Source organism: Vanellus vanellus (genome assembly GCF_965231255.1).
Source record: "Vanellus vanellus genome assembly, chromosome: 4".
Taxonomy (NCBI): Eukaryota; Metazoa; Chordata; class Aves; order Charadriiformes; family Charadriidae; genus Vanellus; species Vanellus vanellus.
In genome coordinates, this window is record NC_138909.1 from 72935283 (window position 1) to 73006970 (window position 71688).

The window sequence follows — 71688 nt, forward strand, 5'->3', positions numbered from 1 at the left end:
TTGTCTACTCAGGTTGTATGAACAATTCTGGACAATTAAACGTGTAAAACTTTTTCCTGTGTTTGAAAAACAGAAAACAAAATCAGACCCTTAAACTCATGAATAATTTGATGACAAATTATCGATTCTGTCAAAAGATGATTTCATTCTTGGTCCCTGAGTGGACTCCTACGGAAGGACTGAAGCCAGTACCTGCTGTTAAAATACTTCTTAGTCATCAGTTTAGATACCACTGAACACTGGAGGAAAAAGAGCAGAAATCTTCCAAGAACTGACTGGCAAGCAAGAAGATCTGTGTGAATGACAGCAGATTCATTGCTTGTAATGGAATTACGGGTGTTCCTGAGTGCGGTTATTTGCAAATACTATGGTGACCTAAATCAAATCTATGCAACACCTACCTGACACATAACTATTCTGAGTTATGTTAGAGATTTTTGAGAAAATCAGCCAGAAGAAAATCCAAAACAAACCAACAGGAGATCTAAGCACAGGTGACTTGGCTCAGTAAATATATAACTGCTAATTGTGATGCTAGATGTGTAAAACAATTATTTAAAGCAATTATTTAAAAGGAACTCAAGGCACTAAAGACAATATTTTTCAAAAGGTCAAACAATATTAGCACCAGTCTCCTTCAGTTGCTTTTACTTGCCTCTTAAGTTTTGCAATACTTTTTTTTTTTTTTTTTTAATTCCCTGTACATGAAGGTAACAATTATTAGCTTCTGTCAGCATCTCTTTGTTCTTTCCTAGCTGCCTCTTGAAAGATACTTTCAAAGATGTGCTGTGCCTTTGGACTTGTTTCTCATCTGGTGGAACTGAAATGTGTTCCTTCTGTTTGGAGTTTTTAGAGAATTAATTGCGTCTTCATGACAGAGGTTTTCCCAAAGGTGCTGGCCAACCTCCTGCATTTTCTGGGAATGTGGGCCTGTTCCCCTTCATGATGACATTCCCCTTCAAGGACTGCATCAGTGATACAGTGTATGTTAAAAGGGCCTCGGGCCATATTCAGAGCAAATTTTATCTTACATCTGTTATCTTTTGGCTTAGAAAACGTTACTGTATATCAAGCTATTCATATTCTAATACAGCAGTTTTGAGCTGCTCTTGATTTGCCTCAGTAAAATTCTGAAGTGGGTATAGGATCCTTTTTTTATGGGGAATTATAGCTTAGTAATATAAACTGTCTTTTTTTTTAAATTACCCTGCCCGTGTCATCACATCTGCAAACTACGGGTGATGTCCCATTAGTAGCTACATCTCCGTAATTGACTCTTCTGCGCGGTTTCAATTCTGTTCTGTCCCTTTGAGAAAGAAGGGTTTCATTACTCACTCTGTCTTGCCAAGTTAAAAACTAATTTTTTAAAAGTAATCAGATACTGCTTGGACTTTACCTATCTTTGCAAAACTGCGGGAATTCAGAGACGCTTAATCCGCAAATTTGGTTCAGAGAGCAGAAGACAGTAATGTGTACTGTTTCACTTTATAGGGAAAACACAATAATAGTAATAATGTAACAATAATTTCAGTGTAACATTTATTTTAGACAAACAAAACAGTGCACATCAGAGGCAAATTCTAAAGGAAACCAATATCTTAGTACCAACAATAATGAGAAAGTAAATACGTATTATTATTATAACTCAGCAAAAGTTTTATTATCAGTTATAACTACTGAGTAGTTTACTCGTTTGAGCTATCCTACAGTTGTTTTTCATAAAATCTAAAATTTTTGTTTGGTTGGTTTTTTTACAAGTACCCTTCTAAACAAAAGTTCATGGCTTCTATCCTGAATTACCCATTGGAATTGCGGTGTTTTTAAATTGTACGGATCCTGGCTTTATACACCTCATTGTTACGTCTAGTTCCATAACTCGGATTTCTGAAGTTAAAGGCCGACAGATAGTTGTACTGAGAGCCGGGAGGGGGGAGGGGCAGAACCAAAATAACACATGGTATTTAACGGTTACTAAAAGCTTCTCGTTAAGACACGATCGTTTTTGCATCTACAATATGACATAAACACTGTGGGAGCTTAGTATTACACTGTTGCGTCTCAACTGTTGAAGTCTGTTTTCCTGCTTTGCAAAATATTAGCAAATCCATCAAAAGCTCTTTTCTTCTTAACGAAAAACTGGCCCCGTCCTAAATTGGTCTGACTTTTTTGACTGAGTTTTTCACTTGAATTTTGGAGGTTGACAGCTGCTGTAGAATTGTTCTCCAGTCCTGTCAAAGTAGTGTCATCCTCCGCCTCGCTGGAATCGGTGCTTTCGGAGATTGTGTTTCCTGTAGTCTGTTGTGGGAATGAATGTGAACTGTGCGCTGTGCTGTCATTGAAGAAGCCTCGTGGGACTGAGAAGGAATATGCATCCTCGTCGCTCTGATCCAGTTGGAAGCGATCTTCTGTGTTGAAGACGGATTGTGTTTTCCCGGAAGCGTGAAGATGCAGCAGATCTGCCGTAAGACTGCACGACTGCGTTTCTTCGGGCAGACTACAGTTGCTGGTGTCCTGTAATTCTGTGTATCCGTCGCAGTTTTCCTCATTAAAACCTGTTTGCAGTGTGTCTGCACAAGCCTTAGTTGTGCTCACCCACTTCCCCTGTGGTAGCGAGTCTTCTTGCTCTGTAACAACCCTAAAATGGCTTTCAGCTGTGTGTTCAGGCAGAGATTGAAGAGATGATTCGCTGCTGGAATGCGGTAGCGATGGTTTTGTAACGATTTCATTCAAACCAGTATCAATGGGAGCAAAAATAAAATCATCGTCCTCAGATGTACTCGTGTTTCTTCGTAACGTAATGTCCCCTTCACCGTGATTCTTTTCAAGGGAGTCCCTGTCTGTCTGCTCCTCTGTGCTTCCTTCTGGTGCTTTTTCTTTTTGTTCGGTGGGAGTGAAGCTGAAGGAATGCCGTGGTTCGTCGGGAAACTGATAGAGCTGCACTTCAGCCTCTTCGGGAGTGCTCTCTGTGTCGGTGGCATATGTGGGAGAATGTCTTAATGAGAGGAACGTATTACCAAAATCTGTACTTCGATTGTGGAGAGAATCAGAGTTTTGCACTGTTGACTCTGCATTAGTGAAATAATCAGACCTATCAGGAACTTCTTGACTTGAAGAACTAATTGTGTCTGAATCCGTCATGCCTTCGTGGTCACTGCGTTTATCAGCATAAGGTGATGCTGTCTCAGGCGTGATGGTATCTGATCCATAATCAATAGTGGTTTCAAAACACGTGTTGTTCTCGTCTTCAGTTTTCCCAATATGCTGAAGTTCGGCAGCAGTGTTTGGAGACTCTGGCAGTGTGGAGAACTTCTCAGTTCCACTGTTCATATCAGCTTCCTCTAGTGATGACCGACAGACTGGCAGGTTGTCACCAGCGTCGGGTTGTTCCAGTTCAAAGTCTGCTAGAGAACTGCAGTCACTCATTGTGAAAGGAGTCCCTTCATCCGAAGAACTATCGTCAAATAGATCTGCTGAAGCACCTTTTTCACGTGTATGTTGCGTTTTACAGTCATACTCTGCAGAAGGAGAGTTTTCTGCTGTTTGGTAGACACTTGGGTTCTCAGTATTTGTACCTCTCTTGCAGCTACTGGGTAAAATAAAACCTCCCACATCACTGCTTATATTTATGTTGCCGTTTAGACCAAGTTGTTCCTCACAGCTTTGCCTTCCAGGCATAAATTTCGTAGTGCTCGTGGGTGCGTTACGTGAAGCAATCCCTTTTCTTTCAGGAGAGTCTGCTGTAGCCTTTGTGATTTCAGACTGCAGCAGACGGGAGCTGTTGCTTACCTCGCTGTTCCTAGAGTCTTGTGCAACTGCCTGTGTTTGTCCCGTGGGAAATGGAAAGGCAGGTTGTCCCGTGAGGGAAAAATCCGAATCTGAAGAGTAGGTGTGATTTGAGTAGGAGTTGGCATTCAGTCTCCTGGGTATGGGAGGGAACCTGCTCTGCTCTGAGTCTGTATTTGCATATTTTGAATCTTTCCGTAATGAAATGTCATTACTCGTTAATTTTCTTGGCATTACTTCATCGCTGTTCTGGTAATCCACCCCTACAGAAAATAGTCCGCTATCATCAATATTTATATTTTCATAATTGCCGATACTAGCTTTGCTGTCTGAGAACACTTGCTTTTTCTTCACGTCGATGTCATTATTGCTTTGTTTCTGGTACTCTTCTTCACGATTTGGTGCGTGTACACAGCTGCCAATGGCGTTTTCATACAAAGTAGAGGCTTCTGTAGGAAGAACGCGTGTGTTTCTTGAAGAATTCTCATTGCGAATGAGCAAATTACGCTGTGGAGTTGTTGGTTTGCTTGCAGAGCGCCCTCCGCTCAAGGTTTCATCTGAAAAAGCTTGATTAGAGTAGGTGTGTTCTGAACTTGCGTTTTTGTTCCTGCGCACGAGTCTCCACAGGCTCACAAGGTAGGGTCTGGCAAAAGCACCCAGGCAAAAAGCACAGACAAACGTGATGAACACGGAGAGGCAGACAGCCAGTGCGAGGTCTTGCTCTGTTCTTCCTTGTCGAAAAACAGCGTTAGCGTCCCGGGCTTTTCTAACCAAAAATGTGGAAACCCTTTCTTTCACCTGAATATTGTAGATGAGATATTTCTTCGTAGTTGCGTTAGAAGCACACAAATATAACCCTTCAGCTGTTGTCTCAGCATTGTATATCACTAAATTATTCATCTTATCCAGTGTCATATGAGGAAGACTATTATCTTTTGAAACTCTGCCATTAGGTGTCCACCAAGAGACTCCATTACCTGAAATAAAAGAAAATACAAGCGAAATCTTTCTTAAAAGTATAGGGTACTTGCTTTGCAGGGTCAAGTTATTTTGGTAAGAACACACTGACCTATCTTTGATAATTTTAACTTATTTATTATAAAATAAGTTTGGGGTTTTTTTATCCATCCATAGTCATTTTACATGGTACCAAGTATCTGTTAAACCCTCATGGTCCCCCCTGCCCTTTAAAACACAGATACGGGGTGTTAATAGCCGACTTTCCAAGAAAAACGGCGTGGGTGAGGGAGGAGGTCACTGAAATGATCTAAGCGCTGTGCGGGGCTACACTAGAAACCCCTGCTTATCTCCCTCGCGGAAGACCTGTGCGTGCAGCCAGCCGTTCTCCAGCCTGGCCGCGGTCACTGTGTGCGGCTGCGATAAAACTGCCCTTGTTAACTGCCAGTGTTTCAACCGCTGTGATTTTCCTGCGGTCACTGCTTTGGCTGCAGCGAAAAGGTGTGAAAAGCAAGGATATTCCTATCTACCCAGCACTTGTTCCAGACTTTAGCTAGCGCGGGCCGTGGCCGGTTGTTGGCTTTTGCAATATGTTTCAAGGTTGTATGAAACACCTTTGCCTTTGGATCCGCTCGCGTTCCCAGTGGAGCTTTGGTGCGATCCAGTGCGTTGATTTTAATGGCAGGATCAGAGTTTCCGAGACTTTCCTTGTTGATAGACAAAGCAGGTGGCGTTTCTGATCGACCCTCCCTGTTTTCATCCGGGGATGAAGTGTTCCAAGGGGGAAAGCCTTACCACCTCAACGTGCTGTTCGTCCATCAGACTGAAACAATTCTGCCTTACGGCACGTGACAAATACACCTTCTAAGTTTGGTCTGAGTTTTCCCTCTGCATGGGAAGGCTTAGCCCTGTAGATTCTGTCACTTGTACTTCAAGTGCTCTGTATAATTGTAAACGCTGAATTAATTTCCTAAGTGAACTGTGTGCTACGGTATCTGTACTTTGTTAAAAGAAATACAAATCCTTTCCCTTGCAAATAAACTTCCGTTTCGTTTTGTTGCGACTGAATCCTGGAAACACTGTTGTATCCTTCTCGGTTTTCTGCGTGCCCCAGAAGTGCCGCCCCACTATCCGGTCCTTTGTTTGCATTCCAAAATTAACTGACAAATTTGCGACGTATTACTTATTGAAATGTATTTGTGTATAATTTGGCCTCGCTTATTAGTTTAATGTAAGGAAGGAGATTAAGACTATTTTGGGCAAACATGACTTTCAAATATTCTAACCGGTATACTACTTGCTAATGAAATAATTTGCACGTTGAATTGTTGTTCGGTTATTTTTAAACGGTATCTGTAGAAATCCACATTTGAGACCAGATTTCTTTGCTCGTTCTGCACGCATTTGGATTTTAGCAGCCTATGGCCAGAGTCCCTGTTATACGTACCCCTTGTGTCCTCCAAGTCACAGTTTAGCACCGACGTCTGCCCTGTTGGGATGACAGCCCGCTTGAGCAAAACGCCGTCGCTGCAGTTTAAGTCAAAGCTTGAAAGACACAGCCGAGGTTTCTGTGAGTCGTTGGCAGATTTATTGTAGGAAATACTCCATTTTTTCCTCGTGGAGTCAAAAAGAAAATGAAATAAATGTTTGAAGGCATTTAGTCTGCAGTTGAATATCCAGGCGTTATTTGACAAACCCACTTCAAGTTGAAAGACGTTCAGGCTGATTAATAGCTGGGGTAAAGGGGTTGTCAGAGCGTTTTCACGGAGATCCACGACCTATTTGGAAATAATTCAGAGTTAATTTGATAAGCCTTACAATGGAATACTAATTGCAATATCAACAATAACATTTATTGTAGTATACAAGCGCTTTTGCAGTTATGGGAATAATACATCTGGTTGGGATTTCAAGAATATTGCTCTAAGTTTTTTAGTTAAAATGAAAAGTTTAAATTGTGGTATATTTAGCGTTCTCCCATTGTAGACTACCTCTGTGTGAATGGGAAGCCGCAGGGCTCTCGCCATGGAAGGGATGGGGGTAGAAAAGGATGTGTGTGTGCTTAAGCCGGTTATGGATTGGTTTGCAGCATAGATAAATGGTGAATTTAAGGTTATGTCTTGTATATTTACAAGTCTGTGTGTTTTTCTATATATGGAAAGCAAATACATATTATATAAAAATAATGATTATTTTCACCATTTGCTTTAGTTTTTATAATCGCATACTAATATAATAATCAAAGAGCAATACAGTCATGCTGAGTAGTTGATAATTAATATCTTTTAGTGTTTTGTGTTAATCACCAGTAAACAGTTGTATTATTGCTTTACAACCTGTAATTTGCTGAGATCCCTGAAGGCGTCTGGATGAATTTTAGTTATTTTGTTGTTTTGCAAGCCGATGTCCTTCAGCTGTGAGCAGTTCTGAAAATCATTCAGCTCAATCTGTCGTATGCCGTTGGATGACAAGCGGACAGTCTGTAAAGACTGCAGCAGGCCGAGTCCTGGGAAAAACAAAACTATTTTACATTTCACGTTCTCGTCTTCCCAATTGCCTCAAGTGGTTTTTTGAAATTCTTTGCAACAAAATTCCTTCCGTTCCTGTCTATTACGCTTTTCCTATTCAGTGGGTGTCCCATTTCTAAAAGTTGCGTGGCGTCAACAGCAGGCGCGTTAATAAATTCACAATCAACGCGTGTTTTGAAAATTTGCATCTCCATAAAAGCAGTAACATTCCTTTGGGCTATCAAAATTATTCCGACTGTCATCTCTGTACTTTGAGCACGCTTCTCTGGAGAACTGGAGGTAGGAAAGGAGGAGTGTGGAAAGGGTGGAATATACTCAGTTTATAACATCGAAATTAATTGTAAATAGAAGGTGGAGATGCCAAAGGTGATACAGTATCTCCTGTTCATTGCCGTCTGCAGCTTCAGGGGAGTTTTTCATATGTGGAATTATTTGAACCATATTCATAGGCTGTAAACGTGACCGAAACCAAACCCATGTTGTTGCTTGTGCCCGTGAATGATAAAGCGTGACAGGATATCCTAGTTACAACAGCAGCTTTGGGTTTATTGTGAAAAGCAGAAAGAATGATTCATCCCCGCTATAAAAACTAGAGGTAGCAGGTAGGAAGTGCATTCAGAAGTTCTGGCAGTTCATAAACTCTTCCTTGTACCTGCGCGAAGCATTGTAGTTTGGATGCATCCTGAAGTTATAAATTTGTGCCAGGAATAGGCACTGCGTGGCAGGAGCGGGCAGCAGCCTGGCGCCTGGGGCGGCGGTTGTGGGAAGGGTTCCTCTGTGGCCAAACCCCTCTGCTTTAGAAATTCAGTGGGTTTTTTCTTACCGGAGCTTAAAAACCGGAATGTTAGCAAGGGATTCTGGAGGAGGAAAATAAAGTTCTGAACATGCACAAACACGAATATGGAATTTAAGTATAACTTGACGCACGGTGGTACGATGCATAGTAATTTGACTTTTAACATCTAAAAACTGGGTCTCTTGGAGAAGAGGTTTGATAACATGTCATTACATGTATCTATCAAAACAAATCAAATCTGCAGCAGTGTTTTTTATAATGTAAGATTTTCTATACTGTCTATATGGGAACCTTATAGATACTTAAGTGAATAATTAAGTGAAATGGTTTCCTGCATGCTAGAGAAATATTTAGTATCAAAAAAGGAGAAAAATAGAGCTTTGAGGACCCTGTGTAGGTGCAAAATTATCCCCTTTGTTTGACTTTGTGAGATAAGTGGGATTTTGGTTTGCCCTCCCCGTATTTTCAAAATCTAGAGCTAATGAATCTGATGATGTCATCAGAGATCAATTAAATTCAGCAAACAACATATAGGATAGTGTTGCTCGTAGTGCAGCTTCTGCCTTGTTTAAGCACTAATGCGAACCATGCGTTTATGAGGATGGAGGCTGTCGTGCAGCTGCGATGCCTCGCCTGGCTCAGCGACCAGCAAACACTTTCTAAAAGGCTGTCGAAACCTTACGGCCCTCTCCTGTTACTAGCTGGTGTCACTTCAGTTGGGTGTCGGATGGCACAGAGCAAAATGGTTCCGACTGAACAAAATGTATTTTTCTGCCTTTGCGAAATACTGAAATTGGAGCAAGTTTTATTTGGAAGAGGATTGACTCTCTTCTGAAGAGCAGTATGAAATTCATTATCTGTAATTTTCTTGACGTTAAGGTTCACGACTTGGTTGTGGAGGCTGGTGTTTTTCCAAAGATCCTTACTTCCCTTTCTGTACAAGGAAAAATACTGCTTGGGCTCCCAGGGGATAAATTTGGTTATATTTGACTGACATTAAGGCATTATGATTGTGAAGGCTGTATAAAAAAACCCAACCTAATCCAAAACAACCCATTTGCTTCAGTCCCTGTATTTGCAGGCGGCTGGAACTTTCCCTCGCCCAAGTGTAACTGAATGAGACGACAGCCGCCGTCTGAATTCAGCGAGATGGACTGAATCATACCCAAAACCAACTTACCCCTTAGGAGTGAGGTCCTTAAAGATTTTGAAACGCTTACCTCTTGGAATGGTATTAAGATTATTTCTTTCGACTGACAACACTTTCAAAGCAGGCAGGAGGCGATCAACTTTCCCGTACTTTTTAGACCCCGGGGCAGGCACAGGTACGTCCAGTGTGAGGGTGTGGATGGCGTTACCGTTGAGGTTTAGAGTTTCTAAAATGGGTAAATTTCTACAAGTAGTTAAGGAGAGTTCAGAAATCAGGTTGTTACTGAGATTCAGGTGTTTTAGCATCCACCCTTCGTTTCTTCCATCAGCGAACGTAAAAGTTTTAATATTATTGTAACTAAAATCAGCTGTTATTGCTGTTTGTGATATATCTTCTGGAATAGTAGATATTCCGGCAAAAGAACAATTCACGACGCACTCCCCATCCCACCGGCAGTCTGAACACTGATGTGTATCAAGAGGACTCCGCTGTGAGTTGGTTCCCACCGATCCAGGAAGATTAAAGCAAAGGGCCACAGCAATGACACTCAAGTGAAGGGTATCCATAGTATCTATACGTAAAATGTAAAATTATGGTAAGTTCAGCATAACAAGAGTTAAACAGAAAGCGGAAATACTTTGCCATGAAAAAAAATCAACATTAAACAAATACCCAAAGTGTTACCAATGTTCTGCCTTGAACATTCAGTTTTGGAGTCTTAGGTATGTTTCAAAAAAGAACATTCATAAACTGGTGACCTTCCCTCTCCCTCCCCCTCTTCCAAAAAAAACCAGTCCAAACCTTTTCTTTCTTTTCCAGCCCTTTGGTCGCGAAACGCAGCTGCTCAGAACTCCTGAACTAACAACAGTGGAGACTTTTGAACTCTACTTCAGGTATCATACACAATTACCACTGAGCAAAGTCCACCACATACAATCCATGACAAATAGATGTGGAATGATTTTCATACTTACAGTTAATCAAATACTAGTTCCCCTGTCAATAACACAACCACGTATTTTTAATGAAAAGCTATATTCTTACAAATAACACTTCTGAACCACAGCTGCATTTTAGCATTTATTGTTTCATTTCAAAACAAAGATTAGAAATTCAGTTATCTTTCAGCTGTTGAAACAACCACCACCTTTACATACACTGAGAACTCTTCACATGGAAGTTGTTTCAGCGTACCCAGTATGGTATTTTACAGAGGCATGTAGGATGTACTTTAAACACACAGAATTTTTAAGCGCATCTGTGGGATTAAAATAAATAACGTGCCACACTATGTTTTAAATACATATAGAAAAATGTATCTTAGGCAGTTAGAAGATAAACAGCAAACAAATGCACAACACAGGGCATGTGTGGTGCCAACATTTCTCAAACCGTGTAGTGAAGGCAACAAAATATATTAACAATACATAAATAGTAGCTAACAAATTGTTAATTTTTCACTTGGTATTTGTATGATCGGTTTTGCTACGTTTTGACAAAAAATCCACACTTAAAAAGCAATTCTCCAGACCGTGATTTAGGAGTACCTTTGTGACAAATCTTTCAGCTATGTCGCATACAGTATTCTACAAAGAACTCTTGATAATTACAAGAACTCAATACGAGCATATAGACATGTCAGTACCAACCAAAGAGGAGCTTTAATATGCTCTTCATGTGTAATCTACTTGACCAAGGCAGTATCTGTCATTTTCAGGATCTATTTCAGCTTCAAAGATGCTGCCGCTTATATTTTTATACTTGTGTATTTATATATATATAAAAATAAACTGACAAACTTCCATTAGCATGAGTGAAAATTCTAAAAATGTTATCGTTTATTTCCTCCTCTTAATGGTAACAGATACTAATTAGGGCACTGCTTAGCAGCAAAGATGTGTGCATGTTTTCAGCAAAACGTGTGTTTAAGTGGTTAATAAATATTAACTGTAGTAAAACTATGAAGTTCGTGAAGGGAGTATGCAAAGTGTTAGTACTTTCCCATAATCTTTAACGTGAGCAATTCGGTGGCTTTTGCTATATTTTATTCTGGTTTTGTTAAAACAGCTCCACTCCCGTCCACCCCCTAAAACCCCAACAACTACTGAGCATCAAAATCTGCCTTTGCCTGAGAGCAGTGAGGGAACTGTGACCCCTCTGACCCCCCGTGTGGTGTAATGCCTGACCTAAGGATTCCCCTCTAGAAATCCCTTCCACCCATACGCGTCCCGCATGACAACTTACTGACTTCTAGTAAATGCAGGAACTGGGACCTTAGATACTAAGTTCTTGTTGCAGCAGGAACTGATTTGTACTTTGTGGAATTCTACGTACTTTCAGAGCTATCAAACAAAGGTAGACAGTTTATCTTCCCACAACAAATGATCCATTCTGAAGTTAATGTGTAACATTTGCACAACTTTTAGGAAGAGAAGCATGTGCTTATCTAGAAAAACTTGTCAAAAAGCTACTTGCAAAGTCACCTTTGTGGCCTCCATTATTAAGGTTACTTGATGCTACTGCAAAACAAAACTATTTTCCACTGAAGAAAATACATGGGGAGGGAGGAGCGGGAAACTTAGAATGAGCTGGTCTGTTTTTCGTACAGAACCCCTTACCTCTGCAAAAGCAGTTACAAGGCTAATAGTTTCTACAAGGCCCCAGTTCAGGATAGACGCAGTTTCACTGTTGACAAATTCAGATACATGTGTATTTACCCTGGTGTCACAGGATTTGATACCACCACATTTAGAACTACAGACCTGCAGTTTAACTTTGGAATTTAATTCTGAGATTCTCAGTAATGTATCAATACTGACATTCATGGGCAAAAAGAGATTCGATCTCGGACACTGCCTCAATGGTCATGTTTCAGATATTACCTGTTGAATAATGGATTCATATACTGCGCACATTAAAGCACCAGGAAAATACTTTTTTTTGTTAGTGAGCAAGGTGTAAGTACATCTTTAAAAATGTACTTTTAATATAAACACATTTTATAAACACTTCACATAAATTAAACAACTGTAGAATGCCTCAACTGCAACACTGCAATAATCACAAGACTATTTCAAAACTGAAGTTACATTTCCACACTCGATAGTACTTTGCAAATATTATTTGTGCTAGCATAACTTCTTCTCTTAACTACATGACAATATATGGCAGAAATAATGTAGTATTTTAAAGTGAATCTGCCACTACCCTCCCTTAGTACACATATGGTAAACCACATAATTTTGGGGGAAATCATTATAGCAACCTTTGGCAAGTAATGAAGAAAAGACGAAAAAGTTGCCGCTTCAGCCTTCCTCGGCAAATCCACTTCCAACAACAAATCAACGTTCCTGTTGAAGTACTTCAGATGGCAGTTGTGTTCTCAGCAGCCCTCAAGGTCTTGGGATGTAGGACAAAAACCTCCTCCAAAGGCAACTGAAGGCAGTCAAAATTGTTGCTAAGATCACATTCTTCAAATATACTCTACTGATGCCAATTCAGGAAGGTACTTCAGTATGCGTGTAGACTGAAAGCTTACTAAATCAGTGCCACTATTATGGCAGGATGATGACATAATACTGTTGAACGTAACAGCCTTTGCTTAAAAATATTATGTAATAGATGTTAGTATAAACTGCTGTAAAACCAGAAATCCTTGAAGGCATGCAATTACTTCATACAAATATATGTAAACACAAAAGAGAAGTCTCCTGGTAGTGGTTTGTGGTTTAGTGAGTGGCTCCACACGGATTGACAGAAGTCTGACAACCCATGTTATAACCTGTCACCTGAACCTTGAACAGTGTCCCATCCGCGCACATACAGAGCTTGAAACGCAGCCAGTTGCCGTTATTAAACTGTTCCCCGTGAGAAGAACTTGGCAGTCGCGATGGGCTGACCATCACAGTTCCATTCAGGATAATGCTGTTTTCCTATTAAGAGGGAAAAAAAAAAAGTACAACTTCTAATTTAAACAAGGCAGGTCGGTTTTGAAAATGCACAAGCTGGTTCAATGAATCAATGACATCTTTAGGATGACTATAGAATCAACAGAATAAAAAAGTATATATGACAAGCTTTCATTTTTTAATTAAATTTGTGAATAAAGCCCATGAATTTCTCAATTCTAGACAGCAATGTACTTTGCTATTCCAGTGGTAGATTGATATTGAGAGAGATGGCAGTGTGGCTTTTCACTGGACAGACCTATTAGCAAATGCAGTAAATCTAAAAATATCAGCGTTTGAATTCATACATGAAATTTATTCATGCACTACATAAAAGTGCACGTATCTCTGTCATGGTTTGGGCCTCAAACCAGGACAGTCTCTAATTTTTATCCTTCTTTAGCCTTTTCCATTATTCTATATGCTCTGCAATCTTAACAATGCCCAAAAATCCTGAATGCTGGCGAGTCTCACTCCTGCAGCATAGAAGGTAGTGCTCCTAATGGCATGCTCTGCTCCTCTGTCAAAGGTTGCTGTCCACAGTAAAACCTCCAGAAGAGAAGACGAATTCCCTTTAGTATTTGTTTAAGTGTAGAAGCCAATAGCTTCGCTTTAGTTGCACTGTGGGGTTTTAGTGTTTTAGTAGTAGTAAATCATTGTTACCTGAAAACTATTGAACCACTAACTAACAGCAAAGCAATAAACCACCTTTTAAAAACCTTACTAAATGCGCTGACTGCAACTAAACTTTTATGCATGACTACTGTATATAAAATTTGAATCCATATAAAGCTACATCAGTTTATTATCAGCCTGAATTTGAAACTAAGCTGTTCAAAAAACGCTGATTTGAAGTACTTACTGCTTTAAGTTCCATGTTACCCCCCATTCGAAACTCAATGGTCTTGCCTGTGATGAAAACACCTTCGTTTCCCCGGACAATAGCACGGCCATCGACCTTTATGTTTAGATCACTGGTTGCATTGCTGGTAATCTAAGAACATAAACAAAAGAAGTGTATTAGAGATGAATGAAAATGTGCTGCTTGGGTTTGTCTGATAACTTTAATTACCTTAAAAATATTGCTACACAATTTAATAAAAACCTTCAATGTACTTTTTCCCCTTCTCCCATTACACCTACGAAGCTTCTGCCCATTTCCACATTCATATTTGAAAACAAGGACTACTTAATTTTGGAAAGTTTACGTTTGCATATGGTTTGTTTGTAATAAAAATAACAATTCATATGACAATTTTATGGAATACACAGTTAACACTGGTAGCAAATACAGGCTTCCTGTTAGGAGTGACTATGTAAACTTACTCCTCTATTTTCATTTAATCTGTTCCTCCTATGTATTTAAAGTTACAGGTTTCGGTTTTTGTTTTGGTTTTTTTTTGTTGTTGTTGTTTGGTTTTTTTGTTTTTTTTTTTTTTTTTTTCTGGAGCATATGATTTTAATTCTTAGCCTGCAGAGGAAACACAAAGAGCAAACTAAATTCTCTTTTTTGTTTGTCCTTAACAGGATTGCTCAATACTTCCTAAGGCACACTCAACCCTCTATAAAACCACTGATACTACTCTACTAATGTTATACAAAAGAACTAGGGGCTGTACTCTATCTGTAAATCCTTTATTATAAGTGATGACATGAAAGAAATTTCAGTCCGACATTAAGATCAGCATTTTAAATGTATGCACACCAATATTTAGGTTTTTTCATTTTCTGATAAAGAATAATGTAGAAACCACAAAGAACTTGTTTAACCTAGAAGCTGTGGACCAACCTAAATCCTAGAATGCTGTGATCGATCTCTACAGTTTTACTCGACTTCTGAAATTCTAATTGCATTAACATTTATCACCAATAGAAGGAAAATGATACATGAAGTTCTGGTAATTGTTTTTCTAAGTTCTTACTAGAAACAGAGAAGCTTTTCATAGAAATTTTATTTCCGAAACAGTTATCTAGGCACAAATAAATTGATAAATGCTCAATAAAAAGACACGCAGGCCTAGCTGGCATGGTATTCCGGATAGTATACTCATTTAATGATGTCGGTTTTCATGTCTATTCTAATTTTTAGGGTGATTTACGTTTTCAGAGCTGCATTTTTAACTACATTTAGTCAAATTTCTAAATATGCTTGAAAGATCGCATTTGTAAACTTTTTTCTTATTCTACAGCTACAGCAATTCTGTAACGAGCTTTTACAAAAGTAAGAGGTAGTTAAAAGAGACATACCCTCTCTGTAGAGGCCTTTTGTACATTCAAGATTTTAACTCCATTTGGCAGATGAAACTCATGAGTTTCATAGTCTGTGCTGAACAAGGTATTTTGTGTCCGTGGGTCAACAAATTCCATGCCAATATCGCTGGTAATAGAAGTTTTGTCTTTTTCCACACTAAGCTTGGTTGTTCCTTGCTGAAATACAATCTTCAGAAACAAAGTAATTAAGTTAATGATGTTTCAAATATAAAGTTTATCAATAATGTGACCGTACTTCCATAACGTTGCTCATAAGCTTTCAATTAATGATGCAACTTACAGGCTGATTATTTCCGGTGATCACCAAATCCTCATTACGTCTGCCTCCTACAGTGCTTTTATATAATGGATGTATAACACCCATGTCAGAAACTTGCTTAAACCGCAACAAGCCACTCTCATGGAACTCCATACTGTCACAACCATTGGGACCGATTCGAATCACTGCCCAGATAACTAGGGTGATCTGAAAGAGAAACACACATTTTCGAAGATTACTTTGACCGTTTGGACCTTCCCACAAGTATTGTATTAACTAGATGTTTTATTTGAAATAATTATTGATGCTAGTGTTTAAGTAAGCTTTAGGTGTGAATTTACTTTAGACTGTTTAATTCCTACTGGAAACATCGGAACACATTTAATTATGAAAGATTTTACATGATTTTTAGACTCATCTGAAATGGTAACTAAAATAATTTGTGTATATACATAATATATATATATTTAAAATTAAATCACATCCATCATTAACTATTTTTCCTGTTTAAGGGTAACCATGGTATCATTAGCTAAATAAATTTCCTGAACAAAGTAGCTCAGCTCAGGATATACTTACCCTTGAACTACAGGAAAACACCTTCACAGGTGGATGTCCAATTGTGAAAATAATGATCAAGCAATAAAAAGGTGGTAGTTACAACAATGAAGGTTTAAAGTGCAGTGGCTAATTAATTATGAATGCTCACATGCAGCTCTATTATTATATGTAAAACGTTCCCGGCATAGCAGTTTCTCCTGCATGTATTGGTACTGCACTAATAACACTTCACACGTTTGCTGTTACTGAGTTTTGCGAATGGAGAGACGCTTTCAAGGTTCCTAATTCTGTGTTGCATAAATGGTAGGTTCCTTGCTGGGACCATGATAACTGAAATAATCATGACTGAACCTACAACCTACAAGATTATTCCTTCTAAACTTGCTCAGACTACAAAAGAACAAAAAAAAAAATAAAAGGGGGAAAAATAAGGGATCTCTTTCAGTACATTTTAAGTCTTTCTCAGCCATACTGGGATGTTTATTTCTCTTATAAACCGTCAAAATTAAATACGTCCTAATGATGCTTACAGCCTAAGTATTATACTCACAATAAGATTGATGACAGCCAAAATAAAAAGAAGAACAATCACACAAATGGCCAAGTTGCCTTTCCTGCCACGTAACCCTGTCTTGTGGAGACGGTCCTCATCAATTGGAATGTATCCTGCTTTAAAGTTACTGTTGTGCTCCTTATTAACGTTCCTGCGTTCCACAGCCTTCTCTCGCATAGACTTCTTCACCGGGCCATTAGAACTTTGCTATAATACAAAGCATGGATTAGCTGTTATACGGCATGTAAATCCACCAAAATGATAGACATGTATGTATGCAAAAAAATAGATTTGATTTGACTAGTAGAATATATTACATATTATATTCAATATTTCAGTCTGCCATTCTGTACTTACAATACACATTTACAACTACTGCATTCTCTGCTAAGGCTATGACTAAATTATTTTCAGACAATCTATGTTTCTGTATGTAATTTTTATCATGGCAGTTAGGAATTATTAATGACATAGCTGCAGTAAAAAAAATATGCTGTAAAGAGCTTCATCAGGTTTTTACCTCTTGGGGACAATACAGAACATAATCCTGCAGGTCATTTGTTAATACACAGGATTTTAGTTCCCTCCATGCTAAGGCAGAATAGACACTCAATGAATATATCCAAAAGGAGTGTGGTGGATACAGTTTTAAAGTTACTTTGATAGCACAGGGTTTGCATTCAACTTCTATTGCTTACATGCAGTATTAAGAAAAATAATGTAAGGCTTCAAACCTGGCATGAGGAGTGTGGTCAGCCTAGCTTTAATTTAATCATTTGAAGTTACTAGTTTCCAAGAGATATCCCTTCAGTGAGACTAATTAACATGTAGAGGAAACTCTTGTAGATATTCATAGGGAAAATAAACCTTTGATGTATTTTTTAACTTTGTCCAAAATTTTATCCACCCCCTTCAAATGGAACAGATTGCTATTTAAGGGTTCAATTCCTCAAAGAAGGAGCTTGATCTTTTTGATGGGATTAAGTCTGTTCATGTGAAATGAATCCTGAAGCTGTACCTTGAGTTTATGGCACTTGCACGTGTCTATACTGATGTAACAGGTAAAATTGTCTTGTTTTCTTCCGTTACCAAAGAACAGGGAAACGGTGCTTGACCTGAACAGGTTTATGAAGGGCTTCCTCAAAACTAGACTCAGAATTGGCTGGGCAGGGAAACTGAGAAAAGGTCTGTGCTCTGGGTTTTCCCCAGTTCCCAAGGAAATGGAAACCTTGTACAACAGGACAGCAAGTACCCTGTCCTGAGAATGGTAGTCTTGAAAGGATATGATGGCGAGATAGAATTCCAAAATAGTTTTTTCACCTCGTAAGGCAGGGCAACAGAAGACGGCATCAGGACTGGGAGAATATGGTTGAAATGGTGATTGCTGGAACAAATGCTGGCGCATCCATGCAGAACTGGGCAGTGCTTCCCATGACACCCGAGATGGAGCTGGTACAGGACGAGCTCAGGAATGCGGGGCTTCCAGGAGCCCCCGAAAGACGAGCCCATGAACAGCTCGGTTCTTTTCCCTCCAGCTTAGTCCTGTTTTACCTCAAACCAGGACACGCAGTGCTGACGGAGTCCCTGTCCCACCCCTCCGGCTGGGTGACAGTGACACCCCTTCTGACAAATTTAGCTTGTGCTCCCGTGTGACACCTCGGATGCTGAACCCGAACCGGAGCTTCAGCCTTATTTATGCCGCTGAACTGCCATACTTGTGCCCGCCTGATGAGACGCCTGACGGCGCAGCCCCATAAATACCAACCGCGCTGACCAGCCTCGCGAATTACCGACAAGTGCCAATTTAGCCAAGACAGTTACATTCCTGTGCAGAAATACCAGAACACTTTATTTCGAAAACAGAAAGTATTTTTCTTTGTCAAGAGATCCTCGCGTCCGTAAGGCGCCCCGCCCCGGCAGCGGGCTCAGGGCTGCCTCTCCCCCGCTGAGGCGGCTGCTCCCGCCAAGGCGAGGGCCGTCCTTCCCGGCCAGCGCTGGACACAGGTCGGAACGGCCGCTTCCCCCTTACCCGGCTGGTGCAGGCGCTGGGGAGCCAGGGAGGGCCAGGGCTGCCCGCCGCGGCCCCGCAGACCCGCCGCCCTGGAGGCCTCCGCCACCAAAACCAACCTCGGCAACCACCCCCAAAATGGCACCCCCTCCACAAGCAGCGCCCCTCCCCCGACCAGACCGGCTGCTCGGGCGGCTCTCTGCGGCCCCGCGGGCGGGCTTCGCTCCCCCACCCCGTGGCGGGAACTGCCCCACCGCCTCCCCATGCCTGCGCCTCGGCGGGGACAGACCTGCTCGGAGGCGGCCGCCGCCATCTTCTTCCCCCACCGCCGCTGCTACCGCTGCGGAGGGGCCGGCGGGCGCCCCCTTGCGGCGCGGGGAGGGCGGCGGACAGGGGCGAGCTCGGTGCCGCTCCGTGAGGCGGGTCCGGGACGCCGGTTCTGACACGCGTTACCAGGCGGCCGAGGCGGTGTTCCTTCCTTCCATCCCCCCCCCCCACCCCCCGGCCGGGCCGCGTTACCACAACCGAGGCGCGCCTCCCTGCGTCGCTGTGGCACCCGCCGCCGCGCCGGGCCCGGCCCACGTTACCATCGGGATTATAAAGGCGGCGCGAAGGCGGCGCCGCCCGAGAAGAGCGGGCCCGGGCCGGCGGTACCACCTCTACCCCGCCCTGCCGGCCCGCGGAGGGCTCCCGGGGGGGGGACACGTCGGCCCATCCCAATCCCGGGAGCGAGCTGACAAGCGGCCATGGCTGACGGCTTGAGGCGGCTGGTGGGCGCGGAGAGCGGCCGGGTGCTGCAGGAGAAGCTGGAGAGCTGGTACCGGGACTACGAGGTGGGCTGCGGGGGTGAGGCGGGGGGGTAGCCGCGTCTGCCTGGGGGACTGTAAGGGCAGGGGCGGCCCGCCTCACCCCACCGTCCCTCTGTGGGGCGGGAGGCCGCGGCGCCCGGGCTGTGCGGCGGTTTCCGCGGTGACGGCGGGACGCGGAGCGGCGGCGGCGGCCGCCAGCGCCTCCCGGGAGCGCCGGGAGCTCCTTAGCCCGGGGCAACCGAGCCGTGGGGAGCAGGTAGCGGCCGCCTGGTTGGGGTTCAAAGGGCCGGCTTGGGGCGCTGAGCCGCACGCGCCCCCAAGTTATCGCAACTTTAACGCTCACAGCTTCAGCTGTTTTTTTTTTTTTCTGCCTGTGTCAAGGTTCACTGGAAGCAAGGACTGGCGGTTAAAAGTGATATTTGAGCTGTAATGGCTGAGTCTGGATCATAAAAAGAGTTTTGTGGTAAAAGATCAGCGGATGGGAGGACCACGGGTGAGGGTGGGCTCAGGAGGAGTCGCCTGTGGCCTGGGAACAGCCAGGAAAACGTGAGGAAAAAGAATGTTGAAAGCGAGAAGGGGGTTATCCAGATTCCCTGGATAACAGGGTTTCTGTGTGGGAAACCTGTTAGAGCTGAGAGAGCCTGCTGCGAGGAGGCACGGCTGCAGAAGGGCTTCAGAAGGGGGGAAGCAGGTGTGAGGAAAGAGTTTTTGAGTGTGGGTGAGGAGAAGGCTGCAGATGGATGTAATAGGATACATGGAGAAGTCAGAGGGAACAGGAGACTGGGGAGGCAAAAGAGTGGAAGCAGTAGAGAAGGCGTAAAATTAGGGAAAGATGAGGTGAAGGGACCTGAGATTTGACAATTGTGGATTTTCTCAGTAGAAAATCTTGGCAGAGTTCTCGCTCCTGTGTCCCCAGGTTTCATTAGGTTCAGGGCACTGATAGTTGGTTTGGTCATGAGCCTGGAACCACCTTGTGCCGTGGTTGGTGAGAAAAGCTGCTTAGGAGAGATGCAGCCTTTTCAAGTGAAGTCAGTTCTTTTTTTACTTTGTGGTATGTAGGCGTTACAGCATGTTAATAGCCAGTGTAACACTGCAGGATTCATGGCAAAGGACAGTTGTAAGGAGGAGTTTGAGAAGAGCTGGTAAAGCTACCACAGAGTGCAGGACATCAAAGGAGGAACAGAGGCATGCATTTTAAAAATCTTGCAAATGGATGGTGGAGGTAGACCTCCAGAGGGCTGAGCAATAGTGGGAGCTGAACTCTCCATCATAAGCGAGGTGGGGGCAGTCTCTCAGGTCTTGGGAAATGAAGGCAAGCAGTTTCAGGCTGCCATTGTAGAAAAGGAGAAACTAGCAGATGGAAGCACCATGGGTGTTATGTTGGTGTAATGAGCTGGAAAAATGCACTTTGCAGTGGTGTTCTGGTGGAGGTTAGCAGGGTGAGACTGTGCTCCTTGAGGCCAGAGAAAGGCATCTTGCAGCAATCAAAATGCAAGCTGACAGGGACATGGGTGGGAGTTTTAGTTATTTTGGAAGCTTGTAAAAACCATATGGAGCCACTAAAGCCTGAAGACCTAAAAGGTAATATACGTTGAAGATGATACACAGGTTATGGATAAAGATTAAGGAAGCAGGTACAAAGTATATGTTCTGGCAGGTGCGTCTACTCCTTTTCAGAACTTCATTTGCTGAAAAGTGGTGTGGTTTTGCTGTTTCTGTTATTTCCTAGGATTCCTAGTAATGCTGGATTTTGCCCATTCTTCAGTAGTATTTGCTTGTTGGTAACTCTTAAAAATCAGATTAAGTTGCATGGAGGCCTCATGTGGCTGTTGGCAAAGCAAGATAATAGACTTATATGTATTATTTCAGCTAACATGGAAAATCAGATTTTGGACTAATATGTTTTTTCATTGAACAATCCCCTATCTTATTATTTGAAAAAATCTGTGTTGAAAGATTTTATCAGAGATCCGCATTTATTATGATTCTTCTTTTAGAGATATTTGTGGTTGCATCTTCTTTATGAATGGGCAAAGGAGTAAGTTTTCTTAAGTAGTGAATTAACTGGGTAATAGAAGTCCTGATGTCTTGTTTGTTTGCCTGTTGGCAACGTGAACCTTTTCAAGATGAGTATTATTAGAATCATAGAACAGCTTGGGTTGGAAGGGACCTTTAGAGGTCATCTGGTCCAACCCCCCAACAATGAGCAGGGACACCTTCAACTAGATCGGGTTGCTCAGAGCCCCGTCCAACCTGACCTTGAATGTTTCCAGGGGTGAGGCTTCTAACACCTCTCTGAGCAACCTGTGCCAGTGTTTCACCACCCTCAGTGTAAAAAATTTCTTCCTTCTATCTAGTCTAAATCTACTGTCTTTTAATTTAAAGCCATTACCCCTTGTCCTATTGCAACAGGCCCTGTCCCCATCTTTCTTATAAGCCCCCTTTAAGTACTGAAAGGCTGCAATAAGGTGTCCTGGGAGCCTTCTCTTCCCCAGGCTGAACACCCCAACTCTGTCAGCCTGTACTCATAGAGGAGAGGTGCTCCAGCCTTCTGATCATTTGTGGATGCAGTAAGAAAAGGTTGTGAAGATGTAATTGCAGGGAAAAAAATGTCATGATCTTAACAGGAATTTTTTTAAGTAAGAAAGCTCAGGCAGATGTATTAATACACACTAATTTACAGATTAATTCGTGTGATCAGAATCTGAACCGATGCTGTGAAATAATAGAATTGAACTCTGAGATTCAAGGGCAGCTCTTCACAATCCTCAATGAAACATCTCAAGAAGGTAAATCAGTGCATTGCCTTATTACTAACACATTTCACATGTGTAATTTTTTCAAGCTCTGGCTGTTTCTGTATGTGTTCTCACAACTTCTTAATATATGTATATTTTTAGGTGGGCATTATGCAGGTGTGGAAACAATAAAAACTCGTCTCCTGCCATGGCTAGGGACTTGTTTTTCCTGTGCTACTTCAGGAAAGCTCTTTGAAACCAACCTCTCTCTCACTCAGGTATGTAGGAAATTTATTTTAAGGGAATAGAACGGTGTAAATTTATACCTGCAGGAGAGCTTTAATGACTTTCTGTTAATAATAGCCTCCCTCCCTGGTTTTGCTTAATGAAATATGTCCTTAGTTGCTCATGGAGACAACTATGCTATTTCTCTTGTCTCATCTTACATTTTCTTTGAAAGAGAAATTAAAGAGGTCATTAAAGTTACTTTGGCCTTCTAGGGTTTATGCTGCTTCACAACAGTGAGTGACAATATGGAGGAATTTGCTTTGAAAGAGAAGCTATGTTCTTCTGCTTTCCTATTCTAGGTGAAGAATCAAGGTACACCTACATTTGCAAAGACATCATAAAGTATTTATGCGGTATCTCTATTAATAAAAACCTAACACTGTGTGAAAATACATGAGTAAGCTGAAGATGTGTATAAACCTCCATGTGTTTAACTGTGAGCTCCTTTTATTTTTTTTGAAGAAAAAAATCTTTGTTTAGTATCTGAGCATTATAATATCTCTAGAAGGGGGGCGTGTGTGGTGGAAAAGTGCTTGTGTCCATCATGATACCACCACGCGCCTGACTTGATGTTTGAAGTTAGTATGTATTTGATATTTACTGAAGGGGTTGTAATACTGACAGTTTGGCAGGAAAGACAGATCTGCTGTGGTTTTGTGCTTTGAAAGAAAACAAGAGCGTTGGTTGATGCAGACAAGGGGAAAATGTTGAAGATCTTGAGATTTGACGGTGATGTCTCCATGTTTTCGGACTTCTTATTTTTACAACTCTTCTGTCGAAATCTTTCACAATTACAATAAGGACCAATAAAATATGGTATCCCTTAGGAGTCAGATTCTAGTGTGTTGCAGGAGCAGGGTTCTGCCAAAAAAACCCCAAAATGTAAAATAATGATGTTACTAAATGATGGTACACCACTTACGGATTTGTCATTGCATGTGACATTCAAAATTTAAAGAAAGGCTTGTTGCATAGTTACCTATTTCATTCTGTTAGCATTGGGCAAATCTATAGGTTGTTAAAGACAGAGCTGCATGTGTCGTAGTCTGCTTTCTGGAATGAAAACTGTTGCCTCCTCTGTTCTAATAACTTTTTTTGTTATTTTGTGTACGTGAATTCCCAAAAACTTTACTTGAGTTAATGACATAGTCAGAAGATGACTGACTGGAAAAAAACCCATGCAACACATCTGCAAGAACACTATGTTCAGATGATGTGTATAAAGGTAGTAAATCTGCATATACAGACCTTCCACGTTCTCTATCACGAGGTGTAAATGAACTGAATGTTTTTCCTAATATAACTGAGGCTTTGTTTTGTGTGCCTAGAAGTTATTGCTTATGTTTCTAGAAGGTATGCAATTGCTTTTGTTTTCAATTACTTTAGAAATGGTCTTTACTGAAATGTTTAGAAACATATCTGCTAATAATGCTATACTACATTGTTGAAAGATTCTGTAAGGTAGAAAATTCAAGCAGCATGATTTTGTGTTTCGTTGTAGGATTCAGTTGAGAGAGAGAGGCAGCTGAGAGAGCTGGCCAGCAGTCAGACTTTTCAACTGCAAGAGCTGCAGGAAGAACTGGCTTCAACTCGTCTACAGCTCAACCATGTGCAACAAGAGTAGGGGAATTAACTATGATTCTTTTTGTCTGGTTGTTTTTTGTTTTTCAACAGCAAGCCATATTTTTCTCTTGACATCTAAATACTAATGGAGATTTGTAAGATGTTTCACTTCTGGCTTAAAATCAGAGCTTCAAAATACATCTAGGCTCTGGATTGTTCATGTATGTCCAAAGCGGGGCATAAATAATACAGTCATAGCTGCATTCATAGATTGACTTGGTTTTACTTCTGACAGAGGATTTGGAAAATGTGCCAATACTCTAGACAAAAGGGTTTTGTATAGTGCATGACCATCCCGGTGGAATTATAGTCGATCAGTCATGTAGGTATAGTGCAACATTTATTGAAGGACCTACAATATGTCGTAATTAGTTATGGTATGTAATCAGTATGGGAACATCTAAGATTGTACCCACTGTGGTACAGTGGAGGAAGACAGACAACAGATTTTCAAATAAGTTACTAGGACTGGGTGTCTTCTGTCTAGTCACATAAAACACGTTTTGCGGAGCACTGTAGTCTCAAAGTGACTTAATTGCTTTAGGAACAAATTTGTGCAGTTACTGCCACTTACAGGGCCATTTCAGAGGTAGCTCCAAGTGACACTTTCTCCTGCATCCTATTAGCATGAGATTAATGAATGTTCACAGTCCTCGGGCAAGTACAATAAGTGATATAATTTAATGCTCTTAATAAGCTATTCCAAGAATATCAAGTTCTCAGGACTACAAGCCATATTAGCTATATTAGAGGAAAGAGGTTCAATAGAATATTTTGTCCTGTATCCCAGTCTTACAGATATCTCCTGCTTTCATAGAATTCTAGAATCATAGAATTGTTTGGGTTAGAAGGGACCATGAAAGATCATCTAGTCAAATTTCTCTGCTGTTGGTGGAGACATCTTCAACTAGATTAGGTTGCTCAGAGCCCCGTCTGACCTGACCTTGAACACTTACGGGGCTGGGGCATCCACAACTTCTCTGGGCAACCTGTTCCAGCATCTCGCCACCCTCATTGTAAAGAATTTCTTCCTTATATCTAATCTAAATCTTCTCTCTTTTAGTTTAAAACCATTACCCCTTGTCCTATCACTAGGACAGGGATAAAAAGTAAAGTCTCTCTCCATCTTTCTTATAAGCCCCCTTTAAGTATTGAAAGGCTGCAATAAGGTCTCCCTGAAGCCTTCCTTCTCCAAGCTAAACAATCCCAATTCTCTCAGCCTTTCTTCAGAGGAGAGGTGTTCTAACATTCTGATCGTTTTTCTGGCCCTCCTCTGGCCCTGCTCTAACAGGTCCACATCTTTCTTGTACTGGGGACCCCAGAGCTGGATGCAGTACTCCAGGTGGGGTCTCACAAAAGGGGAGTAGAGGGTGTTGTGGTTTGGGTCTCCCTTGACCTGCTGGTCATGCTTCTTTTTATGCAGACCAGGTTACGGTTGGCTTTCTGGGCTGCAAACACACATTGCCAGCCCATTTCTAGTTTTTCATATACCACTATCCCCAAATCGTCAGTGGGGTTGTTCTTAATCCATTTTTTCCCTCAGTATGTACTGATACCAGTGATTGCCCTGACCCAGGTGCATCATCTTGCACGTGGCCTTGTTGAACTTCATGAGATTCACATAGGCCCACTCCTCAAGCCTGTTAACGTCCCTGTGGATGGCATCTGTTCCCTCAAGAGTATCAGCTGCACCACTCGGCTTGGTGTCATCCACAAACTTGCTGAGGGTACATTCAATCCCACTGTCAATGTCATAATGATATTGAACAGTACCAGTCCCAATACAGCAATGAGGGACACCACTTGTCACTGCCATTTGGACACTGAGCTGTTGACTGCAACTCTTTGGGCACAGCCATCCAGCTAATTGCTTATCCATCAATTAGTACATCCATCAAATCCGTATCTCTCCAATTTAGAGACAAGGATGTTGTGTGAGACTGTGTCAAAGGCCTTACAGAAGGCAAGGGAGATGACATCAGTTGCTCTTCCTTTATTTGACAACTCATGTTACTGTCTGTTATGTCTCATCTTGGATGAATGCTGGCAAAAACCCAGTTGGCTCTTGAAGACACAAAGACCAAATCAGCCACTACTCTTTCGGCAGCAGAAGATGAAATTGTTCAGCTAAAAGCAGCGTAAGAAAAAATGAGTCTTAGGGTATTTGTCACAGAAAGTCAGTATGCAGAGACACAGTCTGTTTACCTGAGGTTCTGTTTATTCTACGCTGTCCTATACTATAGCAAAAAATAGGTATAACTCCTTAACATCCTGTTGCTTTGTTACTTGGTGTTATAGGGAGAGAATTAGCATAAGTAGATCCATGTGAGAATAACCCTTATGGATGAATTTCCATTCTTTTTTCTTTAGGACAGAGGAAGAATTGCTTTGAAATTAGCAGCTTGATAACATTCAAATCTTGTAGATGAAGTTAAATAGGAGAGAAACGTATTATGAATATAGCTGGAAACCATTGTTTGTAATTTGCTATGATGCTCTTGAAAGTAGCGTGTTAAATAAGACTTCAGTCTGTCTACCTTAAGATGAAGTTCTTTGTATGGCTTTTTCTTTTACATCATTTTTGCCAAGTCCTTTTGTCTGTATGCACAGAAGTCATGGCTATTGGTAATGTCGATGTCTCTGGCTTAAAAATGTTTTTTGAGTTTCTAAGTGTGTTGGTCACATCTGGGGAGTTAATCTGGATCAGGAAGGGTGCAGCTGGGGGAACCTACCTTTCCATTTGAATACAAGGGTCCTTAAAATTAATTTCCTTTTGCGGCTTGATCTACAGGCAGTTCTAGAAGCAGTAATAATTGTTCACTGTTATGAAATGTAGCCCATGTCTCAGGGGTGGTTTTTTTTTTTGTGCATTATGTTATCAGAAAATAATACAAAGGTAGTTGAAATTCATTCCAACAGAATGTGAATACTTGTGACAACTGACACTTCAACAATGGAAATATAGTAATACTTGTGAAATAAATACAGCTGTTCAGTTAAATAACATTGCTGCTCTTAAAAATGGAGGAAACGTGACTTTACTGCTTAAACTTTAGGAAAGGATGTAATTGTCCATGAGTTTATCTTTCCTTTTAGGGCAACTGAGCGGATGAGCTAATCCTGATAAAGATAAGCAAACAAAAAACCTCAGGCCATTAGAGTTTCTACTTTCAATATCAAGTTGAATATCACTTGTTCATCTCTGGATGATAAATTCATATTCCCATAAAATAGACTCTCTTGATTTATTGGGTGAAAAGTAGCTCATATAACTCCTTGATTCTTAGACATAACCTGATGTCGTGGTTTAGGCCAAAATCCACTACTGGGGACCTGAGGGACCCCAGATGGGACCGACAGATGCTGCCCTCTACCCCTCTTCAAAGAGAGAGGCAGAGGAGGAAAAAGAGACTTATGAGTTTAGAAGGAACTAAACTACTTTAATGAAATATTAATAATAAAATAAAAAGAAATAATGAAAAATATACAAAACCATATCAAGCTCCCGAGATGACAATCATGTCACCGGCTGGCACTGGGGCAGTCCCTGGCTGGACTCAGTGAGGGACAGGAACTGGATTCTGGATTTGGATTCAGGATGGGGATCACAGGCAGACAAACAGAGTCCTCGTCAGACGTCAGCCATTGAAGGAAGAGCGCTGACCCTTTGATCCCTCAGCTTTTATACTGAGCATGAGGCAGATGGAATGGAATACCCTGTTGGTCAGTTTTGGGTCACCTGTCCTGTCCACTCCTCCCTGCAGGTGGAACCCCACTATGCTTTTCCGCTTCTGACCCTCCAATGTGGCAAATAACAAAGTTGGTTGGCTGTGGGGGTTATGGCAATAAGTATGAGCAAGAGCCTCTCTGCATGCCATGCCTGGGCATCAGCTATAAACATTGGTCTTACCACTCTGAGAGAGTGAACACTGTCTGCACAATATGCAGTTAATTTCAGTTGTTAGAAGAGGCCCAGCTAAGAAGCGAAGTTACTGAGCAAAATTGGTTCTGTTTTACCTCAAACCAGGACACCTGACTGCTCTCTTCCCTAAAACTATTAATAGGGAATAAAGCATCTCACCATTTCCCTGTGTGAGTATTAATGCAGACTGGACAGAAATTCATGTTGCCATTTGTACTTCTGACAGAACAAAACATCCCTGCCTTCCTGTGAATTCAGGAATTCCATAATCTCCACATACTTATGGTACATGTTCACTCTCAGTTTAGTTGGCACTCTTTGTTTGCATCTTCTGCCTCGGTGTTCACCTTTTGATTGAAGCAAAGGTGTTATTTTTTCATGTTCTGTGAATCATCTTTTCAAAATGTTAACCCTTTTAGTTGGGTGAAATTAGATTTGCGTAGTCTTCACCCGCCTGTCAAAACCAGAATCCTTCTAAAAGTAGAGAAAGTGAGGTCAGGACTGACCTGCGACGCTTAAGACATGATTTATATATATATATATATTTTTTTTTTTTTTTTAAATGCAAGGAACAGTTTTCCAGGAGTGTTCTATGTGTCTTTGTCTGTAAACTTGTGTTTTGAGAATTTTGGAATAGCTGGTGATCTCATTCCTCTTGTCTATAGTCTTCTGTCTCACAGATTTAAATTGAAGACTTAAATAAATACTTAAAGCATGTTTTGCAAGACATCTTGGTCTCCTGGGCTGTTAGAGCAAATGTGGCCTAGACTCAATATAATTAAATTCTGTAGCCAATATAAGCTTTTGTTACATCAGGATATTAATTTTAACAGGATTTAGCAATTTGCTGCAGAATTATGAAAGAAAATACAAACTTTTTAAGTGAATAATGATCAACATTTTAAAAGTAATTGGAAGTTCTTCAGGGGAAGACCAAAAAATAGCGTACTAAAAACTGTTATATGCAGATGGAACAAAATCCTATTAACACTATTATAAATAGAAGCTTACTACTAGGGCGCTTAGACTTGTGCCAAGGTCTAATCAAGCTTAACAAAGCCAGACGACACAATTTGAAGTCAACGAGGTCAAGAGGACTTTTCTTTCTTGATCTGCTGTATGGAGGACCTGTTATATAGATTGGCAGGAAGAAACTTTGATAAACATGGTTGTAATTAGTAACACCCAATATGGTACCTTGAATCAGTTACCTCAAGATCTTGTAGTGTCACTGTTGCAGGGGGCTCTTAAATATAGGTTAAACAGGCATCTGGCCAAAAATTACGTAGGTGGAGTTGTTCTTGCCTTGAATTTCAAGGCAGTCTGACTGAATCAGTCAGGCTTAGCCCAAGGACTGGGGCAACTGTGAGGGACTTCATCATCAATGAATTGTTTGAAACTGGAGGGTAGCAGTGGGCTTCTTTATCCAACAGCATTAAGCAGATACTGGACACACATTTTCAAGGTTATTGTATTTTCTCCTGAGAAACTGGCTTAAGATGCCTGTTGTTTTTTTAAGTTGTTAGATGGGGGAGTATAAAACACTAGTTATAGCCTTAAAATAAAAGCGGGTTATTAAAACTGTTCTGATTTTTCTAAGAACAATATTTTGCCTTGTTTGTTCCCATTATTTTTTTGTAGCATCTGCATCTTTTTAACAGAAAGTTGATAATACTCTCTTCACTTTAGACTAATATTTAGTAGTAGAGTGAAAGAAAAATAAAACAGGGAAAACTCGGAATACTGCATTGATTTAATTAGCATAGAAAGGATTAGTGTTAAGGCTTACAAAAATCAGCATTGGTGATTCATAAATGTGTCTGTCTTACAGTTGTTTTTTTTTCCTTTTGGTATTTAGCTTTTCTTAGAAAGAAAGAAATATTAATTTTCAGTGGTGGCTTTTCTTATGTCTTTGACTTGCTATATGGCTTGTGATGAACCATGAAAGATGCAGGTATTTCTGCTGGTTGCAGTCTGTCATGTGCTCTCCTGGGTTTTTTTTTTGATTTGTTGTTTTCTTTATTTTTTTTATTCTCCTGATAAAGGCAGACCTATAATTAAATGTTTGTTTGTATTTGTAAGTTGCTGTTCTGATGAAAAGATGGAAGCCTTATGGATCTCGCGGCAATGAGTTAAGGACCATTAAAAAATTGCTTTAAAACTTTCTGAAAAATCCCCATGTGAATAGGGGTAAATAATGAAAAAGAAAATAATACAGAAGTGAAATGATTACTTCTTGTTTATCTTTTCTATAGGATAGTTATTAACACTGCATTGTCTACCTACATTGTCTATCATGGCAATTTAAGGAAAGCCTGACTAGTGTTATACAGGGCTTTTTTCCAATTTTTTTTTTTCCTTTTTTGGTACATAATGATTTTCCTCCACCTCTATCTCTAGAACTTGTCTTCCCAAATCTAGTTTCCTTTCTCAGTTGTTCTTTCTATTGGAATTCTTTAGCCTTCTTTTACTACTACTCTGCCAGAAGTCCTGGCTGGAGCAGCTTACTAAGGATGCCCATGGGATTGCAATAATATCTGCAGGTCCTCCTACCCAGGTTAGGAGGACAGTCTTTTTCCTCTTAGCAGATGCACTGGCCTTAGTACCTGTGGTCCTCTCAGTCAGCCCACTCCTTAAAAAGTTGGAACTGGAAGCTTGTCAGCTGATAGGTGTTACAGTTTTTGTTGGTTCAGATCCTCAAAAATTTCACCAAAGTCCTTCAGTAAAGAAAAGGAATGACAGACTGAAAGCCTCCAAAATTAATAGAAAGCATCCATTTTTAATTTTTTTTTTCTTTTGGAAAGGGGAAAACAAGAGTAATATCTGTGTTGGGATAGGAGGAAGAGATGTTGACATACTTTCTAACATTAAGTAAGGGTAAAGGACAGAAGATGCACTTGCTCAACTGGTTGTTTGCCAGTGTTTAAGAAACACTGCTCCTCTTGGAGAGAGCAGGGGAGGAAACTTTTAATACTACTTGAATAACATCATTGGTGTTATCTTTTGACTGACTAATGTATTTCAGCAAATAAAAGAACCCGAGGACCTGATATAAGAAAATACCTAGTCTTGAACTGTAGGAAAGAAAATTGAGCTGGTTTACTTAACATCTTAAATATGAGAAAGAAAACAGTTTCTGTCTTAGACCTCATCATCTAAGCTAATGCAAGGACACCAAATGTTAACCAGGGATCTCTCCTGTAATATAAAGCATAGTGTATCCAGTCTCCTGCCACAGTACACTTTTACTTTTTAAAGTGTAATTAAGACTATGCTTTGGAGTATGCTTTTTTAAACTCTTGGTATCCCTGTATTTCAGCATAAGGAGCTTGCTCAATATTTCTCTTCTTTTTCTGTTCTTTTTGTTTGATGATGAGGATTAATTGATAGATGGTTTGGATTGGTAGAAGGACATCTTGTGACTGACTTTATTCTGTGTGGTTAAGTCTGAAGACTTCCCGTGCCCAAGAGAAGGATGCCCTGAGGAAGTTAGATCGTCTGAATGACTATGAGCAGCAGATTCAAATACTGCGGGATGAGATTTCTATCCTGGATGCCCAAAAGTCTGTTCTCCAGAGCAGGTAGAGGCGTTATTCAGAGAAGTCACAGAATCAGAGAAATTGTTCATGTTAGGTAGCATGAATTCCCTCCTCATTTGAAACTGAAGTATAAACAAAAGCTAAGCTTTTGTACTTTGTTATGAAGGGACGTAAACTTTTTAACTGATTTTCTCATAGTGCCCAAATGTTTTAATTTCAGGCAGCTATGTTAAGTTTCTGGCAAAATGGCCAAGAGAGCAGCTTTATAAAATACACTGAGGGCAACTGTACAGGATAAAAAGAGATGGTTAGTTTTTTGTTTATAAGTCCTCTTTGAATACTGTACCATTACAGGGCAGAACGTGGTGTTATATTCTCACTTGTTTGACCTTACAACTCTTCAGTGGCACTGAAAGAGGAACAAATCCCCAAAGTATTACTGTTTAAAAATGTGTTTCCCCAGAACAAAGTGCTTGGCTGCACACACGTTAGGAATTTAATTTTATTGTTCAGGCTCTAGCCCATAAAATGTATTGACACAAGTGCCTTCATATTAGACTAACCAGCTGCAGCTTCACTTCTTTAATTATGTTGGCTCAAAATCTCAGCTTACCCTGGTAATGATTAAATTGAAACAAAACTCTGCACTAGGCAAAAGCATCTGAGGATGGTGAAGTGACCTCATGCTTCTTTACATGCCTGTCATAGGCTTGCACGGAGCCGCTCTCCTTCCCCAAGGCGCAGTGAGAACAAGTCACCTAGTCCACCTTCTCTGAGGAGCTGCTCACCTGGCCGAGCCAGGCGTACAAATGCTTCGCGTCGCGCCTGCCTGGTAGCTCGCTTTGGTGACATCTATGCTCAAGAACGCTTGGATGCAGAGACCCTTTTGAGGACATACATCAGTGACATGGAGATGGTGCAGAGGATAATATACATTGCAGCTGTGGTAAGAAAAGAATCATTTTTCTTGTTTTCAGGCCAGAAGTGTTTTATAAAGTATTATGGCTAGATTGGATTAAATTGTGTGTAAATTAGCATTTCTGTGAAGTATGGAGAAGAAAACTTCTTTTCTATTTTCCCTTTTGATTTTCCTTTCTTTCCCTCACACTTTTACATTGAACTCTCAATTTAGTGTCCTTTTCTGACTGTCCTGTCCCAACATTAGAACAGGGTCAGTGATCTACAGTACATGTGCTAAAAGGGCTGCATAAGAAGACTGAATGGCTCTGAAAGGTAGATGATTCCTGCAGTAAACACCACCTCATTTAGTTGAATTATTTTGCAAATACTACATTTTAGAAATCAAAAATCTTTTCATATCATGTGTCCCTCTTACCTGTAGCTGCTTTTCTAGTTTGATTGGGTCCCTTAAAATTACCTAGATACCTCACGTTTACTCTGAGCTCAGTCTTAAGAATTTTTTTTTTGTTTTTCTCTACTTAATCTTCTTTTCTATAAAATTGGATGTAGTACATACTTGCGTCAGAGAGGCAGTATGTGTCTGAATGCGTGTGATCCCAAGCATGTTTAACTTGCTGAAGGTTTTTTCCCACAACTGTGATTCAGTTTACACTCCACAACTCAACCTTTCTTCCCAACAGACCAGAGGTGCTCCTGTCCGACATGTTAGGCTGTGGCACATAAAATGCTATTACTGAATTCTGCTCTTAATGTCTTTGAATATGATTCCATTGATTGTGGGTGTGTGATGGAATCCTACATAAAAATAGAAGGTTAGGTGGGAAGCTTCTCAAGCCTGTCTTCTGCAAGTAAATCACACTTGATTTTAATCAGAGAAGTCCTCCCAGATGAGTACCATTTTTAACTTTCACAGCAGTGTTTTATATTCCTCCTTACAATGATGATACTGGGTTAAGTTCATCCTCTTAGATAATTGATAAAAAAATTAATCTCGGTCTCCTGGATTTAACTAGATGTTCTTTATGTTTGCAGGAGTCTTTTCACGCAGCAAAGATGGCCTACAGGCAGTTCAAAATACGTGTAAGAGAGACTCTGTCTCTAGGTCACTCGGGACCTGAGTCACTTGAAGACACTGTCCTGGATTATATAGTTCGCCATGAGGATCTGTATGATGTTCAAGCCAGTGTCAATGTAAGGCAAGGGCAGTGGGCAACTGATGTGTTGATCTATTCCAGTAACTTATAAATTCAGAGTGTGTAAACTAGAAATGCACTGTAACCTGAAGAAGGAAAAAAGATTACCACATAGGTTTTATGTCTTGTAGCCATTTATATTCCAAAATAATACTGTGGTATGGCCCAGTAATCACTTGTTTTATTTGCCTGTGACTAGAACGTCTCTGCCAGAATAATATTTTTGGCAAGATACAGTGTAACTATCTTAATCAAATAAATGTAAGCTAAACTTCATATTTTTCTTAAAGTCTGTGTTCTACTGAAAAACTGAATCTCCCTCTTAAGACTGATGTCAGTGATGTAGTTTACAGTTTATTTCTAAAATAACAGCATATTATTTCTGAAGCTAGTATTTTCTGGAATAGCCTAAGACAACATTGCTGGGAGCTTTTTACACTGATTTTTAAATGTAGAAAGCTGAGAGGCATATTTAGGAGGGATTTCTATACTTGTCTGTGAATAAAAGTGTTAGTGAGCTCAAATTACTCAATTGTGTTTATTTTCAGGAAGTAATTCGCTCCATGAACATCAACCCAAAGATTTCATTTCCACCAGAAATTGATTTCATTGTGATCAGCACTTTGATTCGAGAGTTGTGCCGTGTGGCTTTTTCTATGCAGACACTCCTTCCGCCTCTTGATATTGCCTTTGGTACTGATGGAGAACTTTTCAGTGAGACCAAGTAAGAGCTCTTGTATTTTCAGTCAGATTCTTACTATTAAAAAATCCATTATGTTGTATAGTCTACTTATTTCCTGATTAATATAAAGGTTTAAGATTGATGCTAAACATTAATTTGGGGCAAATATTCCTGGTCTATAGTGAATTTGGTATGTCAGCTTATGATGGTATATAAATGCCAGGATGTAGACCAGGGTTAACAGCTTTTTCTTAATGAACATCAGAGCAATTTTCTGGTTAAACTTCAGTCTCTAGAGTGTATTTGATTTATCCTTTAAGAGGAAAATTATCATCAGCTTTCCTTTCCCTCTTTAGTCTCTGTCTGCCTCTGGGGTTCATAAAACATGTGCATCTTTGTTCTTCCTTTCTGGCCCATTTTGTAAAAGTCATGTTTACTGAGATCTGGCAGTTGGTGTCTGATACCAGGATCATCAACCTGTGTGCTGTCACTTTCAGGCTGTGGCTGCTGTACAACATATGGATCTTAATACACTTCCCTCTCTTCTGGTTTAAAGCTGAGCAAAAAGAAAAATGCCTTTTAAAAATGGGAATTTTGTTTAAAAAGTGCGCTCCACAACATAATTTTTCTTTTTTCTATAGGGTCAGGGCTGGCTGCTTTGTTAGCTGGCAGAGAACTGTAGGTACTTCCATGCCTTCAAGAAAACTAATGGGATTGATGGCTCCAAAAAAAAAAATTGCTCTCAAAAGCAAGAAAAACCACACCAATAAGGAGGTTTCCAATAATAATTTAAAATAGAGTGGAACCCAGATGGGGAAGAGCTTGAGCAGCCAAGGAGAGAAATAGAGAAGATACAAATAGCACTTCAACAGGAGAGTGCAAAATTATACATGACTACTTAATGATCCTGTCCAAATACTGGACAGTTAGCCAATAGCTTTGGGTATCAAATAGCTGAATTAAGAAGGCAGGAATGCTATGGTATAGTCTTGGGATGCTTTCTCCACCTACTTGATGTGTGTGGCCTTCAAAAAAACAGGTGTAATGTGTTTATATGTGCTGCTGCAGGAGACATATACACACATCTATCCATCTATATAGATAAATAAGTGGCATATGTATGTTTCCACTCATAGCATGTGGTACACAGAGATGGAACAAAATTTGTAGAAATTCAAATATTTCTGTTAGTTATGAGTGACATCATTCTATGAAAGGGCTGGCCAAACCTCATGGTACCCTATATCTTCCTCCATGCAAAGCTCCATGCCTCTGTTTACAACATCGTTTTAAAACTTTTTTATTGCTTTTGTATATAGATTACTAATGTATAGATGCATTGCTATTTTTTATTTCAGTTATTTGGTATTTGTTTTGAGTTTGAATCCATAAAACCAGATATGTATTATTCAGCCAATATTGCAGACTTAGGGGTGTAATATATATCTGGTATGTTAATAAAGGCCTGCAAAATAATTTTTCTTAGCTAAAAAGTAACTAAGTCATTATCAGTATCTGAGGATCTTGCTAATAAAATTGCCTCTTCTGTCTCATAAGATACTAAGATGTAACTTTACAGTTGAGAAAAAGTATTTCTGTAATATCCTTTATAGGGGTCTTGTTTTAGTAAGATATTTCAGAAGATGCCAAAATGCTGCTTAGGAGATATAATCTGTCAGTGGACCCAAGGACCCTGGCTTGTGTGGGGCTTATGCAAGAATAAGTCCCCTAATGAAGCATGTGCTGGCTTTATTGGAGTGTCTCTCAGTATAAGTAGACAGTGTATTCTGCTGAATCTGTCTTATAAATGCATTTGTTTTAAAGGGTTCACTTAAAGAATACTTATTTTTGTGATATGGAAATATTGTCAAGAAAGATGTTTATAAGCTCTCACTAGTATTCTGCTTTTTATCAGCATTGATGACTTGAAGCATCATATTTATCTTTTGGCATTTATATGCAGTCATTTTTTATACTCTCTGTTTCAACAGGTACCATCGCAGTTTTGACTCTGATTTCACAGCTGCCTTGGTGGCCTATCATGTATGGCCTGCTCTGATGGAAAATGATCTTGTAATTGTGAAGGGAGAGGCAGTCACAAAAAGAGGAGCTCTGGTACGTACTTTTGTTAAGGAACATGTTAAGGGAAGTCATTGGATTTAAAACACTGGCTTAAAATTTAAAAAGATAAAGTCTTGATTTTTCCCTATATGGCTGGAGTTGGGTATATCAAATGTCAGTTAAGTTTTAGTGCCTCATCCTGTATTTAGAATGAATAGTTCCATCTGCCTTAATGGATTCATTATGCAGATGTATGATTTTTGGGCCTTTTTAGTCTACAGAGAAAAGAAGATTGAGGGGGGATCTTATTAATGCTTACAAATACTTAAAGGGAGGGTGCCAGGGGGATGGAAACAGTCTTTTTTCAGTTGTGCTCCAGTGATAGGACAAGAGGTAACGGGCACAAACTTGAACATAGTAAGTTCCATCTCAACATGAGGAGGAACTTCTTTCCTTTGAGGGTGGCAGAGCACTGGCACAGGCTGCCCAGAGAGGTGGGGGAATCTCCCACTCTGGAGACATTCCAAACCCGACTGGATGCTGTCCTGTCCAACCTGCTGTAGGTGACCCTGCTCTGGCAGGGGGTTGGACTAGGTGATCTCCAGAGGTCCCTTACAACCCTGACCATTCTGTGATTGTTGGCAGAGCCTGTTCTAAGAAGAAAGTTTATTGTGTTTACTCTCTGTCTTCAAGCCTTTTCTCCAGCATGGCAAGTCTGCTTGCTGGGTCTGTCTTTATTAAATGCCCTCTCTCAAAAGAGATTTGTCAAATTCTTCTCTTGTAGTGGTCTCGCAGAAGTAGAAGCAGAAGCAGAAGCCGCAGCCGTAGCACCAGTCCTCTTCTATCTCATCATGTAAGTCCCAGCTGAATGCCTGTAGCATAAACAGCAATGAGTATTTTAAACTCGGACTGTAGGCAACATTTTAAAAATGCCGATGTGCCACATGTATATTTTAACATTGGCAATAAATGCCTTGGCTGGGTCTGGAATGAGGTGAAGCTGAACTGATAAATAGTTGTTGCCTGGTCTAATTGTCAGTGGAGATACTGTATGAGAAGTAGATCATAGTTAAATTCTCAAAAGTATCAACTGTGGATCTCGGAATGCTTTCCCCCTACTCCTCTTCTGAATAACTAATTGCATCATCTGGAAGTGTTCAAATCATCTTACAGTACATATACAGCATGTGGTCCCTGTCTCCTGAAATTAATAATCTAAATTTACCCTATTATGTCTCAAAGGAGCAGAAATATCAGTGTAGGGTGGGCAGGAGGGGAAGAACTGAGGTAGTACTAACAAAATATGTGAAACGTTAGCAGACTTCTGCATATGGTATAGTTACACAATATTTTTAATTATTTCTGGAAAAATCATGTATATTTTTCTAAATGAGAGCCCATGTTATTAACTTGACATAGGTGCCCTCAACTTAAAATGTGAATATTGAAAACATGAGAGGCTTTGGGTAAGGCTCACTTTTTTGTGTGTGTGTGCAGGGTGTGAAAGAAAAACTAGAAAGTTGTTGAATTTGACTTCGTAGCAGTGGAGCTGCACTGATAGTAACACGTGCAAATTTTCTGATTGTGATGGGTCCCCAGGTGCCTTTCTTGGGTACAGTTCTTCAGCACACCTGAGTTTCCTTTTCTGTTTGTCTTGCAGTTGTCTCGAAGCCGCAGTCCTTCACCAGTGAGGAGCGGAAGCCCAAGTAAGTGAGTGTATTAGTTCATGGTTTTCACATTAAACCCTTGAACAAGTGAGCAAAGAGACAAAATAACATGCTGAAGGTCTTTAACTGTAAAATACTTGTCCAAGTCTTGTTTGTAAAATGGGTAGCCCCTTTCTTTCCTGTGTGTGGAAAAAGGCTGAAATTTCTGACTTGGAAGAGAGCTTATTTTTCCCTCTACTCAGACCACTGTCGTGAGTGCTCTCTGCTGGTTGCCATTATTGTGGCAAGTTCTGTTCTCTACACAGGGGACAATTAGCTGCATGCCTGCTGGCTCCGTGCCTTTCAAAATCCAAAGAGACAGCTAAGTGGCCCTGGTGAAGTAAGGGATTTCAAACAGTATGAATGTGTGCCCATCTTGAAGCCAAGCCAATTTAGAGATTACAGAAAATAGTTGTACTGAAATGTGTCTTTTTCTTCAATAGGGCGTTAACTGAACATGTTCCTGTCATTCAATACATCTGGATCCAACAACTTCACTGGTGCCTTTTCTCTTCAAGAATACCTCAAATCTCGCAATAATGTGAATGGCAATTGTCACTCCAAGTGGAGTTTGTGTTCAGTGTGGTTTTTAGAATTATAGAAGGCTTATTAATAGTTTTAGAAACACTTAGAAATTCAACCCTTCTGATTTAAAAAAAAAAAAAAAAAAAAAAATGCATGCAATACAGGATCGTACTCATGGCAAAATTTGCAGAGCACTGAGGAACCCAAGCTGTAATCCTGCAGATGGACATAGAATTATTGCATCTAGAATGTTTTCTACAGATATCAAATGATGTAATTTATCTTGATAGGATGTTTAATATAACCTAAATGGTGAATGTTGCAGAATGTTGAGGTTAGCTGTTACTGAAAACAATTTCATTAATTGGTGCTTATTTACAATTTTAGAAAACGGCAATAATCTTAGGATGTGCCAGTCTCACACAGCATCCTTTTAAATACGCCCTTGCGGTAAACTGAATTTTCTAACTGCAATGCAAAAGTTGCACAGAATGGTCATAAACTACCAATACTGTGGCAATCCGCAGGACTTCACTGGTGTTTACTTAGAAAAGCACAGGTGTGTGCTTTAGCAAGGCAGTAATAGCCCTTGTTAAATTCACTGTTACTTAGAAATGAGTTTCATAAAAAAAAATTGTAGTTTGGAACTTAAAGTATTTTGCAAGTGTGCCACTGATTATTTTTAGGCTTGAAATATTTGCTTGAGGTGGTCTATTTGGTATCACTTTTAATGGGCTTTCATACCAGACTGATAGATTAGTAATTCTTGTGAACACAGTGAAAAAAGCCTGTCCAGTTATCTCTGACTGTGGGCTTTTATTACATTTTAAGTGTAAAAAAATTAGAGACCTAAAGAGATTTTATTCTGGCACTTTAAATAACTTGTTCCCCTTGTAAATGTTTATTTTAATATCAGCATTTTTGTTTGAGAGAACTGATACCGTCTTTCTCTCAGAACCTCATCTGTAGGGCCAGCTTTAAATACCAACCACACAAGTGACAACTTGGGGCCTTGTGCTTTTACACAGAAACGTAGGATTTGTCATAACAGAGCTGATGTGTAATTCCCAACTCCACTGTCTCATTCCAACCAATACCTGATGATTCAAAGGACACGTGGTGCTTTCCCCAAATTCATCTCTGCAATTTCAGGATATGAACAATCAGGAGGAAAAATTCCTTTCTGCCTCCTCTTTTAATCAGCCTATGCCCTAGAACATGACATGTCATTAGTACTACTGTAGTAACATGAGCAAAAATATTTGTATTCGTTCCAAAACTGTGTAGTCCTTAAAATTAAGTTACAGGAGCAGATTTTGTGATCCCTTTCCAGGGATTTTATGTGGATTTACACATCTATGCTCTTTCTACTTCTTGTGTGGCTTAAGGCTTTGGCACAAGGCTTTTTGGCACAGGATGAGATTTCAGGCAGACTTTAGCATTGGTCCCCACAAACACAGATGTGTTTTCATTGGAATTGGGCACGTTAGTAACCAATGAGAGCAAAACGAGGTCCCGTACATAGAGTGTCATTCACAGGGCCGGTCTGAGTGAACTAAGGGGACACAAAGGCACATGCACGGACGGTATGTGGTGTAGTTTCTTGTTATCTAAGAAAGTCACAAGAGAAAATGCAAAGCAATGTTTCCTCTTCTAAGAGCCTGATTGTGGGCCACAGCTATGGATCTGGGCTTGAAGTAAAACTGCATGTTTCTGCACTGATCTCATAACTAAAACCACTACAGTTCTGGAAAAACTGAGCACCTGCAACTTGTGTGGCAACAGAAGATATTTGGATATCCTGAGGATGGTTTTGAGTGGAAAAATGAAGACTTTCTCAAAAGCTTGTAATTAGCAAGGGCTAAGGAGATGTAGATTTTTAAAAATTAGGTGTTGTATGTTTGTCTTCTGCATGTAGAGACCAAGACATGTCTGTGTTACGATTGTGAGTTGAAGTAAGTTTCCATGCCAACTGTGAGAAAAGTAAGACTACATCAAGGATGTAGTTGGTAGTGAGAAAGCAGCTCTAGGATTTTTTTTTTTTTTTATTGCATAATGTTTCAGAGCAAAGCAAACCATTTCCAGCAAAATAGGAAGTCAGTCTACAGCATAATAGCACTTAATTAGTTAAACAAATCTTACTCTACTTAGTTGTACTCTGCAGCCCATAATCTTTTTATAGGAATATATTGTTTTGTACTGGTTGCCTGCACAGCTTATTTATAGCCAATTAAATCCATAGGTCAGATAGAATTACGGAGTTTTCAGAGTTGGAAGGGACCTCTAGAGATCATCCAGTCCAACTCCCCTGCCAAAGCAGGATTGCCCAGAGCACATTACTCAGGACTGCATCCAGGCGGGTCTTGAAAATCTCCAGAGAAGGGGACTCCACAACCTCCCTGGGCAGCCTGTGCCAATGCTCTGGCACCTGAACCGTAAAGAAGTTTTTCCATGTATTTGAACAGAACTTCCTATGTTCTAACTTGTGCCCATTGCCCCTCATCCTGTCACTGGGAACCATTGAAAAGAGCCTGGCTCCATCCTCCTTCAACCCACCCTTTAGATACTTGTACGCCATAATAAGGTCTCCCCTCAGCCTTCTCTTCTCCAGGCTAAAGAGTCCCAGCTCTCTCAGCCTTTCCTCATAAGGCAGATGCTCCAAGCCCTTAATCATCTTAGTTGCCCTTTGCTGGACTCGCTCCAGCAGTTCCCTGTCCCTCTTGAACTGGGGAGCCCAAAACTGGACACAGTATTCCAGTTGTGGCCTCACCAGTGCAGAGTAGAGGGGGAGAATGACTTCCTTCGACCTACTGGCCACACTCTTCCCTATGCAGCCCAGGATTCCATTGGCCTTTTTGGCAACAAGGGCACACTGCTGGCTCATGGATAATTTACTGTCTACTAGGACCCCCAGATCCTTTTCCTCAAAGCTACTTCCCAGCAGGTCTGCCCCTAACCTATACTGGTGCCTAGCATTCTTTCTCCCAGGTGCAGGACCTTGCACTTGGTTTTGTTGAACCTCATTAGGTTCTTCTCTGCCCAGCTCTCCAGCCTGTCCAGGTCATGCTGGATGGCAGCACAGCCCTCTGGGGTGTCAGCCACCCCACCCAGTTTGGTATCATCAGCAAACTTGCTGAGGATACACTCTCTCCCCTCATCCAGGTCATTAATGAATATATTGAACAAAATTGGACCGAGTATTGACCCCTGGGGGACACCACTGGTTACAGGCCTCCAACTAGACTCTGTGCTGCTGATCACAACCCTCTGAGTTCTGTCCCGCAGCCAACTCTCAGTCCACCTCGTTGTCACCTCATCTAGCCCATACTTCCTCAGCTTCCTAATGAGGATGTCATGGGAGACAGTGTCAAAAGCCTTGCTAAAGTCAAGGTAGATGACATCTACGACTCTCCCCTCATCCAGCCAACCAGTTATAACGTCATAGAAAGCTATCAGATTGGTCAAGCATGATTTACCCTTGGTAAATCCATGTTGACCACTTCCAATAACTTCCTGTTCCTCAACGTGTTGGGAGATGACATCCAGAATGAGTTGCTCCATTACTTTCCCAGGGACAGAGGTGAGACTAACTGGTCTGTAGTTCCCTGGGTCCTCCTTCTTGCCTTTTTTGAAGATCGGAGTGATGTCAGCCTTCCTCCAGTCCTCAGGCACCTCTCCTGTTCTCCATGACCTTTCAAAGATGATGGAGAGTGGTCTAGCAATAACATCTGCCAGCTCTCTCAGCACTCACAGGTGCATCCCATCAGGGCCCATGGACTTATGAATGTCTAGCTTGGCCAAGTGGTCTCTGACACGGTCCTCCTCAACTGAGGGAAAATCTTCCTCTCTCCAGACCTTCCCCTTTGCCTCCAGAGTATGGGATTCGTGAGGGACTGCTCTAGCATTGAAGACTGAAGAAAAGAAGGCATTCAGTAACTCTGCCTTCTCTGTGTCTTCCACCACTAGGGCACCTGTCTCATTCACCAGTGGGCCTGGTGAATTGTTTTTTCTGTCAGTTTAGACACTAAGTTCCTGTGCTGCTTTTTATTGACAGAACAGCAGTGCAGAGAGTGCATACCAATAAAGACTATATGGAATTAACCAGCAAATGCAAAATAACTTATAAAAAGGGACTTCTGTAATTGCTTGTAAGACCCTATGAAAGAATGGATCATGAATGTAAAACTGATGACTTGATATTTTAAGAAGAGTTTTTAAAATCTTAAGTAAGATTTTTTTTTTTTTTAAATATTCCTTTTTTTTAATTATTTTTCCTCTAAATCATAAGCCTGGGTAATGCCACACTTGTAAATATAGCAAAGGAGAAACAGTAAGGGTGCATTCTAATAGGTGACAAAAAAAATTAAAATAAAAAAAGGCCAGTAAACAAGATAGTTTTAGAACAGTATGATCATGATCAAAGTGTTAATACCAGGAAAAAGAAGGCTAGTTTCTGAGCTAATTTAAACTCTGTGCACATGAACTGATGGAAGTGAGACTGCACGGGATATAGAAAAGCACCACCTTTGGGCCAAGGTGTTCATGTAGAACAGCTCATGTTAGTGAGGGATTTTGGGATTGCTGGAGATTTTCTCCTGCACATCAGCTCTTTGAAGGCCGATTAGTGTCTGTCTCAATTCAAAGGCTGTCCCAGAGGCAGTCTAAACATGTGAATGTTTTATCACCTATTTCTGGGAAAATATGTCATCAAAATATCTTCAGTCATCCTTCTTCAATGTTTGCAGCTCAATAACACAGAGACTTATGCAGAGCTACCAGACACTGAGGGTAAAATGGCTCAGCTAAATTTGCTACTGCACAACGAAGATTTAAATTCAGAAATTATCTTAGATATATCCTTCCAGCATCCTGACAGGAGAAAGTAAGCTGGGAACAGGAGGTGGGTGAAGTCCTCCCATCAGTGAGCTGTGGTGCTGATTCAGTCTTGTAGGAGCCTCTGGAGATGAGTGGTAAGTTAAAGCAAAAATACTCTACAGCCTGAAGAAAGTGAATGTGAAGGCCAAAAATTATCAAAATGCTCCCTGGAAAACATATGCCTATACATCCTCCAGGATCTGAGCTTTTTAACTTTACTTTTATATTGTATGTACGTTCTGCAAAAGTTTGTCATCCTGTAAAAGTGCCATCAGAATTAAATACTGTCTTTCAGCTTTATATAACTGTAGTCAGCAGTTTTTGATTGGTGTTAACTACACAATGACTTTCTTACTGTAGCATTAAATAGTCTAGCTTTGTATTAAGTAAAAGAAAATCTGTTATGGCTTGCAGCGACATTAGCATGTGTTCAGATTGCATGTTTTAAGTTTCAAGACTGTATTCTATTTCTTTAGTATGCTTGCTTAGTTTGCTGCATGATTGAAAGACATGTACATTTCATTTGATGTAAGTTTTTGATTGTTTGAAACCACACATGTGAACGAATCTGTCACAGGCTTTTGCTGATATACAGGTGTGTTGTTTATGTGGAAGCTGCACCTTTAATTCGGCAGACAGAAACAAACACAGAGCACTTAGTGTCATTTTGCTGTTTGATGAAGGCATGAGCACAAACGAAGTGGGTGGTGTATTTATACTTGCTTACGGCTTTGAGAAGGCATCACTTCTGCTTCATGAAACCACAGTTCTCAAAGTAATGATACCTGCTTGAAAGTAAAATGTCAGCATAAAGATGCTGTTTACCGCTGTTACTATTGCTTCCTGGGAATTTGTTTTTTCCTAAAGGGCTTTGACCTGCATTCAAACTTCTTCATATTTTTTTTTCTTTTAAAACAAAGAAAGATAATTTTAAGCTAATTCCTTCTCTTCACAATGTAATCATAGAATAGTTTGGGTTAGAAGGGACCTTTAAAGGTCATCTAGTCCAACCCGCCTGCAATGACCAGAGAGATCTTCAACTAGATCAGGTTGCTCTGAGCCCTGTCCTGCCTGACCTTGAAAGTTTCCAGGGATGGGGCATCTACCACCTCTCTGGGCAACTTGTGCCAGTGTTTCACTACCCTCAGTGTCAAAAATTTCTTCCTTCTATCTAGTCTAAATCTACCCTCTTTTAGTTTAAAACCATTACCCCTTGTCCTATCACAACAGGCCCTGCTAAAAAGTTTGTCCATATCATTCTTATAAGCCCCCTTTAAGTACTGAAATGCAATAAGGTGTCCCCAGGGCCTTCTCTTCCCCAGGCTGAACAACCCCAACTCTCTCAGCCTCTCCTCATAGGAGAGGTGCTCCAGCCCTCTGATCATCTTTGTGACCCTCCTCTGGACCCGCTCCAACAGGTCCATGTCCTTCTTATGTTGGGGCTCTAGAGCTGGACGCAGTACTGCAGGTGTGGTCTCACCAGAGTAGAGTAGAGGGGCAGAATCACCTCCCTTGACCTGCTGGCCACGCTTCTTTTGATGCAGCCCAGGATGTGGTTGGCTTTCTGGGCTGTGATTGCACATTGCCAGGTCATATTGAGCTTTTCATCCACCAGTACCCCCAAGTCCTGCTTGGCTGGGCTGCTCTTGATCCCTTCATCCCCCAGCCTGTATTGATACCAGGGGTTTCCCTAACCCAGGTGCAGGACCCTGCAGTTGGCCTTGTTGAACCTCATGAGCTTCACACAGGCCCACTTCTCGAGCTTGTCCAGGTCCTTCTGGATGGCATCCCGTCCCTCAGGTGTGTCAACTGCACCACTCAGCTTAGTGTTGGCAGCAAGCTTGCTGAGGGTGCACTCAATCACACTGTCTATATCATTGTTGAAGATATTGAACAGTACTGGTCCCACTACTGACCCCTGAGGGACGCCACTTGTCACAAGTCTCCATCTGGACATTGAGACGTTGACCACTACCCTCTGGATGTCACCGGCCAACAAGTTCCTCATGCATCAGACAGTCCATCCATCAAATGCCTATCACTCCAATTTAGAGAGCAGGAGGTTGTTGGGGACCGTGTCAAAGGCCTTACAGAGGTCCAGATATAAGACATTGGTAGCTTTTCCTTGTTTACTGATGTAGTCACTCCATCACAAGAAGGCCGCTAAGTTGGTCAGGCAGGACTTGTCTCTGGTGAAGTGTCCTGGTTAGAGGTAAAACAGGACCAATTTTCTTCAGACTTTCAGACTTTTTAGCTGGGCCTCTATTACCTCAGGAGCCCCCAGCTCATCTCTTCAAGTGTGCTCCAGTGTACCCAGCATGTCTCAGAGAAACAGGCTGAGGGCCCTCACTAGCAGTTTGTCCCTCTAACCTTGGTGTGTTGTCCCTCAGCTTGTCATGGGCAAGCCTGATATTGCCCCCCTCCCCCTTCAAGCCTAACTTTGTCAATGAGCCCTGCTAGCCTGTGAGCAAAGACCCTCTTCCCCCTTTGAGAAAGGTGAATCCAATCTGACACCAGCAGGCCTGGGGCCATATAGATCATCCCATTATTGAAAAACCCAAAATTGTGTTGGTGACACCAGTCATGGAGCCATGTATTAATAGACTGTTTCTTCCAGTGTCACTGCCTGCAACTGGAAGGAGAGAGGAAAGAATTACCTGTGCTCCAGATTCCCTTACCAACTGTCCCGATGCCCTGAAGTCTCTTTTGATTGCCCTTGGACTACGTGTTGCGGCTTCATCATCACCCACATGGAAGAGCAGTAATGGGTAACAGTCCAAGGGCCGTACCAGGCTAGGAAGTTTCCTAGTGATGTCCTTAATCTGGGCCCCAGGGAGGCAGCAGACTTCCCTAAGAGGAGGGTCTGTCTGACATATTGGACCCTCTGTTCTCCTCAGAAGGGAGTCACCTACAACTATAACTTTTCTTCCTTGTCAAGGTGGTTGTGATACGAGGAGTAGGCCTTTCTGACCTCTGGTGTAGATGGATCATCATCCACATCATCCATTGACTGACATTCCACATCCAGAACCTCATACCTGTTTTACAGAGGCACCTGGGAAGGTGGGCTGGGCAAGGAGGCAGTTCGCCTTCCACCCTGCACGTGGCCTTGCCTCCATTCACTCCTTTCCTGGAAGCTACTGCCTTCAGCCTCGTAGGGGGAGGATACAGGATCCCCTTGATTTTGTTTTTTTTTTTTTGTGGTGGCTGTTTCCATTTCTGTCTCAGGGAGGGCAGAGCAGGATTCCACCAGTCTCTCTCTTTCTTGGATTCCCCGATGCTCCTTAACCTTTCTACTTCCTCTTGTAGCTCTGCCACCAAGCTGAGCAGATCATCCATCTGGTCACAGCTCATACTGCTGTTCTCACTGGTGCTGTCTGTTATCCATGAAAGGCTCTGGCACACTCTGCAGCCTGAGACCTGTACAGCTGCATGGTTTTTTGGGAGCCCTGTGGGTTGCCACATCCATTCTGGTGAGTGCAGAGGATGTGGCTTTCTGCCAGGTGGATACCGTAGCTCATCTCCTTCTTAGAGGGTGATGACCACCAACTGAGCTCACCCCTTGAGCTGGTAGGGTGATGATGCCCCGCCATGCAATCTGTTGTGCCATGCTCTGTTTGCAGCACTCCTGGTCCCTTGTGCTCCCCAGGCTGCTTTTTATAGGCGTGGGGTGGCCGCTGTGGCTGTGTCAAATGCCCACAACTCGTCAGTGTCTCCTGCAAGTGCTGCCGGCTCCTGGCAGGTCTCTCTGCTGCCCTGGTGTTTCCCTGCCTCGGGAAAACCCCCTGTGCACCGAGATCTGCTGCTCCGCAGCAGATGGGGCCAGCTCTGGAGCAGCTCACCTCGGTGACTGACTGCGGTGGCTGTCGTTGGGCCTTTTAGATTAGAGGAATATGGTCTGTCACAGGCAGATACAAACACTTACTTTTGCGAGCTGCATTCAGGACCTCCAGTGAAAACTTGTTTCTGGGTTGATGATACGTGCCCCCCCCCAAACCAGCAGGGGCAAAGCAAACATTCGTTATTTGGAAGCATCATCCTCTATTCACAGAAACCATTTTGCCCTATGGACTTTGATACAGTTTGCACTTTTTATAACTGATTCATTTTAGTTAATAAAAAATAAACAGGGTTTAAAAAAAAAATGACAAGTGTTTTTCAAGTCTTGTCTGTTTTCTAGTGAAGTGCGATTCTCGGGTACTTTGTTAATGAAAAAATAAGGCAAAATGTTGCAGTTTAGAAAAATCACATCAAGTTTATTGTATAAAATTGCTACACTAATTGTTTTTGAAATATTAGAATATGCAGGTATCATGTTAAATAGCTTACAACAAAGATTTATCAGAATTTCTTGTGGGGGAAATGTAAAATTCAGGGAATCTGAAGGGCTATTTTATCAATTTTTTCCCCTCGGTTTCTTAGGGCTAAGCTTTATGAGTGCTTTCAGGGCAACTTGTTCATATTGTAATACTGCATTTCATGCATGTTGTGTAGACAGACTTCCTTTTCCCAAACCTTTACGCGTGCTTTATGGTTTTATGTGTCAATCAGAAGTGGAATGTTTTATACCACCACAAGTAAGCGAACGATTACTATTCAGGCTGAGGTGAGTTGCTTACATGTGGGCATGTGAAGTATTAGCTGCTTCAGTGCAAAGTCCTCCCCAAGGCATGCTGTCGCTGCCTTCAACTAGATCCTGAACACCACACCTTCACTCAGAAAAGGAAACTCGATTATTTCCATGCGCTGCTGTAATTTGGGGAGGAATCTACCCAACTAAAACCAGATGCAGATAGAGCTCTGCCAGTCCTTCAATATAGAAATACAATTATTATTTTCATTTCCAGTCAGTGTATGGGGTATTGCTCAACCTGAAGAGCTTGTGGTTTAAATGAAGTACTGTCTTCAAAGTCTTAATCTATTCAATCAATGAAATGCATATGAAATTTTGAATTTAACCATTTTCAGTGGATTAATACCAGTTAGTACCATACGTTTTTCTCACCCAGACTGGAATTTCAGGAACGAAATCTAAGTAACATGTCCATTCAATTAGTTTGCGTAAACAGTGTAGTTTAAACCAGTACCTCAAAACTGCATTGTAAATTGGTTATTTTGTTAGAGAATTAATAAAATACCAACTCTAAGCTCTTTATATCTTACGCTAACAGCACCTGACCTGCTCTGAATTTGGCTTAAACCAAATTAAACAAGATTTCAATTAATGTTGTTGCAAATGGACATCTGATGCCAAACCTCAAGGTGACATGTGTCCTGTGTAAACTTGTGGTGTCTTTTGTTGATACTGCTGTAACTATACTGGCAGAATTTATCAAAAGTTGTCATAGATTGTCCATCACAGGAATTTTAAGCTTGGGAGTGGATGTTTGTCTTACACTACACGTATAACTGTCCAGGAAACAGTCTAGACCCTCATACAGGAAGACATAACAGTGTGACAGTTTCTTCTCATTTTATTGTACTGGTATTAATACTGGCAAGAGCATACAAATGGTAAATGAAGGTAATAGTTTACCATTTTTCCTGACTCTTAGCTTAATTGGTAATGCTGAACCAACATCATTGTGGAAGTACCAGCCTGAGGTTCATTCTTGAGCATGTCTTGAACCCACTGAGCGCAGGCTGCCAAAGGAAACTTCCTGTGGATACAGGATCCTACTTAATTCCTATTAAGAAAGCTGGAGAGGGACTTTTTACGAGGGCATGTAGTCATAGGATGAGGGGGAATGGTTCAGACGGGAAGAGAGGAGATTTAGAATAGATATTAGGAAGAAATTCTTTACTGTGAGGGTGGTGAGGTGCTGGAAGAGGTTTACATGCTAACCCGAGGGAGCCAACTTAAAAAAAAAATAAAAATCTGCCTCTATTTTTCTTGAGGAGGTGTTTGCGAAGAAAAGTTCCAAGATCTTTTGCCCACCATAAGACATGAAGCAGAGTATTTCCCACGAGATGGCACTATTGCCTCATAAAAAGCAGGTTTTTGCATCAACTGCAGTTTTAAAAGCTGATTGCCAAAGTGAGGTTTGCAAATAAATGCATAAATGTTACAGATCCGAACAGTTATCAACGATGTCAAATGGAGAATTGGCTTGCCGATTGATCTGTTAATGGCTGCTGCCTGATAAAGATGTGAAAAATCCTTACGTATGGGTGATGAGATGAACATCACTATCAATCCATCATTGGAGAAACTGGTTTGGATTTAGATTTTTGGGGGGTCAATTTTTTGAAATTGAAGTGGCTCTCTAAAGTGAATGGTATTTACCAGGTCCTATTCTGACTGATCTTCTCAAAGGACTTTTACTTCAAAAAAACCCCCAATAAACCCCAAACTGAAAATCGTGTTGAAAAATAACTACTTTTAACATTTGCCCATTTTTAAATATTTCTAGTTTTTATCTAATTCAAAAAAATGTCATCTTGAAAAATTGTTGTATTTGGAGTGATTGTTCAGTTGTGATGACTGGATGGCAAGTTGCTCCACTGTTTCCTCTGTCTATGACTGAAAGAGGTGTTTTCCTACTAAATTCTGCAAAGTCTCAGAATCAGAAACATACTCCCTGCCTTTAGCTGCACCTTCTGTTGATTTTCTAATCAAAGACAGGGTCAATCGCATCTCCTGAACCACCAGGGTAGAGCTGGAAGGAGCACTGCTGTCACAGCAACTGCTCTGGATAATCATATTCTTAATCTTATTAATTGCTGTTTTAAAAACAAGTTTGTTTTGCACCACGGTGTCTCTCTTATTGCAGTATTGTTCCAGAATTTCACTTCTCCGATGCTTGGAAATTTTCTTCTGATTTAATTTATTCACTTCCAAATTTATTCACTTCCAGGCTATATCTCTTTGTTCTTCTGCCAGTATCATTCTTTATCTTCAGAAGTCCTTGTTCCCTCCTTTGGTATTTGCCCTACTGATGATAGCAATCATCTCTTCTTTCAGTTTTTATTTCTCTAGGCTAAAAAGCCAAATCTTTCCATCTCCTCTGAAGAGAGAGGCTCTTCATTCCCTTGATTATCCTGTTTGGGTGGCCCTGGGTATATTTCTGTTTCAATCCATCTTTCTTGAGCACAGATGACTAGAAATAGTGTGCAGTATTCAGGACAAGGCCTGACAAGAGCTTTGCATCATACATTTATCAATTTCATTGTACCATTGTAGCATCTCTGTGGTGAGTGGCTCAATATCTGTGATCAATTAATAAGCTTTATTATCCTCAGTTGTTTCAAACTGATTAATCTTTTCCCCCTAGAACGTCAATTCATCCGCACACTTTTTTGTGGGCTTTTGATTTTCCATCTCTAAATGCCTTTCATATGGGTGGCACGGTTATTTCAGAAATTCTGAACTTTGGCCATCCATTCGCACGCATACTGTGACAGTGGTGTCTGTGGATGCCGCAGTGCGTCATGGTGTGTTCTTCCATTACTAAAAAGCAGCGCAGAGCGATGCCTTGCATTAAGTTGCCATAGCAGAGTTTAACAACCAAACTTAGAGTTTTAGCAGCAATAAAAGAAATGGCCTGGCTCTTGACGTTACAAAGGAAAATATCTTATTTAGCTCTATTTATACCCACTTTGCCAAGAGAAGAGATAAATGCTAAGTGTCACTATAAACTTGTTGAAATATCAGGTACCATTGAATGGACAGAAGTTCTCTGTCAGTATTAACAGAACGAAACACTAGAAATTCCTCATGAAAAGAATGTAATTTGTGTACCTGATGGTTTGCAGCAAGAGCTTCAAATAAAATTGAAATATTTTACAAGTTGTCTAACTCCTTACCTTTTGATTGATCAATGGCACGACTCATTTCTTGAGAAATGCTGTTTCTCTCAGCCATATTTGTCCATCCTAAATTTGCTGAGGGCCATCATACCCATCTTCACAATAGATGTATGTCACTTGTCACAGACAAAATACCCCTGTGACAGTATTTTCTGTGATGCTTCTGGATTTATGCTGTTTCTCTGTAAGTCCTGGGCCACCCAGAGTTTTTGAAGTCTGTTCCCTTGGTTGGATGGGGCTTCCCCTAAGCTAGGGATGATTTGGTGCCATCGCTTCACATCTGAACGACGCAACCAGTAATAGCCAAGCAGGCAACATGTACGGGGCCGCCTCTGACACTGGAACACCCCGTTAATGCATCTAAGCCTCTGTGCTCCCACAGGATGCGGTTATTGTCCCCGTGGTTCTTCCTCCACGTTTCATCTACTGTACAGCTCCTTGCCTCTTGCGGACTAAAAATCTTGGGGGCAGGGACAGTTTCTTACCTCTCTTTGTGCAGCAGGGGCGGATTCCGCAGGTGATGTGTCTGTGCAGCAGATGCCGCCTGACCGCTATCGCTGCTTGGACCAGGGTGCTCCCCTGGTCCCAGGAGGTGGCTGCGCACCCATCCACTTTCCCGTGGCACGGCATCCATGGCTACCTGCGCCCAGCTATCGTGTGGTTCGAACAGCTCCGTCATCGAATATAACTAAAAACAACCCGTGCGGCTGGGTGGGTGTTTACGTGCACAAATTCCTACGGGCAATAAAGGCAGAGAGGAGGATTAGAGGCAATACGATCAAAAGGCAGATTGTCTCTGCACAGAGAGCCTCCCTGAGTCACCCCTGAAATGTAAGTGGGCCTTCAAGCATCCCTGCAGGTAATCGAACATTTTTCCCATCTTTTTGAAGGTAGCCTCCTCTTATCTCCCTGAAGCACAGGGAGCGCACGGGGAACAAAGCTGCTCGGGAGATTCGGCTGCGCCAAGGACAGGAGGTTTTTCACAGGGCGAGCTCTTCCCCCCAGCTGCTGCCGAGGACACTTCTCAGAACCTGAAGAGACAGGCTGTTCTTATAAGTTTTTTTTCTTTTAACCCGGCCTTGTAATACCATCAGATAAATGAAGACTTCAACGAATGGTGAAAGTTGCCGGAGAGAAATTGCTTTTGGCAACTGTTCCTTCTAATTAAAACTAAAGTCTGAAAAGCCTCAGTCTTTGGGAACAATTAATAAAGTGCCAGCACCAGATAAGATACAGATAATTCTTTGTGCTTATTAACTGCCTCCTACAATTTGCGTACGTGTCTCCAGCCAAATGCAGCCTGAAACCTGGTGTGGTAGGAAGGAGAAGTTCTGGTTAAAAATGAGGGTAGCACCTCTCACTTGCCCTGCTGGGCAGGCCAGTGCTTTCCCCCCTTCCTGCTAGCAACGATAAGAATAATTAATAGAGACTTTCAATACCGAGAGACTCCCAAACTGTCTCCAGGGCCCTGCAGTGGGCATCGAGGGGCTTTGTTCTGGTTGCTTAGGTGCAGCAGCTACAACATCTCCGTAAGCGTTTGGGTGGACGGCCAGACAGAAATAACGAGGAAGGAAAGAGAAATTCTCTCCCTCTGGGGTCCAAGGTACCAATTTCCCTTCTGGGGGCTTTAATGCTGATGCGGAGTGGTTGAAGCACAGGTGTGCAGGACCTCCAAGCTGTGTTTAGATCTGCTTATTTCTCAGCCTGTTATTTAATAATTTGCAGCCGCGATGCCAAAATCCCGAGGAAGTCCTTTCTGCCCCCCGAAGTGGCAGCCTGGAGCCCAGAACGCTGGTGTGCTGGCAGCTCGTGGGGATTGGGTGTGCTTAACCCCCGGGGAGCCGGGGCAGGCAGATGGTGGAGGTCCTGGGGGAAGCTCTGCACCCTGGGGTTTGACCCAGGGACCTCAGAGGCTGTGCCTGTCCTCTGTCCCAGCCTGGGAGGCCAAAAGCATGTTGAGAAAGCACCGAGCAGGAGCAGCAAACAAGACCCAGGTGTGCACTCGAGTGCAGGGGGCAGGTGAATCCCCCAGGAAAAAACCCATGCAGCCAGAGGGTTTGGAAGGCACTGCTGGATTTAGGGCAGCCCAGCAACAGGAGATGTGCCCCCAAAACCAGAGAAACGGGGCCGCGGGGGGAGGCGCCTGGAGGAAGGCTCTGGAGGACAGCAGTGGATCCGCACATGGGGAGGGGACGCGCTGGAGCCTGTGGGACCCAGATGAGGCAGAGGCAGGCAAGGAAGGGAAGTTTTGGGCCTATTATCTTCATATGGGGAATGCGTGAGCCAGGGGTGTGGGAGAGCTGAGGCTGCACATGTGCGTGCATGAAAGGGAGAGGGGCAGGGAGCAGCCAGCCTGCTCGTCTCAGAGACAGCAGAGCAGGGGGTTCGGGAGATGCCTCCTAACTAAAACCAACTGTAAGTAGCGGTTCAGACAGCACAGAGTGAGAGTTGAAGACGACAGATCAATGTCATCATCCAGGCTGGGGGTGCAGACCTCACCCCCTGACAGCTAAAGGGTGGATATATAAACCAGTTGAGTACTCAAGAAAATAAAAGCGCAGCACAAGCTAAAGGGGGTGGTTGGCACCCAGCCCAAGCAGGGCAAACGCAACTGCACGTAGGGGCATCTGCGTGTAGGACAGGGACCCCGCTCCGGGGACGGCAGCCCCATGGGAAGACCTGAGCTGGCGCTGGAGGAGCTCAGGTGCCGTGAGCCATCTTGCCCTGCCGTCTAAGTTGTAGCCCAGGCAGATTTCCTCAACCAAGGCCCAGAGATGTGTAGAAAAACTGCAATTAAGCAAGTCATGTAGAGGAAAGTATTCCCAGAGCCACTGCCACAACCCAATGGTTTCAGAAATGACTGCAGAGTAGCTGTGCTGCTCCTCCACCGCTGGTCTTTGGTTCAAGGGAGGGATTTATTCTGGCCGTACGATCGCTCAGGGTGCCTGCACAGGCCTGTTTTTCCTTTGCTTTGTGTGCAGGAACGAGGGTCTGGGCCCAAGGCTGCTCTCTGACTAGGCTCATTCCCAGAATAACTCCTCTCCCAGCCTCCTCTGCCCCCCAAGAAAAAAAAAATTCTTAATCAAATATATAAACACTGGCAGCTTTCAGGTTTGTGTTTCTTTCTGAGCCTAATTTAAATGAACAGCAGACATTTTATAGGCTTTTCCAAGTGAACCTACAGGGGCTTATTTGCTCGAGTCTGACTTTCTGACAGCTCTCCACAAGCCTAATCAAAACCAGACTTACCCTCATACGAAGCAGAATAATATATATTCACGCAGCTACAAAGAACCAGGCTAAATGTAGTAAGTCATAAACCACTACTATGGCAGCAATCATTCCATCATGTGTATTTACCGCGCTTGGATTTTGGAACAAGGGGTGCATTTGTTTCATTCCCATTGTACGAGGAAAGTCGTAGTGGCGAGGAGCCGAGTAAACGTGCTGGCCTTGTTTCTAGAAAATGCCCCACACATGTAACTTGGAGTTTGCAGCTACAACATGAAGGATGCCTCTTCGCTCCTCTACCCACAGGTGGGAACACTGAGTTGATGTCCCTTGAGATAAGGTGCAGCCAGGTCCCTCAGGGGAAGCTGCTGGGGGGAAGGCGCTCCCTTTGAGCTGGACAGGGCAAACTCTAGGACCAAGCCGGATTTAAGGGAGATTTGTCTTTATCATCTCTGCAGTTTGTCATTCTTCAATACACAGACCATATTTCTGGAATGCTCCCAACACTTGCTTTATTTAGACAAATTCTGGATGGCATAGTTAGGGTAGGGAATACTGCGGAGACATTAAATACTTAAAATGTCTTGATGGAGAGTTAAACACTGACCTCTAAAAGAAGGCTTTTTTCTATTTCTAATTATCCCACAGTGTTCCCATCACATAATATCACCTCTCTCTGTACAAGGATGTGTTCATGTTCAGCTCCTGACATCTGGAAGAAATTTCTCCTTATCTAGCATATGCATTTTCATGTGAAATGTGAAAAGAGGTGCTGAACTGATAAAGCAGGGATGTACCTTTGGGCTGGACCAGATGGCGAGGCGCTGCAAAGGAGAAGGCATTCTGCCCAAAACAAGGAGGAAGAGAAAGAAAATCTGCAGGACTGGGCCAAGCTGGAGGAAAAGTAAAATCCTGTGCCCATCTGGGAGGCATTGGGCTGTTTCGCCTTCCTTCACCTTCTAACAAAGACATTGAGTTTGTCTGAAGCTGGAGAGACTTCAAGCAGCTTTGGATTGTGAGTTTTTCTGTCTAAGTTAGCTTTCAGTGTTTCCAATTTCTCTTTTATACTGTTGTGTGATTGAAACGCTTAACTGTGAGAAGACAGCCAGCAGTGGCCACAGCTTGTAGAGTATGGCCCACCCGGTTTCCTTAAACCTTTTGCCTTTCAATAAAGATCAGCTGCTCCACGCTGAAGCCACAGTTTACCACTTGCTGTATTGCCTTAGTGATTTTAGGGTTGGCGATGACTGCTTTTGCCTAAAAAACCCACATTGTTTGCAACTACCTATTGCAATTTGTCTAGAGGAGAGTTTTCAGCTCTTGGGTTGAGATTCCTTCAAACATTGTATTCGTCCAGAGGGTGACTATTGACATGGGGCTTTGAGATCCCTTTCTGCTGTCTCTCGGTGATTTGGAAGGAAATGTCTGATCCTAGAGAAAAGTTGTCTTATATGACTCTTTCAAAACCAGCGCCTGTTCATTAACATTGTGCAGAACACTTTCAGTTGGGCCTTTGGGATTTGGTGGTACTTCAAGTCCATCTGGCACAGGATGCAGGAGAATGCCTGCCATGGAGAGCAGTAACAGGACCAAGACATGGAGTTGCAGCATTGCCTCTGTGGTCCTATTCTGTCACCATAGGGTGTTTCGGGTGGATGTACAACTGACAAATTGTTTGGTTGTTTAGTTTTTCTAGTGACTTGCACTGAGTGGAAGGTGAAGCATCTGTGTAGATAAGACGGGGATTTTTTTTTTTTTCCTGGACGCTCTTTTAGAGTGTTCAGATTCATAGTTTTGATTCAGGGCCTGTTTAACTGAGAAATTTTGGGGGGGTGTTATTTTTTTATTTGTGCTTCTTACTTTGTACAAAGCCAGCACACAGACAAATGTCATTAACTGCATGGTACAGGTATTTTGTCCGAAGTAATTAATTTTTACTGCCCTCTGCAGAGCATTATTGCTGATTTTTTTTTTTAATATGTTGTAACCATTTGATATGTTTTCCAGGTTTGGTGTCTCTCAGCGCAATGCATTACAGTATTACTTGCTTTTAGAAGGGTGGATGACTATAGATAAAACATTATCTTGCTTTAAAAGTATGGAAGTGTCTTTTATTCTTGTTTTTATGAGTAATATCCAGTTTTGGCACAAGAACACCCACGCAGTATAAATCAAATGCTTTTAGATACTTAGACTTTTCATCATTTTTCTAAAATGTGGACGTGTTGACATTTTCTCAAACCACCTTTAAAGTCTTTTTGGATGGACCATTTATACCGCATCGTTTTTTAGGCTTTCATTTTAATCTTTCAGCCTGTCCAGTTTTATAGGTGTCATGGTGACTCTCGGAAACAGGAATTTCTGTTTGGTTTTGTTGCTGTTATAAACAGACAAAGTGATGGTAATAGCTGACCAAAAAAAATCAGACTTTGGCAGTTTGTTTTTTTTTTTTACCTCTCTGTGTAGAAGATGAGATAATTGGAACCCTCTGGATGGCTTTTTAGCAAGACTGTTTTTCACTCTGGACAGGAAAAAAGACTCAGACAGAGGCAATCAAGTTACTCTTTTATTGCATAAACTTGTAGGGGTTTTAATGGTGGTTGTTGCACTGGGTTGAAATAAAATGCAAACTTATTAAAATTGTATTGCCCAGTTATGCGTGAATTTGGTTAATATTTGAAGGGTGTCACCAGGGACTGATTCGCAGCCTGGCTTCTGGTGCCTTCTCGCTGCTCAAGAGGACAGGGCAGTACAGAGAGCAGAAGCCATTTCTACAGCAGTACACTCAACTCTGTGTCATGCAGGCTCACGGAGTGCAAAAATCCTAGTTTAACAAAAGAAAAGCCATTTTCCAGGAATGTTGAAAGAGTGGCACTCAATATATCAAGGGTTTCATTTGCAGAAAGTTGGCTGGGTAGGATATCCATAAAAATGGGCGTACAGGAGAATATTCCGCTTGCGTGTGCACCTGGCTACATGGAGGACCTCACTGATTTTTGCCCTTCCTTTCTCTGAGAGGAAAGAAAAGGCTCATACTAGGTCTTTTCATACAGAAAATCATCAAGTCAATCTTTAAATAGCCTTTCAATGAAAAAGAAATAATTTTGGCTGTGCACTTGTGTTAATGATGACTATTCAAATTCTGTGTACACTTGAGGAAGTGACTCTTTTGGAAATCGAATGCTTTGGCTAATGGTGACATAGTGGAACATACACTGATAATATTAAATCAGATTACGTTGAAAAAATCAGATTACATTGAAAAAACTAGATCTGCATCATTTGGAGACAGCAGGTTCCTTAGTAAAGGAGAAAGGCATAATAATTCACAAGATCAGATTGATAAAACCAGCAACCTCATGGACTGGATTTAGTCATTCCCTTACCCAGTTACTTCTCACAGGAAACCCTGATCCTGCAGAAGAGAGTGCAGCCACATGAATGAAGTGTGAGCGAGTTTGCTCCTCGCCAGCAATAGCAATCATTTCTTTGTCTCATTTGAAAGCGGCTTTGAGATCCTGTCTGGGTAGGCTGTTTTTTTCCTTCTTGTGTAAATAGTCTTCTCCTTTCCCATCGTACCAAACCAGAGTCAGAATATGAAAAACCAAACTCAGTTTTCTTGCAGGTGATGCTGCCAGTCTTTGTCAGTGCCTCTGATTATTTGTAATGATGTAAATACTGCCCGGGTGCTATGTCTCAGGGTAAATCACAGCCTGGTGATGAACGAATAGGCGAATTGTCTAACTGCACCTTTCACAAAGGGTTGGTTAGTGGACAGTGACAGTAAGAAGGTTTTCTTCTGGACGCAGAACATCAAAGTATGTAGTTTTCGGACTTTTTATCTAGACATACCCCAGATGTACTCCTTGCTGCTTGGTAGTCACTGCATTCCTCAGATAACTCTCGGATCATGATAATATTAGCAAAATTCTAGTTACTGTTTGTGCACAGCAGCTTTCAAGTATACAAAAATTTCCTGCTTGAAAAGAAGGAGAATCAGGTATGGGGTTTTTTATTGTCTTACACATCTTTAAAAGGAGAAAACCAGAAGGTGATACATACACAGACTGTATTTTTGCCATCTCTGATTTCCAGCAGATAACAACAAGATGTAGGTTTCACTACTGCTACAATATATTTTTTTTAAATCTGGATAATATGCCAAAGTTTTCTTTTTCTTTCTTTTTTTTAAATAAGGTATATGTAGGGGAAAATTGAAGTTTTCTGCCGAGTTATTTCTTGCCAAGCTTTTTCAGCTGCAGGATATAGCAAAGGCCAAACTCTTTGGAACTTATTAGGACTGTCAGTATAATCAAGGGGAACTGCACGGTGATAAAGTTATGAATCTATGCCATAGCGCCTGAGTGTAATGGATGTCTGTAGACATATATATGATTGTTATGCCAGGGTGCTGTGGCATAGCTCCATATTTTTCTTCAAAAGCAGCTCTTGATTGCTGTATATGTGTGTACATACACATACACACAGGAGAGAGAGCAAAATAAATATCTCCTCCCTCTATGTTGTCCAATTCTTTGAAGGCAGCATCTGCTTAAAATGATAATGGTCATTGAGAGGCAGATGTTCCAAAGCTGGGTCTAACTATAGCATAAATTGAGATTTTGACAATTCCTTTATATTTGGATACGGCACTTTCAAAACCAGCATATATTTTGAATTTAGGAAAGATAGAAATGTAATTTCTTTAATTTTATCTCAGACTTTAGCCCCAAGAGTGGGTTTCTTTAAAGATGAATTCCTTGTCAGGAGCCATGTTCTATGGTGCAGCCACAATTCCCCAGAGGAAATGAAAGCTGTGATTTGGGTCATTTGTTCAGAGCTGCAGTTGTGCAGCCTCTCTCTGCCTTGGCTGGTATCCTTACTGCGTCCTTACAGTAGTTCCCATCAGGATTTATAAGGACAATTATGTTTACCAGAAGTTCTTAGGAGGAAGACATGGCTTTCACTCAAATAAAACATGTAATGACACTCACAGCCAAATCAGCTTTTATGAAAATAGTTTTAAAGGTCCTACTTACAGCAAAACGTGTCAGGAAATGTGTGTTTGAGTAGGAAAGTCCAACTTATGTTGTTTTGTCCAATGCCACAGGAGGGGAGAGAGGGGGACAAGGTTAAATGTAAAGGGGTCGCAGGAGGATGTTGCCTGCGTTACGTCTTCCCTTTCCCAGTGGGAAAGTGCAGCAAGTTTCAGGCTGTGAAAGGGGACAGGTCTCCGGACCATGGCTGCTTGCCACCGAGCTGGGCTTTTAGCCTCGCCTGGCATCTGCCAGCAAAGTCCTGGATCCCCTGTCTTCCTTGTCCCGCCTGCCAGGTGCTTTGAGGGGAAACTCCTGCACGCAGCTTGCCTGGTGCTGGGTACCACGCGGGATGGGCACATGGAAGGGCAGAGGACGGCTAAGGAACAAACGTGTCCAGTGCTGCCAGGAGACCAGGCTTCAGCCCAGGGATCTCTGGGCTACTCCACAGAGCTTAGATTAACTCAGGGAAGTGCATTATCCTGTGTAATTCCCAACGGGCTTCGACGGGATGCAGATGGGGAGCAGCTCCTTCTGCTGGGACAGTCTGCCAGCCAAGGATGTGCTCTGGCGCAAGGAGACCATGCATTGCATGAGGTCTTGGACTCCACTCTAAAGTGAACTAGGGTCAAAAGGCTCCCCTCTTTTTAACCTGAGGTTTGGGGCATGCCTGGGTTTCAAGGTTTGACTCAGAGAGTAAAACCTGGCAAGACAGGCGGTTTAATTGCAAAGCTGCTAGAGCTTTCCAGAGTTCCAAAGCTATATAGGACACCGTGGTTCTGTACTGTATAGCTACACAGTACACATGGTGGGATTCATCTGGGTGAGCTCCAGAGCAACATTTTGTCTCTTATTGATAATTATTTGTCATAGACAGATGAAGGAAACACATCCCCCCCTCAACAAACCCTGGTTAGCTTTTCAAGCTGGGAGATAATTTGTCCATAGCTAAACAGAAGATATTTATAGAGACATTAGCTGGTTGTACAAAATACTTCAGAAGTTTGTTTAGAAGTGATTGAAATCAGCTGTTACTGAACTGAAAAACCAACCACACAAACTAAGTCTACAGCCCGTGGTCTGTCTGTTGTCTGTTACTGTCACGCTTTCTTCTTCCAGCGACATTACCAATTCAGGGCAGTAACATCGATCTGCTGCCCTTTTATTGGTGGGTATTAATAATTCAAGGATTAAACTCATCAGCGAAGAGGGGCAATTTCAGTGGGTTTTAACGAGAAACTGCTCCAGCTCTTATATTAAACTCTATTAAAATATTGCCATGGTTGAGAAGTCAAGCACTCGAGCGTCAGGAAAACCCGTGTAGCCCCCAGCCAGATCCCCCTTTTGCAGCGGCTGTAAACTGAGCCAAATGTGAGTGACATGGGAGGTAATGGAGGGCCCTTCCCTGGCAGAGCCCTGCAGGTCAAAATCTGCTACTGCAGTAAGCTACAATTAAGAAAATTACGGGGTCAATGCGAACCAGGCCCCTGTTCAGTTCCTCTGGCTGCCCCATACAAGCTCTGATCCTGTTTGTTCTTCCAGCCCTTCTCCTACCCCTCAGCGAGTTGTGGGCCCAAATACAATCGCGTGTTTTGCACAGGCTGAGTGAGTAGAGCAAAAAATGTCATTAGGGTAATGAACTGGACCTGTCTCATGTGGAAAGGAGCTTTCCAGACGATGCACTTCCCACTGAAGACAGCTACGCTCCACTGGTGCCCTTCCTCCAGGCCATTTCTGGAGTATATTATTAAACAGAAGCATTGCTTTCACTCCTATAAAATACTAAAATGGATCACCGATTTCAGGAAATTAATCACTAGGTTGATAAGCATCGAGTTGGTGACATTTTATTTTGTTTTGTTTTTTCATTTTTTTTTCTTCTTATATTTAAGTAATTACCATTAGTTAATTAGCATACTTAACTTACTATTATTTAAATACCCTAGGATAACCCCTCTTAGAGTATCCTTATTTAAGAGATGCCAGTGACACCTCCACAGCACAACCAGGCATCTACAGCCCTGTTCAACACCTGAGCAGCTCAGAGCTGTGCTCTGCCTTGGCATAGTCCCTGGTGGGAACGTCATGGCTTTGACCTCTAATAGGGGGTGTCCTATGGTTCGATGTCTCCCAGTGGTGGCTGGTTTCCTGGGGACATACCTTGTTGATGAATAGCGTGCAAAATGCTTTCATAACAAAAAATGCCAAAGATGCCTTTAAAATATTTTGATGCAAGGCGCCTGAACATGGGGTAAAAGGAAAACCTCCCCATATTTAATCTCAAAGTCAGAAGTTTACTGCTGATGTTTACACAGATGCCATAGTGCTGGAGCCACAGCACATCTGGGGAGTAGGCGGCTAAATCTCCCTTTCAGTTTTTTACTGGAAACACAGACAGAGGAGGTTGCCTGACAGCATGAATAAATCAACATGTTGTCCACAGGAAACAAGGAGATAGCTGGAATGAAGCATAAATAATGTAATACTAACATGGAGAGATTATTTCATACTTTTTTTCAGAGGGCTATAGTGAATGGCTTGCCGGAAAAATTCTTAGAGAGCTGCTCTAAGTGCACAGTTATGAATGGTCTCTTCACCTCCATGCAAAAGGCTGGTTTAGCAGGATTCCACGTGGCCGCAGACAGAGAGGCAGGGGAAGATGTGGGAGACAGAAGACAACATGGAAAGATCTTTTGATATGTTTTGTCCTATCTTTGGTTAGGGGAGTGAAAGAAGACTCTTTGGTTTCAGCAACATGAAAAAAATGGTTTTGCCTTTTCCATGAAACTTCCCAGATTATAAGAATGAAGTGGTATGTATATAAGCGGTATTAATCTGTTTTTCCCCATTAAAAAAAGTTCCCATGTCTTATCTTTGACAAGAGCACAGTTGCTAAAACTTGCTTAGTGAGAACATTTAAAACCTATTCCTTCTCAGCATTTTTCTTCTCTGAGCAAAAGATCTGTCCCCTCTCTACTTGCTTCCACTTGGACACTGAAGGAGAGGTAGCGGCCCGAGGGCAGTGTTACCAGGAAAGCTGGGTTGACACTTAAAACTCGGCTATTGTCAATACAACAGGCGGTCTGATGTAGCCAGAAGTGCTGCTGAGGGGGTGTCTCAGCAGTCACAGCGATGACTGGCTGCGGTTTTGCCTTGTGCTCCCACTGTGTAAGAGTCGAGCAGAAGACCGGTATTGTACCTACTTCATGGTGTGGTCATTCTGCTCACAACCTTAATGTTTGCAAAACATCTTCTGAAAGAGCTGACTTGCCAGGTACATCAGGAAGACTCCCAAAAGCCCAGGAAGATGGTGACTGGATAGCACGAGCTCCTGTTGTTTCCTAAGAAGCTCCCGCAGGTCCCAGGAAATCAAACCATTCACATGATCAGATCTTCATCCTTGCGGAGCCAGAAGAGCTCCTGGTGTCCGCACTTTGCAAATGCGTTGGAAGGCAGCTGCGCAGAGATGGTCTTGGGAGAGCTAAACCACCAAGAAACGCTCTTGCAGGAAGTTACAACTCAGATCTGAATTCCAATTACTTCCCTTTGGCTTATGGGCATATTGTTAGGCTTCCTAGGCAAAATAATTACAGCAAAAAGAAATGGTGAGTTTTCTGAATTACTGGAGTTACACGAGCCTATTAAAATGCAAAGGGTATGCACAGACCAGGGGAGAATGCATGAAAGACCCTGGGACAGATTCAGCATCAATTTATGAGAACTGTTGCTGCTGTCGATCTCTGTTTCCCAGCTTATGTGTTTGAGGCTATTTTCTGAAGTAGCCCATGCCTGCTAGAAAGCACCAGAGAAGCGATTGCCAGGCGCAATTTCTCATTCTACAGATAGCATCAAGGGAAGGAAGGACCACTTCTTCTCAAGCCCACCTCCTCCTTTGAGAAACCTATCATTTCCTTTCCTCCTACAAAAGCACCTTCAACTCTTACCAACGCCGTCTGGCTGCTCCTGCTCGTGCCAAAGCTTTTGTGTGACTCTAAAATCATAGTGCTCCAGCTTTTCCAGACAGGTTGCAAATTGTCCCTTAGAACTCCTGAAGACGAAGAACCCTAGCAGGGAAAGAGGTTCTGTCCTGAACATAAGACTGCCCTGGAAAAGCTGTGTCAGAAATAATTTGTACTCAGATGCTTCCCATGGGTGGCATAATTATTTATCCGTGGGGTCCTAAGTTTTACTGTACCAGCCCACCATTCTTTCATGGGGTTTTTTTGTGTTCTTGTGTCATAATGCTGCCCTCAAACCATATGCGGTAGCATCTGTGTCCAATATTAGAAGTTTTGAGATACATGAAAATCAAGATGGGAACAGTCATGAAGGATTTTTTAAATTCCAGAAAAATTTCAGTGCATTTAGGTGACCAGAGAAATGCTCTCCCATTTTCACAAAGTGTGTACAATTTTTCCAGGATCCTGGAAAAGCCCCAAATGAACTTTCTGTCATGGTAGAACACTACGAAGCTCTGCACATCTGTAAAGCTGGAAATTTGGCCAGTTCTGTACAGTTTTGCTTTTATTTGTGGAAATTCCCTCCTTGCTGGTTATGCTTCCCTGAGAGTTGTTTATTTTTTCAGGCAAGCAACAAGTTGGAATTTAGATGCAACAAAGACCGTTAGAGAGATCTGTCACGCAGTAACTGTTAGCTATTCCAAAGCGATCTCTCCGTCTTAAAAGTTGCTGTGACCACAGCCTTTTCAATTGACTCAGACCCTGCGCTATAGGCTTTTCCCTGTTTTCTGGGTCTGCTTGTCATTGCTTGCTTTTAAAATCCAGCATGGAGAAACAAGTGGGTCCACTACAGCACCCAACGCAGGGTAGCATCCATCAGTGGTACATGATAAAATTCCTTCAGAGTGACTTTTCTTACTTCTCTGTGGCCAACCCTAGATGGTCTCTGATGTCTTTGTTCTTCAGCAAGTGATGGCCAAAGGCTCTTGAAACAATTTTTAATGGCCTATAAGATGACTTTCTCCTTTGCAATTAGTGAATGATGAGGCAGTTGTTTACTGAGCCTATTCCCTCTGCGTCAGCCTTTGCTGGACAGACGCTGTATGGTTGATAATATCTGAGATAAGGACAATTCCTAAACAAAAAGTGACTTCAAATTATGTTGAAGGCATTCATGTAAGATCCACCCCACGCTATCCTGAGCCAAACTGAATCTAAACTCTGAGCGCTTCTATCCTAGAATATTCTAACACTAAAAGTTAGTGTTTTTCAGAGTTGACATCTTCAAGATGGAAACTCCTTTCTGTTCATCTTCCCAGCAATTTATGTGAGCTGGATAACAAACAGAGAGAAATAAGCCTTTTAGCAAGTGGTCTCCTTAAACTAGCAGATGTTTTCCTTATTTAAGCTGAGACAATCTGATCTCTGCTTCCAGGATCTCTGGAGGTTACAAAAAAGTTGTGAAAATCTGCCCTAGCAAAGTTCTCTGGTGGGTCCAATTCCTTACTCAGATAGTGACTTTTGACTGGGGTCTTTGAAACTAGTTTCTTTGTGGATCTAATGCCTCTTAACTCCATCATCTCATCAGCAGCTCATCTCATCAGTGGGTCTAGCATTTGTGCAGGGAAGCCCAGCAGACAGGCAGGCTGGGGTTGAATTTGTGATGAAGACGGAAGCAGGGAGACCAGGTGAGGCATGAGCTCAGGGAATGAGCAAGGATGTGGTGAGCATTGAGCCTGAAGGTCAGAGGGTTAGACAGCCCACAAGTTGCAGTTGTGGTGACAAGTCGAAGCCATAGTAAAGCAAAGCCTCAAGTCGGTGGGGTCAGGCGAGTCTGATGCACAAAGGCGTTTGGGCTGAAGCACAAGGAGGGAAGGTCACAGCAAAAAGACAGTGTCTGAGCAGACAGAGAGCTCTCAAGAAGATTAATTTGGTCATTGCTGGCTGTGAGCTGTTGTTTTGCAGGGGATTTCTCTTTGTACTGAAGGTGGAGGAATGGCTGCCTGAGGAATCAGTCACTCCAACAAGACTCATGTTAACTTCCATATTGACATAAAAGCTCCTGGCTTCTTCTGTTGCTTGGAAAGTCTGTTCCTCAATAGTTACGTTTCTGGTCATGCCAGAGATTTGCCTTGTTCCTTCAGTATGGAAAGCCATAATGTCTACCTGCCTTACTGCTTTCTCTGGTGAAATCTCCTTATTTTTAAAAAACCTACAAAGCTCATCGGCTTGAATACAAGAGCAATCCAACAACAGACAGTTATTTCTTCTCTTACCGTCCCAAACTCTTTCTCACACCTATCCCAGAAAACTCTCTGGTGGCTTTCTCCCAGGGTCACACACCAGTGACTCTGTGACTGTGCCCTGCATTCTGGCTGCTGTCTCTCTCTCTCTTTGCGCTTCTTTTGCCGATGTAACACCCTGGTAATGCCAAGCACCTACATGCATGTATTTCAAATTTTGGAGCAGCCTCTCCTGTGTCCTTACATGGGCAGGAGGACACTTGCTGAAGTTTCAAGTGGCTTCTATTGACTACTTGTTTCCAGAAAATGAAACAGTGTTTTCTGTCTTAATGACAAAAAGCTGTAACTGTCTTCAACTTCATGATAAGACACTATCATGATACAAAGATACATGAACACAGAGTTACTCAGCAGCATCTCTCCATTGTCATCACTGAGGGTTTTTATGATTATGGGGACATCCTCAGTTACGTGTTTGGGGAAGAGTGGAAGACCACAACAGCCACACTTGATGAAACCAAGCCCAGTCTGGTCTCCCTCTAATCATGCTCCAAGTGGTTGCCTAAGGAAAGGGAGCATGGAAGCGGAGTGATTCTCTTCTCCTGTACACTCTCACAGCTCCTGGAATCTGCAAACCAAGCTGTCCCAGGTGAAACAAGGCTTTGGGGAGTCAGACCCTTTGGACCTGAGGAAGGCAAAATACAGTGAATGCCCTCCCTGCCCCAGTATTTCTGTATTACTTATTTCTCAACTGTGGTATGAGCCGACATCCTACAGGCTGTTCAGTGACCCCAAATTCATGCCATTACTGGGTTAAAGTATGTTCTCTTAATTGTGTTCTGGGTTAAAAACAGTATTTGTGGTTTGGTATGGTTTATATGAGATAGTGACCATAATCCTGATGATGAATTGTCTTCTGGTGGTTTCTACACTTGTGTTGACAGTACTGTTCTTTCCCGAGAAATGAACAGTAACTATACTTTGTACTAATTTGCTTTGAGATATTAGGCCACAGCTAATAATTCTGCCCTCCCTAGGCTTTTGTTTTCTTTAGAAAACAGTTTAAAGATTGCTTGGTACTCTTGTTCTGTTTTTGGCCAGACTCCAGCAAAACAACGTCTAGAAGTCACACTCTAATTAAAACAGTACTTACTGAGAGCTATCAAGCTATGAAGCATATCTGTTTTCAACTTTGAACTTCCTTCCTGAAGACATTATATGTTTTAATGAAAAAGAACATGATTTCTTCAGCAGTTTTTTTTTCTCTTCATGAACCACTAAGATAAGGTCTGTCCCATATGTTGTATATCAGAGAAGCACTCAAAGAGTTAAGAGAAAACCAGAACTTTTCAGTTAGCCTGTTTCATTTTGACGATTTCTTTATTTCTTTAGCAAAGGGGGGAAAATAACTGACATTAGCTGCGGGTCCTGCCAAAAGAGACATTTGTTTTCCATTAGCTGCACATATCCTTTCTTAAGGGCTTACTATGAATTGAAACACAGCTCTGGGTATAGATCTGGTTTATGTAAGGCATTTTTGATAAGGATAAGTAAACTTCACACTCAAAAATTTACTGTCTCTTCCTCTAATTTTATGTGGATTATCTCCCTGCTTAACACCCAAGGGCTCTGAGTCTGTCCCCCTTGGGAAGAGGTGTCCCAGAACTGGAGGGAGTGATGGACTTAGATGGCCCTCAGAGGTCCTACAACATTCAAATTTAAGAATAATATGCTATTTAAACCTTTGGTGTCATTCTCTAGGCTTAAAAGATGCTCTATGTGGGCTCTGGTGGATGCTGTAGAGAAAGGCATAATTCCTCAGGTGATCTGATTACTGATCTACAGCAAGTGGAAGAAAAAAGTGTTCCAGACTTTTTCTATTTTTAGCTGGAGTGTGAACTGGAAGCAATCCTTTGGCCAGTTTCTTACCAGCAACCTAGTGCGTGCGTAATTAGTAACTTCTTTTGGAATCAGGTTTTCACATGTTCCAGGTGCAAGAAGCTGCTCATGGCCACATGGATGCCAGAGGGCTTCAGAAGCAGTTATTATTTATACTTCTAGATTGGAAAAAAAATTTTGTAAGTAAACCTCACCACAGACTTCAGCAACTACATTTTCTACAGTGCTGAGCAATGTAAGTGCCGTGAGAGGTCACTGCCTCTGAAAAATCGGATCATTGATTCGCTGGATAGCACAAACACCACTATAGACAGTAAGAAGAGAAAGCAAAACACTAGTTCATCACTACCACCACCAATACCACAACCCCTGAATGAACGTGAATTGCTCAGAAACTGAATCTTAGAAACACCTTGTCGGTCCACATGCTTCCAGGCTGTATCCTGTTCCCCATCATGAAGAGCTGGAGGAAACAAATAGGGTTTCCAGCCTGTTCTGGAGGTCAGTGGGCTTGGATGCCCTTTGACTGAAGAAGAAGGGAGCCTTGTGCAGCCAAGACATCCATGTGACCCGTGTCCTGCCAGCAGATCCCTCCTGAGAAAGCCCATGAGAGGCTCCTGCCGCTGGCTGGAAGGAGGGCAGAGGAAAGCAGACAGGCAAGGAGTTCAAGGTAGACAATGTGCTTGGCAGGATGTCTGGCTTTAGTCATGTCCCCCAGATGGAGATTGGTAGCCGAGGTCGGCTCTACCAGCCATGCCTGGCAAGGCAAGTGGAGGAACGTGTGCTGTTTCTGTCTCTCTACAGAAGTTTTAATCTTGGGTTGGAAGGGTGAACATCTGAAATAAGGTGTGAGACTGACTGAAGGGAGGCAGGGCATCGTTGCAGAAGTATACTGCACAGAAAGAGTTGGAGGAGATGAGCATGGCCAGAAATGCCCTGCTCATTTCAGGAGAGGCTCTGCTGTGAGCAAAGGCACATTGGCTTGTAGGCAGCCCTCGAAAGTCCCCCTTCGCAGACTATGAAGAAAACTTTGCATTGATAGGAATATGTGTTAATTATTTTCCAGTCTTGCAGAGGAGACACCAGGAAGACATAAGTGACCTCTGTGATGAGAGAAGAGATGAAATGGGAAAATCTTTACGCAGAAAAGTGAAAACTCCAGCAAGCTGTAGCTCAGGTTTCATTTTGGCTGGTATAGTATGATACGGGCAGTGCTGCCCAGATGGGTTCTTTACAGTTTAAAATTTTGATGAGGCTGATATTTGACATGCTCATGCTGCATGTGGTATAGAGAATGGGGTAAGTTAATGAAATCATGGGAACATAATAGCAGCTCCCAAAGCAAGGGAGATTCCACCACAGATGGGATTTTGATGACTCCTCATTGTTTGTTGGACTCTTTTTAATGGATTATTTTAAATTATCATCACAGTGGGCAAAAAATTTTAAAAAATTCCTTCCCTCACTAATCTTAGAACCTGGAATTAAATGAGACTATAGTATTTTCCTAATTGGATTCCTATCCTTTTTTTTTCTTTTTTTCTTTATCATAAGGTCCATTATACTCATCAGAAAAGATTCAGGCTGTGAGATGAATCAAGATTGATACCTGAGGCATGTAACTAAAATACAACAACTAAAATTTGACAACTCTTTTTCTTCTGTAGAACAGCTGAGATAGAGAGGAGGAGATAATTCTGTTTCTGTTTGATTTTGGTTAAATCAGCTTTGGAAAAATCTAGGATATTGATCCCATCTCATGAGTGGCCTTAACCGTCTAGATGGGCCCCATTTACTCTGATGTCCACCAAGGGCCTGTCTGCTGTGACCTGTGCTGTTTCTCTGATTTGGCTGCTCTGGCGATGGACTACTTCTCAATCCCCTGTTCCCCAGGACTGGAGATCACAGCGCTTTTCCCTGCATGCGCTGGAGCAACCTCCAGTGTCTCGGTACAGACTCTGGAGCATGCAACCAAACGAACCTCTGCAGGGAATCTAGTCCCATGAAAAAATGTGGATGACATGTAAGCAAACTACAGTCCTCATAACTAGACGTATGGAGGGGGAAGGTATCTCAGAGACAAACTTGGACAAGTAAGATGTGACGTGAATGCCTTGGGTATGCCTAGCTGTTCAAATGCAATTGAAAAGATGTTTGCTAAACAATGGCAAATGCTTCTTTGGGGATCCAAATAGGAACAAATCCCCTTTCTTTTAATGAAGGGGAGTATTTAAAGGAATATTCTGTTTTCTGTAGTCTTTGGTTAAGCAGTAGTCAGCTATATAATTGTTGCCAAAATAGGCAATGGATACCAATTCTCTAACATCTGAGTACTTTTAGCTTAAGGAATTTTATTTCATCTTTCAATGGGATTTTTTGGCAAATTGTGTTTCCCCCCTATATTCAGTAGCAAAGACTTTCTGCTTTCCAGGGCAGTAACTCATATAAGATGGTCCAAATGAGATCATGAAGTTTTTAATCTGCGCCTATTTTTTTTTTCTTTTCTAGGCACATATGTTCCCTTTCCTAAAACATGTTTCTTCTGAATAACTGAAGCCAACTCATTTTCTGGCCAAAATGAAGATACAAAAGACTTATTTCAAGACTTTCACTGTTTTTATTTTAAAAAACTTCATTCTTGCATTGAGGCTGTAGAAAAAATCTATATTGTATCATTTAAATGCGTGCAGAGACTTCATTTCTACAAACGCAGGCTTAAATCAAATGTTATTTTAACTCAGCCCTCAGATGTGCCTGTTTGCCCATGAGGTGCCATTCCATCAGTGCCCTAGTGCTTCTCCCTGAGAGCACCAGAGCAGGTACTTTAGAGGCCACGTCTGGTGTTTGCTCTTTAAGCCACATTCATAAGCATGTTTGAGGCTGCCACTGCTGTGTGGGCTGACAGTGCCATGGCCAGCTCGTCAGCCCCATCGTGTCCTCCTCCCACCATGGCTGGCATGGCACGTGGCAAGGATTTAATGGGTGGTATGCTCCTAGACACTGATGCTGCCAGAGGGAGACCTGGCACAATGAGTGGTTTGTTAGAGTCTATGCTGGGATCTCTTAAACCTGAAGAAAAGAGGTGCAACTTTTTTAGAGGGTCCCACTGGAGCATGGTCCTGCCTTTTGGCCACCCAAGCAGAATGGAGGCAAACCCAGGGCACGCTGCTAGGACCAGGTCTTGTTCACAAGCCCATACAAACCTCTTTTCCCAGCGTTAACCCTTTTCCTTAAAGACACAGCATTTGTAATCTGTGCAGGGTCTCAGGCTGCATACAGAAACTACCTGTTCCTACCTGTAAGCCCACCTCAATGCCATAAAGTCAGAGTGGATGGTCTCTGTTGGACAACAAAGCCAGCTCTCTTCTCGGCTTTCCCCATGGAGGAGGGCAGTAAGTTGCCTGTTCCCTCCTGCGTGTGCCTGGGGAATGGGACAGAGGAGCAGATGATGTATCTGCAATATCCAGGACCTCCCTCCTGCAGCAGCATGGAGTCGAGATGGCTGCTGCTCAGAAGGAAAATGGGAATGGGGACCCTCAGGGGTGTCTGTGCAGCAGTGTGCCTGGCACAGGGTGATTGTACCCCGGAAGTTCATGGGTGCACCAGGTTGGCAGCTACCAAGCATTCTGCAGCCTTCTGATGGTCCCTCTTTATCCCCAAAGCTCTGTCAAGCAGCCATCTGGGCACGCTGGCCATCTTGCTGCCTGATTTCACCAGCTTCTAGGGGGTCCTGACAGATGGATTTGCCTTTATCAGATGGGTGAGGGAACATCCATGATGTCCTCAGCCTTTGTGGAGGGCTGTCTCCCCCTGCAA

At 42.1% G+C, this 71688-nt stretch overlaps 3 protein-coding genes across 3 annotated transcripts; 1 reads left to right on the forward strand and 2 right to left on the reverse strand.

Moving 5' to 3' along the window:
- Window positions 1-1978: 1978 nt before the first annotated feature.
- LRRC66 (leucine rich repeat containing 66) lies at window positions 1979-9780 on the reverse strand (the record flags this gene model as incomplete). The annotated part of the gene is made up of 4 exons (XM_082482626.1): window positions 1979-4760; window positions 6188-6518; window positions 7077-7246; window positions 9285-9780. 4 exons carry the CDS (start codon window positions 9778-9780, stop codon window positions 2059-2061), a joined length of 3699 nt encoding a protein of 1232 aa, XP_082338752.1. The 3' UTR covers window positions 1979-2058.
- Window positions 9781-10239: 459 nt separating this feature from the next.
- Window positions 10240-19299, reverse strand: SGCB (sarcoglycan beta). Its single transcript, XM_082482173.1, has 6 exons — window positions 19103-19299; window positions 16803-17012; window positions 15713-15898; window positions 15409-15600; window positions 14024-14155; window positions 10240-13146 (listed from the first exon to the last, which is right to left on the reverse strand). Exons 1-6 carry the CDS (start codon window positions 19124-19126, stop codon window positions 12943-12945), a joined length of 948 nt encoding a protein of 315 aa, XP_082338299.1. The 5' UTR covers window positions 19127-19299; the 3' UTR covers window positions 10240-12942.
- A 260-nt stretch (window positions 19300-19559) lies between these two features.
- On the forward strand, window positions 19560-39146 carry SPATA18 (spermatogenesis associated 18; the record flags this gene model as incomplete). Its single annotated transcript, XM_082483129.1, has 12 exons — window positions 19560-19646; window positions 22306-22411; window positions 22523-22638; window positions 24150-24268; window positions 31640-31774; window positions 32441-32678; window positions 33686-33844; window positions 34395-34570; window positions 36520-36643; window positions 37374-37442; window positions 38250-38295; window positions 38739-39146. 12 exons carry the CDS (start codon window positions 19560-19562, stop codon window positions 38744-38746), a joined length of 1383 nt encoding a protein of 460 aa, XP_082339255.1. The 3' UTR covers window positions 38747-39146.
- Window positions 39147-71688: the final 32542 nt, after the last annotated feature.

Excerpts from the sequence above, each read along its gene's own strand:
- SGCB (XM_082482173.1), bottom strand. The coding sequence starts at position 19,126 with ATGGCGGCGGCCGCCTCCGAGCAG. Across the intron at positions 15,899-16,802 it reads TGGCTGTCATCAATCTTATT|ATCACCCTAGTTATCTGGGC; the intron begins GTGAGTATAATA and ends TTTCTCTTTCAG. Across the intron at positions 14,156-15,408 it reads AAAAGGCCTCTACAGAGAGG|ATTACCAGCAATGCAACCAG; the intron begins GTATGTCTCTTT and ends TTATGTTCTTAG.